Below are 72,089 nucleotides of genomic sequence, written 5' to 3' on the forward strand. Positions count from 1 at the left end.
AAATGGTGTGTTCTAAGCAACTCAAGTACAATCTGCAAGTGCTCACCGTCTTCCTCATTGGAGGGTGAGCAGACTAAGATGTCATTGATGAAGACAACCACAAATCGATCTAAGAACTCATGAAAGACTCGATTCATCATGTCCATAAATGAAGCTAGTGCATTGGTCAGCCCAAAAGGCATTACTAAGAACTCGTAATGGCCATACTGTGTATGGGATGCCATTTTCTGAATATCCTCCTCCTTCACCCTCAACTGGTAATATCATGATCTCAATCAATCTTTGAAAAGCAACGTGACCCCATTAATTGGTCAAACAGATCATCTATTCGTGGTAATGGCATTTGTTCTTAGCAATTACCTTGATTCAACTTCCGGTAATCGATGCATAGTCACAATGTTCTATCTTTCTTCTTTGCAAAGAGAGTCGGTGCTCCCCAAGGCAAAGTACTAGGGTAGATGAAGCCCTTATCCAAAAGCTATTGGAATTGAATCTTCAACTCATGCAACTCGACGGGTGCAAATCTATATGGTACCATAGAAATTGGTGCCGTGTCGGGCACTAAGTCAATGGAGAATTCAATCTCCTGGTGGGGTGGCAAATTGGTAAGATCTTTAGGAAAAACATCCATATATTCACAAACTACCCTTAGTAAGTCACCTCGGACCATGTCACTCTCATTACCCAAGAAGGTTGCAAAAAGAAAATTTAGCTTACCCTGACCACATGGGCCATACAATGGCGATAAAAATCTATCAGCTCGATCCCCTAGAAAATAAAAGCAATCATCACTCGAGATGTACACGGTAACTCTCCTACGATGACAACCTATGATGGTACGGTATGAAGACAACCAATCCATTTCCAGGATGCCATCGAAACCCGACATGTCTTATAAAACAAAATTGAAAGGAAGTCGACGACCAACAACCTTTATCTCACAATCGCGACATCCCCGATCTAAGACAACCTTACCCCAAAATAGTGACTCTACCCTAAGCAAAGACGTTAACCAAGCCATTTCTAACCCCAAAACTGATGCAAATACAGATGAAATGAAGGAATGAGATGCACCAGTATCAATCAACACGTTGGCAATAGAGTTTAAGAATAAAAAGTTACCTCTCACAATAGAAGGTTCTGGCAACTGATCCATCGTGGTAACGACATACACACACCATGAAGGCCTCTGATCTACCTGCTCACTCCTTGGAGCATAAGTCTGATACACGGATTGAGTCGAAGAGGCACCCTGATTAGCCCTTCAGGACTGTGCTGACTATGTTAGCTAATAGCTTTGAGTCTACCTTTAACCAAATGCACCAGATATACCACCTGACTAAGAGCAAAACCTCCTCAAGTGCTCAGACTACCCACACTAATAACAGGTAGGCGGCTGCTCTCTTCCTTGGCCTTGGCCTTGACCTTGAGAACAAGTCAAAGATGGCGTAGTCAGTTGCCCTCCTCCTCTCTGCAGGCAAATTGAAGATTTGTCGACCAACTAACCACACTTGAAGCAAGTGAAAACACCCAGGTTACTTCTCCCCAAACCAGAACTTGGCACGAGAAAGTTGGATCTAAACTGTATAAATAGCCGTTACAGAGCGAAAAATTGAACCTCAAGAGTGAAAACGAAGCTGAAAAATCAGAGCGAACATATTGAATTCACGCCGAAATGATTAAGATCGTGAGGATTGGGAATCTGTTGAATACTACCCCCATCTCCAAATCCATCCATATCTATAAGCTTCTACAAACAATAAACAAAAACCCAGAAATCCAAAACCCTAAAAAAACGCAAAAACAAAAAAACTTCCCATAAATTTTTTTTTTTCAAAAAAAAGGGACAAGATGAGAAACCCTTGAAGATATAAATTTCTAGGGTTTACAGGGATATCTGTACAATAAATTGGGTACATAAATCCATGCTTGTTGGGTTAGAAATATATAGATTTGGAGGAGGGGCAGAGTCAGAGGAGATGAAGATACCCTGACCCTCTGCGAGTCTGGTATTGAGGATAACGATCAAAATTTGATTTTTTAGAGAGAGAGAGAAAGATGAGGGTGGATATGGGAGGTTGAGGAGAGAGAAAAATTTGTGAAGATGCTAAGTTGGGAGGGTTTAGTGATTTTTATTTTGGGGTTGTGGTTAGGAATCGATGGGTTGGCTTTTTTAGCTTTGTTGTTGTTGTTGTTTTCTCTTTTTGATGTTGATGACAGAGAACAAAAAGGCTGGACGGAAAGGTTAGGCAAATGAATTTAGTAATAATGATCCTATATTATTATAATTTTATTTATGGGTTGTGAGTGAGTGAGTCGGTGATCTCTGTATGTGATCCGATACGAAGAAGGGGGATTGTTGTGTCTTAAAGTCTTTCTGATTGTTTTTCAATAATTTGAACTATTCATATTATAAGGTTCGTCTAAAATATTACTTTTGTAAAATATTAAGTTAATCGAATATTCATAATCCCATGTTTATGTCCTAATTGTTTTTAAAAATTTATGAAAGTTATGTTAACTGTTAATTTTTATAAAAACAAATGTGCTTTGGTTATAGGGTTACAAATATCTGATCAATTTAATTTTTTTATATGAATGATCTACTTGACGAACTTTAGAATATGAACAGTTCAAATCATCAAAAACACATTCAAGATAATCTCTCACAAAGAGCACAACAATAACTGATGTGCTTTAAGTACCTCTTTCTCTTTTCCAATCCTGGGTGCGTCTAGATTAGCGGGGCCCTGGAAATCGATGGTCAGAAGGTCGGTGATGAATGTGCTGATCTATTCATAAGAGATTTTTAGAAATTACAAAAAAAAAAAAACAAATCAATTACTGTAAAAAATATAATTCAGATTAATGATAAAATTATTATTAAATGTATACAAATATTTTCACGTATATAATTATTTTTAAAAAGTTTATTTTATTTGTAATTTTTTAAAATTTATTATTTTATTTTATTTTAATTAACTAAATAAAGTATTAGAGGTTGTTTAGAAAGTGCTAAATAAATAAATAAAATCTACTTTTTACGAAAATATGTGCAGAAAAGTAAATAAGTGATGTGACCCTAAATTTTTTATTTTTTTTTTAAATATGCCAAACAATCCCTTAGTGTTCAAAGGCTCAAAGTTAAGTGTTAATAACAACTATGCCTCAATATTTTACCGTCAAGTCTAATCCCTACAAGCATAAAGTGGTCGAGGTCAACTTATGTCCCAGGTGCCAATCGGGTTCGAAAACAGCTACCTATTGTTTTCATAATTGTGAATTTACTACCCTTGTATGGGATACATGCTCGCTAATTTTTGTGCTTCAAGTGTAACTCTGGTATTATTATGAAAGTAGAGAGACTGCATATTGAATTGTGTTGAATGTAATACAAGAAGCCTATATTTATAGGCTGAGGAAAGAAGATAGAAATATATCAGAGGTAAGTATAGAAAAAAAGATAAGATACATCTACAATACAGATAGATAAATATGAAATAATAATATATATCTCTAACACCCCCCCTCAAGCTCAAGGTGGTAAGTCAAATATTAACTTGAGCTTGGAGAGGAGATCAGAGAAACATCCTGGAAGATGAGCTTTGGTGAAGAGGTCGGCAGTCTGATCAGTAGAGGTAACAAAGAGAAAACGAACATGACCACTAGTAACATGTTGTCGTATGAAGTGGCAATCGATCTCACTATGCTTGGTGCGATCATGAAAGACGTTGTTATGTGCAATCTGAATAGCACTTTGATTGTCACAATAAAGATTGGTGGCAGCAGAATGAGAAACGCCCATGTCAGAAAGAAGCCAACGAAGCCACACAAGCTCCAGAGTAGTGTCAGTAAGAGCACGATACTTAGCCTCGGTGCTAGAACGAGCAACAAAGGTTTGCTTCTTGCTACGCCAGGAAATGAGAGAGTTGTCCAAGAAGAAGCAGAACCCAGTAATAGAACGACGATCAGTAGGATCCCCTGCCCAATTGGTGTCAGAAAAGGCATGCAGCTGTAGATAAGAGTGAAGGGAGTAGTAAAGACCATAAAACAGAGTTCCTTTGAGATAGCGCAAAATGCGAACCAAAGCAGCATAGTGTAGAGAGCGAGGAACAATCATAAATTGACTGACAATGTGAATGGCATAAGCAATATCTGGACGAGTAACTGTGAGATAGACAAGACTAACAACTAGCTGACGATATAAAGTGCCATCAGACAATAAGGGGCCGTTAAGAGGTGTAAGATGAGTCTGAGGATCAACTGGAGTAGTGACAGTCTTGCAATCGGTAAGGCTAGCACGAGCCAAGAGATCAGAAGTATGCTTGACCTGAGTAAGAAAATAACCAGAGGAATCTTGAGAAATTTCCAAGCCAAGGAAGTAGCTAAGGGAACCCAAATCTTTCATCTCAAACTAGCAATGGAGAACCTGTTTGAGACTAGAAATACCCACTGTGTCATCTCCAGTGACAATCATATCACCCATATAGAAGAGAAGGAGAATAGTACCACGCTCCGTCTTACGGATAAATAAGGCAGAATCATGGGCACTAGAAGAAAAACCAAAGTCATGAATGGTAGAGCTGAACTTGGCAAACCAGGCACGCGAAGCTTGTTTCAAACCATGCAAAGCACGACGGAGTTTGCAAACCTTGTTTGATGGAACAGAAGAACCAGGATAGGGTTGCATATAAACTTCCTCAGTGAGATCACCATTGAGAAATGCATTCTTGACATTCATTTGATAAAAACTCCAGTGACGAGCAGCAGCAACGGCAAGTAAGCTGCGAACTGAAGTAAGACGAGCAACAGGAGCAAATGTTTCCTCATAGTCAATCCCATTTTCTTGAATAAATCCCTGGGTGACAAGGCGAGCTTTGTAACGCTCAATGGAACCATTAGAATGAGTTTTGATCTTGTAAACCCATTTGTAACTAACAGTATGCTTTCTAAGAGGAAGATCAACTACATCCCAGGTATGAGTTTGGTCGAAAGCCTGCAGTTCATCAGTCATAGCTTGTTGCCAAAGACGGTTAGAAGAAGCTTCTTGATAAGAAGTAAGTTCATGAGAGCAAAAAGCAGTGGAACCAACAATATAATCACGGAGAAAAACAGAAGGTTGCCTTACCCGTGTAGAATGACGCCCAGGTAGAGGAGGAACCTCAATGGAAGTAGGTTCCGGAGGAACCTCCACCAGATCTGGAGAAGGCGTAGGGCCGTCAGCAGACACAGAATCCTTAGAATTGACGACAGGCGTAGGCGGCTGTGGAAGCATGGGGCCAGAATCTGCATCAAAGTTATCAGAAAACAAATCTATAGAAATATCAATGAAGATCGATGAGTGGGTGGACTGTGGTAGGTGAAATGTGGAAAGAGTGGAGAACATTTTGTGTTCCCAGAAGACCACATGACGGGAAATACGAAGACACTTGGAGATAGGATCCTAACAACGATACTCTTTATGTTCTATACCATACCCCAGAAAACAACAAAGACAAGAACGAGGTTCTAGTTTAGTGTGTTCATGAGGCTGAAGTAGAACAAAACAAGCAGAACCAAAAACTTTAAGAGTGGTATAATCAGGAGGAGAACCATACAAACGCTCGTAAGGAGAAGTGTTAGCTATTGCAATGGTAGGGACTCAATTGATGGTGTGGATGGCAGTAAGGGCAGTTTCCCCCAAATATTTTTCAAGACAAGAAGAAGAGAGGAGATGAGCCCGAGTAGTGTCTAAAATATGACGGTGCTTTCTTTCGGCTTGGCCATTTTGTTGGGAAATGCCTGCACAAGATCGATGGGAGAGAGTACCATGAGCTCGAAGAAAAGAAAGAAAATCAAAATCCAAGTACTTCTTAGCATTATCAGAACGAAAAAGCTTAATAGTACGGGAAAATTGAGTGTGGACCATAGCAGAGAAATCATAGTAAATTTGTTTAAGTTCAGAGCGATTTTTGAGAAGAAAAAGCCAAGTATAGTGAGAAAAATCATCAACAAAAATCATAAAATATTTGGACCCCCCCATGGTAGGTGTGGAGGAAGGTCTCCAAATATCAGAATGCACAAGATCAAAAGGAGCAGTAGAAATAGAATTACTTTTATTAAAAGGTAAGGCTGGTTTTTTAGCAATTTGACAAGATAAACAATTGACATCTTCAAGACTGACACGGCCTAATTGACCACCAGAAACTAAAAATTTCAAACGACTAAAAGAGACATGTCCTAAGCGACAATGCCAAAGATGAAAAGAAGACATAGTAGATGCAGCAGCAACAGTAGATGATTTGTGCGGACTGCGAAGATAAATAAGCTCGAACAGATGTCCATGCTTACGGCCTATCCCAAGGATCTGTCTCATCTGAGGGTCCTACACCAAACACCCATTAGCAGAGAAGGTAATAGTTAGACCAAGTTCACATAATTGACCAACAGAGATAATGTTCATTTTAAGAGAAGGAATATGGTAAACATCAGAAAGAGACACAATGGAAGTAGAGATTTGGCCAATATGACTAATAGGCATATGAGAACCATCAACAGTGTGTATAGTGGGAGCAAAAGAGGATGATGACAAAGAAGAAAATAGAGTTGAGTCAGAAGTCATGCGATTACAGCACACGGAATCAAAAATACCATGAAAAGTTACCTGAGGTTACTAAAAAAACAGTAGAGGGAGAAGATTTGTTGAGCACCTGGTGGATAATGGACTTAATATCATCCATAGAGAAGGAAGGACCAGAAGAACCCTCAGAGGCAACAGCAGCAGAGCGAGAACCATGGCCAAATTTGGACTGATACCCAGAATGAGAAGCCCCTTTCTTAGATGAAGTAGTGGAGGGAGCTCGAGGACAATTGCTTTGGAGATGGCCTGGAGCAGTCTTGTGACAAGTCAAGCATTCGCGAACCTGGTAGTGAACAAGAGAATGATTGGCTGGCAAGCCTCGGTTGCGACAATAACTACATATGATTAGCTGGGAAGATGAAGAACTTGAAGAAGATGGCGTAGCAAGAACAGAATCCATGTCTTGAGATTTGAGACTCCCAAAACGAGTCTTCTCAGATAGGAGCTTAATAATGGCTTGCTCTAAGGTGGGCAAGGGCAAACGATGGAGCAAAGAAGCACGCACGGGCTCGAAAGTGCTATGAAGAGCCATAAGAAACTGTAATAGTTGCTGATGATTCCGATAAGTAATAAATAGTTGTGCATCATCAGAATGAGTCCGTGGAGGTTCAGAAAGAGCAAGCTAGTCCCAAATAGACGACATTTGGGAGAGGAAGTCATTGAGAGACTGACCGGGAGCTTGGCGCATGTGATGAAGAGTTTGCAACAGTTGATACTGATGAGCATGTCCAGTGGTCTGATAACAGTCCTTCAAGAAATCCCAAATTGCTTTGGTAGGAGAGGCAAGTGAGTCATCATCCTGAAAGCGTCCAAACTGAAGGTGGATGGAAGGAACTGAGGTAGCCCGGAACCATATGATAATTTGATAATTCTTACTTTTCCATTCGTCAAGACGGTTATCGAATGCAAAGTCCGTCCCTTCCTCCTTCTGGGTGGGTTTGGAAAGAGCACCGGCAATGATCTGCCAAACTTGTTTTCCTTTGATGAAACTGGAGAGAGTTTGAGCCCAGCTAACATAATTGGACCCATCAAGGATAACAGAAACAGATTGGATGTTCTCTGTACGATCCATAAATGCCAAAATGAAGGTCACCAACAGATTCAGAACGCTGAAAAACCTTAGGGACAGGTAGGGCTGATGTCAGCATTGTGGCGGTGATGATGTCAGTAGCGAGGCAGTGATGGAGTAGGGCTGATGTCAACGACTGATGAACAGGAGAAGCAGCTGAGGCAGAAGCCAACCGGAAGCCAAGTAGGGTTGGCTAATACGGAAGCCAAGTTCGGCTAAGGCAGAAGCTGACGGAAGATCGGCTGAGGCGCTAGGACAGAAGCCAATGGCAGCTGATGCGGAAGCCGATGACAAGCCGACGTCGGAGCGGCTAAGGCGCGGGTGCGGAAGGGCGGCTGATGCGGAAGCTGATGGGCAAGCCGGGGAAGCCGAAGGAGACGACGCGTGCGAGAGCGTGCTGAGAGTGGATGCGGCGTCAACCGACGCGCTGGGCTTTGAGAGGCGCGTGAGGCCGCGTTCAGAGGCCAATGAAAGCGAATCTGATGGCGTTGGCTTTTTCGTGAAGAGACGAAGAGGTGAGTATAGTCCAAATAGTAAAACTGGAATGAACTAGATACGCAAAAACCAATAGAAATTGACGGAAGATAGAAGCAATCTGCCAAAAAAACGTGAGGAAAAAAAATGTTAGGAGAGAATCCTAGGCTCTGATACCATGTTATGAAAGTAGAGAGACTGTATATTGAATTGTGTTGAACGTAATACAAGAAACCTATATTTATAGGCTGAGGAAAGAAGATAGAAATACATCAGAGATAAGTATAGAAAAAGAGATGAGATACATCTATAATACAGATAGATAAATATGAAATAATAATATATATCTCTAACACGTTACAATGGATTGAGAGATTTAATGGAATTGCATGATGAAGGTACTTTAGAGCTTTTCTTAATTGTTTGCTGGTGCATTTGGTTCGATCAGAACTGTCTCATACCTAACCAAGTCCACCGGAAAGCTCTTGAGATTGCAAGTTTTGCAAGTGAATATTTGAATGAGTACATACAGGTGATCCACAATGCTGCTGTCCTTCAGCACAATCGTTGTCATTGTCGCTGGTGTCTTATTGCGGAGAGTGTCTACAAAGTCAAATTCGATGGGTCGGTGAAATCTAAGCTTAAGGCAGTTGGAATTGGGGTTATTGTCCGAGATTTTCAAGGCAATGTGGTGGTTGTGATGTCAAAGTCAATCCAATTTTGGGATGATGTTGATTGTGTGGAATCAACGAGGGCCTTACGGGCTGTGAAGTTTGCAAAGGATTCGAGCATTACTAATATTCACTTGGGAGGGAGATTCACCCAATGTGATAAAGGCAATTCAAGACCCAAGGATGGCTTTGTCTCGGATTGGCCACTTAGCACAAGTTGTTCATGGTTCTCTGATTGTGTTTCAGTCTTTGGTGGTTAGTCATGTGTTTAGGGAAGGCAATTCAGTAGCTCATTGTTTGAGCTGACTAGCTTTTGACAATGTTGGTTTGCGAACTTAGATGGAAGATGTTCCGCCCGAAATTGCTCTTTTGATTTTGGCTGAAGCCTTGTATTCTTAATGGAATCCTTCACCTTTCTTAAAAAAAAAAAAAAAGAGTCAAGTGCTAATATGATCATTATAGATACAAAATTCATTGTTGTTTTCATTTATATTTTTATATATTTGAGACATTAGTTTATTATCATTCAAGTCTTGGCCAATTATATATGTTTTAATTTGTGGCTGTTTATTCCCCCTCTAAATTTAAAATGTAGAACAATTCTCATTATGCATATGAAACTAGAATTGTAAATAATTAAGTCAAAAGCTGAATTTTGCAGGTTTAAGTTTGACACGTTGGTTTATTAATTTGAAAATTTTTATTGAGCTCGGCTCAATAACTAAGGTCTATGTTGACAATTAGAAGAAAAAAAATTAACTTATTAGTTTATTGATTTATTTGAATTACTTTATATCTTTATTTTTTATACTTTTTTTCAAAATAAAAATAAGGTAAATTACAAACACACTCCTTAAGGTTTACTTAAATTATAAATTACTCTTATAGTTCTAAAAATTACATTATGCCCCTTAAGGTTTTTAATTTCATAACAAATAGGTCATTTTATTAATAAATCATCAAGTTAATTAACAGTTTTTAATAATGTTAAAATTTTATTTCAATTAATAATTCAGATAATTTCATTATTGTATAGGTGAACAGTTAGAAATTTTATTTTTTCAATTAATTCTGTTAAATAAAAAATTCTGACAGGGATGTATTTGTAATTTTCCAAACCACAAGGAGCAATTCGTAATTTAAGCATACCTCAGGGGGTGTATTTGTAATTTACCCTAAGAAATAAAAATTAAGGTAGCGTTTGGTAACGTTTACGTTTTTTTTTGTTTATGTTTACAAAAATTTTATAAACTGATTTTTGTTTATTTTTAGAAAAACATAAATTACAAACGTGTTTGGTTCGGACGGAATGTTTGAAAATTTTAAAAACATAAACTAAAAAACATATTTGTCAAGGCCTAAAATATTTATATTTATTTTTTATTATTTATGGCAATGGGATCCTACACATTATAATAAGCATCTATAATAATCATATTGATATAATACTAGCCATAGATAAATTTAAAAATATAAAAATTGCTACCTCGGCTGCCCTCTGCAATAATAACAAACCCTAGCCACCGTTGGGCGCCCTCTGCAAAACCGAAGAGAATACAAAGAGGGCTAGGGTTGATCGCGAAGAGAGAGAAAGAGGCTTGTCGTTGAGAGAAAGAGAGTGAGGGCCTGTCGTTGAGAGACAGAAAAAGAAAGAGAAAAACACGGAAACTTGATCGCGTTGCGATAATTAGGGTTTCGCATCACGATGATTTCAAATTGCTAGAGTTTAATAGCATAGCTGAAGAACAATGCCGGAGAGAGAGAGCTTTCTGGTTTATAAAGGCGGATGGAGGGTGAGAGAGAGAGTTGTAGTTCACAATGTCGGAGGAAGGGAGAGAGGGAGAGAGAGAGAGCACTCTAATTCACAATGTTGGAATTCACCGATCGCCACGTCGAAAATCACCTTTCTCATGCTGGAAATCGCCACTCTCTTTCTCTTTCTCTCTCTCAGAGTGAACAGTGACCTTTGTGGTTTATATAGTAGCAATTTGGTAATACTTCAAATTGATGAAGGGCATTATCGTAGCTCCATGTTTTTGGCTTCCGTTTTGTGTTTAAAATCCAATGTAAACTCATTTTTTGAGTTTACAATTTTTTTATCAAATTTACAAATTAGGACCAATTATTTATAAATAAAAAAATTTACTAAACAAGTTTTTATGATAATTTTTAAAACTTTTATAAATATAAATTGAAAACTGAAAATAAAATAGTTATCAAACAAGCCCTCAAATTAATAAACTAGTTTTTTCCCTTAATTTCTAAAACAAGCCCAAATAGGAATTGGGGTCACTGCTGTGCTAAATGCACAGTAGTGATTGTTGTACCTTAATTTGAGGTATATTATGGACTTATTTTTATGATTTGAACCATCATTTTGTAAGATTTGTTGAGTACTTCATGTTTACCAAAAATCATATTAATTGGATATCAATAAGCATATGATCGAATTGCATATTTTTTATGCTATTTCTTAAAAGAAAAACTTATTATTTATTTTTTTGATTACCAATAATATATTTATTGATATCCGATTAATATGATTTTTGGTAAGCATGAAGTACTTAATAAACCCTACAAAATGAACGATTCAGATCATAAAAATAAATCCATAATATACTTCAAATTAAAACACAACGAAGGCCCCCTATTCCGCCCAAATAAGTTCGTATTGGTCTCATTGATGTTAGTCAAATTCAAGCTTGACTTGGAGCATTAATTTTTATTTTTAGATTCATTTATATAAGACGAATTTAAGAAGTAAAAACTCTTTCACATAATTTTTTAAAGGGTTAATTACACTAATAGTCCCTATAGTTTGGGACTTGTGTCACATTGGTTCCTGACTTTTTAATCGTGACACATTTGATCCTGAATTTTAAATTTTGTTTCAAATAAGGACAATTGAAAATATCATAAGATTTTTCAAGGGTAAAATCGTCAATTTGATAAAATATAAACTAATTTGACAAAAATAAATATCAAAAAAATATTTTGAATTTTTTTAAAATTATTTTTATCCACCAATGATAAAATTATGTAAAATTAATTTTACATGATTATCATCCAAACACATAATAAAAATTAATTTGGTAAAAAAAAAATAAATGTCTAAAAGATTTGTCAATTTTACATAATTTTATTTTTAGTAGGTAGAAATAATTTTTAAAATTTAAAAATATTTGTTTGACATTTATTTTTATCAAATTAGTTTATATTTTATCAAATTGACAATTTTACCCTTGAAAAATCTAATTATATATTCAATTGTCCTTATTTAGAATAAGATTCAAAATTCATGGTCAAATGTGTCACAATTGAAAAGTTAGGAAGCAAAGTGACACAAACCTCAAATTATAGGGATTAATTGTGTAATTTCTCCTTTTTTAAAAATTACTTAAAACTACTTTAAAAAAAAAGGGGGGGGGGAAACAAAAAAAAAAATAGCTGTACGACACATTAGCCCTAATTGGAAATAAAAACGTGCAAGGCCGGCCGCCAAATGAAACAGGGTTGGGCCAAGAGACCGATCACCGAACCGAACGGAAAAGCGCCGGTCTCAGTACCATACCAGCGGTGCCCTAGTAATTATTGCTGAAGAAAAAAAGTGAAGAAGAATGTCGGTTCTGATAGTTACGAGCGTAGGAGATATCATTATGGACTTGCATACCGATCTCTGTCCCTTCACCACCAAGAACTTCTTGAAGCTTTGCAAGTAAGTTTAATCAAAGTGTACGGGCACGAAATATTCTTCCCGTATAATCCTGCTGATCAAGTCTGCGCTCCTCCGTACGACGTCGCTTTATTCCCTGAAAACGCAAACGTGAGCTAGCCGGCGGGTGTGTGCCGGATACCTCTCCGATGCCTAAGTCAGCAACTAGACAATAGACAATAAGCTCTATGTATTCTAGAGTAAGAATTGGGATATCTGTACAAAGGTCTGGTCATGAGCTTTTATAGACTTTACTTTGGCACAATCCTAGTAGGATTCCAACTCTCCCTATGAGAGTCCTCCTAGAAATCACACACCCTACTCACTACCAACCAAGTGAGATGGTTTTGCACAATCCTAGTAGGACTATACTCTCCTTAGCAGAGTCCTCCTAGGAGTCATACTCCTACTCACTACCAACCAAGTGAGATGGTTTACACAATCCCAGTAGGACTCTAACTCTCCTTAGCAGAGTCCTACTAGGAGTCTCATCACTGCAAGCCAAGTGAGATGGCTAAACCTTTTACCTCGGTTATACATTCCTGCTCGAACTGATTTATCTCGGTCCCCTGCCCTTCGAATCGTATGACCGAAAGCCGATCTAACGGATGCCACCCTGCCGAGCTATGCACAGCTCGGCCCTTGTCATTGATGCTACCTCCTTTTAATAAGTTGCTGCAACCACACCGAGCTAAGTTACCTCGGTCACACGCTTAAGTAATGATGTAGATGGTGCCCAGCCGAGTTATACCAAGACCGGCCGAGCTATACCAAGCCCGACATCCTTTCTCACCAATAACTCGGCTAACCACCAGGCCCACGTATTTCGGCTGACATCTTTACCTCGGCTAACATTGCGGTCAGCCAAGTTACTTCGGCTATGTGATACTTTAAGCACTACTACCAGTCTTGACTTCGAGACGACGCCCTGCAGAGCTATCGTTTAGCTCGGTCCTCTTTCTACCGATACCTCGGTCCATAGTTCGGCTCGAACCCAAAATATGAGATGTCTTCTTGGCCTAAGACCGAGCTACACCAGCCCTTATCTTGGCCCATTACGCGGTCCAACTTCCAAAGAAGACTCTTCCTAGCTCGGTCCAATTTATTTACAAATTACCCTCTCAATTGCCCCTTAATTCCATCTGCGTAGCATGATTGGGATTATTTTTCCTCCAGCCGAGCTAAGAAGTTGTTCGGTTTCACGGCTTGTTCGGTCCCAATAAGCCTTGTCAGTTGCTTAGCATGTCCTTCCACTAATCTGGTACGACATTATTCCCAGGATATATGGCGTGCCCCCAATATCCTTGTTCTCCTTGTTACCATCGTCATGCCAAAAATTTGAATAGCGTTGATTTTTTGCCTTTAACATATATATTCTTCGAGTTTGTATACGTCGAGTCGTTCTTTCTGTGTCTTGCCGAACAGACTAACTCGGTTTATACGAACCTTGCCAACTTGTTTTGGCCGAGGTAACAATCATCCCAGTCAAAGAGTTCCAAAAATTTGTTGGTCAAACCTGCCAACCTGCTTTGGCCGAGATAACCATCATCCCGGCCAAAGAGTTTCAAAAATTTTGTTGGACATACCTGCCAACTTCCTGCAGCCTAGATCCTTATCTCAACTTAGGAGAAGTAAGTGTTGGTTTTTCTAGCCAATCTCTTCAGTTCAGATCCTTATTTTGGCTGAAGAGAGCTCAGTGTTGGTTATTCCGGCCAACTCTGAGTGAAGTGTTTGGTCATTCTTGCCAAACGTCCTGTACTTTGGATCCTTATCCTAAGCTTAGGAGAAGTGTTGGTTTTTCCAGCCAACCTCTAAGTTGGTTATTCCGGCCAACCTAGAGTAAAGTGTTTGGTTATTCCGACCAAACGTCCTGCAGCCTGGATCCTTATCCTGGGCTTCGTAGGGGTGTTGGTTTTTCCAGCCAACCTCTAAGTTGGTTATTTCGGCCAACCTAGAGTAAAGTGTTTGGTTATTCCGACCAAACGTCCTGCAGCCTAGATCCTTATCTTGGGCTTAGGAGAGGTGTTGGTTTTTCCAGCCAACCTCTAAGTTGGTTATTCTGGCCAACCTAGAGTAAAGTGTTTGGTTATTCCGACCAAACGTCCTGCAGCCTGGATCCTTATCCTGGGCTTAGGAGACTAAATGTTGGTTATTCCGGCCAACATAGAGCTAAGCGTTTGGTTATTCCTGCCAAACTTCTTGATTGCCCCCCAAGTCGGGTAAAGACTTGTTTGTCAAACCTGCCAACTTCCTGCAGCCTAGATCCTTATCCTGGCTTGAAGAAGAGCTAAATGCTTGGCCATTCTTGCCAAGCTTCTTGGTTGCCCCCCAGTCAGGAAAAGACTTTTGCGCTTGGTTAGTCCTTCTTTCCAACCATGCTAACTTTTGCCGAAGGTGTTCTGTCCGATATCACTGTTTGTATTGAACTCTACCTTGGTGTGCATCCCATCTTCCTCTACCAAGATGTGTTGGTGCACTCGCTCCATCAGGGCTTCCATAGTAAGAGGTGGCGTCATTGTTATTGAATCTCTCAATTTATGACCTACTAACAGACCTTGTTTGTACTGTGCAATAGCTAGGTTTGTAGGACAATCTGTTACTTGGTTGAAGGTCTCCCAATACCGATTGTCGTAAGACTTCAATGTTTCCTTCTTGCCCATGCTGATGGAGAGAAGCTGGTCAATCTCCACTGGCGTCTTGGTGTTTGTTCTGAATCTGGTTACAAATGCCTCCGTTAGTTGCGCCCATGACGCTATACTACCTTCTGGTAACCTTTCAAACCATGCTAAATCGATGTCGCCAAGGCTGGACGGAAACATGATACACATTAAGGGCTCGTTTCGTCGATACACGACCATAACCTGGCGAAAGTGGCTTAAGTGTATGTAGGGGTCTGACTCCCTCTCATAAGTTATGAATTTAGGCTGATGGAAGCCTAAGGGTAATGGTGCGTTCTCAATTGTCGGGATGAACGGTGAGCTCTGTAACCTTGCTAATGCTTTGTCTGCTGGTTCATAGGCGAGGCGTGGTTCTGGAATTCTAACCTCGACACTCCTATGTGTTCTAGGAGCCAATCGTTGTAGTGCGGAGACTCTGCTGGAGTCACGAGCCTGAGTGTCTTCTCTCCTTCAAGCCCTTTCAGTCTTCTTTCTCTCAAGTCTGGAGTAGCGTGTCCTGGAAGTCTTTGATTGTGTATCACCCAATCTGAGGCTTCTACTTTTAGTTTGTGATAGTGTGACTTGTCTGTCATGATCTTCAGAGTGGCAAGAGTGTGTGTTGCCTTTGCTCCCCTCTTTTGTTGCCACCCCTTTGCTTTTTATCTCGCTCTTCATAAACTCTATGTCAGCCGCTATTCTTCTTATTACTTCGTCTTGCTCCCTCACGCGATCTTCGAGAACCTGATGATCCATTTTCCGCCTCTGTCTATCAGGGCTTCGAGAGCGGTGTGGACTTGAGCCCTGTCTTCTTCTTGTTTCTCTCCACAGATTCCTTTGCTAGGGATCTAATTCCGCCATGGATGGGATAGAAGGTAAACCTTCGTGCCTCCCCTTCCGGAGTTTGCCCATCTATAGCAGATTGCGGCAAGTCTTCATTGTGCGCCATTGCTTTCAACTAGAGAGGAAAACTTGATCAAGAGGTTTTGCTCTTTGTGAATTTTCCACAGACGGCGCCAATTGTACGGGTACAAAATATTCTTTTCGTATAATCCTGTTGATCAAGTCTGTGCTCCTCCGCACGACGTCGCTTTATTCCCTGAAAACGCAAACATGAGCTAGCCAGCGGGTGTGTGCCGGATACCTCTCCGATGCCTAAGTCAGCAACTAGATAATAGACAATAAGCTCTATGTATTCTAGAGTAAGAATTGGGATACCTGTACAAAGGTCTGGTCATGAACTTTTATAGACTTTACTTTGGCACAATCCTAGTAGGATTCCAACTCTCCCTATGAGAGTCCTCCTAGGAATCACACACCCTACTCACTACCAACCAAGTGAGATGGTTTTGCACAATCTTAGTAGGACTATACTCTCTTTAGCAAAGTCCTCATAGGAGTCATACTCCTACTCACTACCAACCAAGTGAGATGGTTTACACAATCCCAGTAGGACTCTAACTCTCCTTAGCAGAGTCCTACTAGGAGTCTCATCACTGCAAGCCAAGTGAGATGGCTGAACTTTTTATCTCGGTTATACATTCCTGCCCGAACTGATTTATCTCGGTCCCCTGCCCTTCGGACCGTGTGAGCGAAGGCCGATCTAACGGATGCCACCCTGCCGAGCTATACACAGCTCGGCCCTCGCCATTGATGCTACCTCATTTTAATAAGCTGCTGCAACCACACCGAGCTAAGTTACCTCGGTCACACGCTTAAATAATGATGTAGATGGCGCCCGGCCGAGTTATACCAAGACCGGCCAAGTTATACCAAGCCCGACATCCTTTCTCACCAATACCTCGGCTAACCACCAGGCCCACTTATTTCAGCTGACATTTTTACCTTGGCTAACTTTGCGGTCAGCCAAGTTACTTTAGCTCTGTGATACTTTAAGCACTACTACCAGTCTTGACTTCGAGATGACGCCCTGCAGAGCTATCGTTTAGCTCGGTCCTCTTTCTACCGATACCTCGGTCCATAGTTCGGCCCAAACCCAAAATATGAGATGTCTTCTTGGCCTAAGACCGAACTACACCAGCCCTTATTTCAGCCCATTATGCGGTCCAAAGCAGACTCTCCTACCTCGGCCCAATTTGTTTACAAATTAACCTGTCACAAAGTGTTCTTTGATTTCTCACCTTTGTTTGGTCGCTGAGAAAACACTGGAGATTAGATAAACAATAAAAATGTTTACTACGCGTATTAGGTTGTTCAGTGGATCTTGTGTATCTGTAACCTCTCTCTGAATTAGTGTAATTCGTTGGAATTGGACACATCCAAGTTGTTGAATTTGGTTTAGGGTTTTTTGCCTTGATAATTGGTAATTAAACTGTCATATGTGTTTGCGTACTTGATTATTTGTTTGTTTGGGTTGTATTGAATAGCTCTGATGTAGTGAAAATTTGGTATTGTTCTTGAAAGAAGTGGCATAGGTCAGTGGACTAATGGGTACTGATTAAATTTAGGCATCTCCTCAAGATGGGTTTTCTTCAATGACACATTACTACGTGATGTGTATTTTGTTTAGGGGTGTATTTGGCAGCTTCATGATTCTGGAATGCGTCTATTGTGAGCGTGTCATTTATAGTGTGATCAATAAAACAAAGGATTTCATTTCTCCAACTGATAATATTATATCAGTTTTTTGATTTTCAAGATAATGGCTAATTGCCTATGCAATTTAGCATCATATCATCTTCTGATGAAGATGCCGTCCTTTATATTTGTGTACATATATATTTACTGATGAATATGCATGGGCCTGGGTTTCGAATGATAGATTTGTTATTTGAAATTACGGCGACCTATTTAAATCACATTCCAGTGTGCCAATGAGAAACTAAAATCTGGATAATGCCCTTTATTTTTTATTTCAATTGATTTTTCTTATATTAGATTGGTTGACCCACCTTATTTTTCACATGTAATGTATATTCAAGCAATCTCTAATTGAACTTAATAATGTACTATGCAACATATATTGCATGTTTTGACACACCTGGTATCATCATTATGTATAGATTAGACCAATAACATGACTCTTTCCTTTCTTGTTGTTGATGCAGGATTAAATACTACAATGGTTGTTTATTTCACACGGTTCAAAAGGATTTTACTGCACAAACTGGTGATCCTACTGGAACAGGGACTGGTGGTGATTCCATCTACAAGTAAGAGAACTGGCACATTTTAATTACTGATGTAAAATGTTTCCAACTCTATCCATGATTCCAGCACCAGCTTTCCATTATCTTTCACAATGATAGATAAGACTTGCACCATAGTGTTTATTTCCTCTAATTATGCTTTAGTTTCAGATGCATATCAAAACCTCTTCCAAACTACAATAACAGTCTTTAGAATCCTCATTGAGCTGTTCTATTAGTCTATCCAATTTAACAGTTAGATCAGTGACTGTGTAATGATGTGACATGTTGATTTGGACATCCTATACTTTCAGGTTCTTATACGGTGATCAAGCTTGCTTTTTTGGGGATGAAATTCGTTTGGAATTAAAACACGCCAAGATGGGCACTGTTGCCATGCCTAGTGCTGGAGAGGATCTTAATGCTTCACAAGTACTGCTTTTTTTTTTTCTTATAAGAATTAGAACTTCCAAAATGTTTTATTTTTTTATTTTCCCTTGTCTAATTTAGTCCCAAGTTTTATTCACTAGATGTGGATAACACTTCACATCTACCAGGGGATTCACTTCTGATACATAATATTCCCCAATTATAAAATAGTCTGTTCAACTTATTTCTCCAACTATTTTTTTTCTTGGAGTTTCTTTTGATATTTTATAAATGTTTAAATTTAACTTGTGAATTGATGCAGTTGTAGTGACAAAATTTTGGACATATGACATTTATGAGATCACAAAACTCTTTTTTGTTACAGTTTTATATCACACTGCGTGATGGTCTTGACTATCTTGACGGGAAGCACACTGTGAGTTTCCTAATCCGGAATTCTTAATAGTTTTTGTTTTAATATTTTTCCATTAATCAAATAAAGGATGTTGTTTCCATATTTGCCTTAAAGCACTTTTTTTTTTTGAATGGTTGTAAAAGTTGTGACTCACTCACAACTTAAGGATGTTCTTGTATGATTTTGTTGATTTGCAATTTGACATTCTCAACTATTTTCCATGAAAAGGGTTGGGTTAATTAGATGGACACTTCCTCACGTATCATTGAACGTCACTTTACCCCTTCCAGTCCAAAACCATGCATTTTGCCCGTCAACTATAAAAACTATACAACTGTCCCTCTTCTAGAGTGGTGAAAGTGATGCAATTTTAAAGCCGAGAGGGTCCAAATGTATGGTTTTCAAATTGAGAGGGTAAAATGGTTACTCTGCGAGGTGTCTCAATAATTAACCCAAAGTTTTGTCGCTGGTTTATGTAAATTATGGTCTTCAGGAAACTTTGTAATAATTTTTACCCTTTTATCATAAAGAAATGATGAGAATGAATTGTGAGAGGTAATGCAAAGACTAATGCTTCTAAAGGTCCCCCCCTTAGAATCAAGTCAGCACTTTTGTAAAGAAAAACTTAAAACTTAGGAACACACACAAAATGCAAGCACAAGCAAGAAGTGAGATGGTTAAAACTCAAGGCAACAAGTTTCATTTCTTTGGTGTTCTTGTGGATAGAATAGAAGTACACAAAAAATTACCCGGTCTTTAAAATCAACATATCTGTACTTTATTATAAAACAAACATGCCGTTTGGTGGGTTGAAGTTCTCACACATTGTAGTATTCCCATAATAACCCACAACCACCAATTGACGTAGATTTGTGCAATAGCTATGAATTTTCATAGGCATTATAAAACAAACATGCCATTTGACGTGGGTCAGTAATGCTCGTTTTCCATTCTCCTTTGAAGGAGATCCTTGTCTCCTATGGTTTTGTGTGATAAAATTTTAAATTCTTTGATGAATTTTTTCATATTTGCAGGTTTTTGGGGAGATTGCAGAGGGGCATGAAACACTTCAGAGGATAAATGAAGCTTACGTGGATGATACAGGCAGACCATACAAAAATATACATTCTCACACCTTTTGTATTTGGTGATGTTATATGTTGACTAGTAACTAATGAATACGATGCTTTAACCGAATCAAACACACTTACATATTAGATGATCCTTTTGATGATCCTTCACAACTATCTGAGTTGATTCCAGATGCTTCTCCTGAAGGAAAGCCAAAAGATGAGGTAATGAATGACTTGCAGATTCCATTGATTTCCTGAACTTTTGAGGCAGTTTGAAACCAAATGGAAAAATAAAATTGATGCCTCACTAATTTGATCACAGAAGTTACTTACTTATATGTAATATATAACCGAATTCCCCAAAAGGATCATGAAAAACAGGAATGATATTCCTTTTGGTAAATTGCAAGGATGCTTTGTTGATTGAAATGCAAAGAGACTTACTCTATTTGATCTTAAGAATAAGAATACTAGTATCAAAAGCAAAAACCAGAATGTGATGATTTCATCTTTATTTGTGCTTATAAGCACCTTTTTCTGTTAGCTGGTTTAAAGTTGGTCAGCACTGGTTGGGGTTGTCTTAATGTCTCTTATTGAACTGTGTCTTAATTTTTAGTGTTAACATATAATAAGGTCATTTTTAGGATGGTCTGAACTGGATTTGAAGATTGAAGTTCTTTTCAAGCTTGATGTGCATGATGCCATGGTTCATTGCATGGTTTTCTCTTTCTTAAAACCAAAACATTAATTTATATGGATGGGTCTAGGCAAACAAATTATGGCAAGTAACCTTAAATGCCAACACAGACAAGATATTATGATTAGTATAAAGTATATAAATTTGTGTCAAATTGGTCACTTTTACATGCTATTTCAGTAATCTATTCTGGGTTCTTTTCTATAAGGTGCCTTTTTGACATGTGTTTTCCTTCATGATCATAATCATTTATTTACGTCGTGATCAGGTTGAAAATGATGTACGACTTGAAGATGACTGGGTGCCCATTGATGAGCAATTAGGTGCATCGGAGCTTGAGGAGATTCTCTGTACGAAAGATGCACATTCCAGTGCAGTAGTGCTTGAGAGTGTAAGCATTTTATATGCTATCTCATCTAGTAATTGCAGTCCAACTTGAACATTTTCATTAAAGTCATGTTCTTATTTGCGTCACAGATAGGGGACATTCCGGATGCTGACATAAAGCCTCCTGACAATGTGCTGTTTGTTTGTAAACTAAATCCAGTAACCGAAGTGAGAGCTTGTTATCTTCTCATTTGTCACTGATTGTGGAGCCTACTGTGCTATAATCTTGAAGATGCTAATGTGTTCTGTATGCTGTTTCTTTATTGCAGTTTGTTATCATAAAATCCTGTATTCATCTGCTTTTTTAATTTGAAATGCAGGATGAGGACTTGCATACTATCTTTTCACGTTTGGGAACTGTGATATCGTAATTTCCAAATGCTTGGAATTTCTTTCTGTTTTATTTTTGTACTGCAAAATTTATTGCTCATGATAAATAAATGTTGGCAGCGCTGAAGTTATCCGGGATTATAAAACTGGAGACAGCTTATGCTATGCCTTCATTGGTGAGTGTTATTGTACTTTATTATTGTTAATATTTCCCATCCTCTCTGTTCTGTCTCTCTCTCTCTCTCTCTCTCTCTCTCTCTCTCTACCAGCCTTTGAACCCCTGACCTGAGGCTTGACAAGTCATACTCATGGTCAATATGCACGAGGGCAGCCAGTTTTATTAATGTTACCTTTTTATGTTTTTTCTTTAGGATTTTTAATTAATCTCCTTTTGGTGGTGCATGTGGGCTGGCAAAAATGTCAGCACATTTTGGGTTCCCTTCCGTGATGTTTTGTCTTGCTTTTGTTTTATTTCTAAGCTTGAGTTATTTAGAATACTGTGATTATCAAAATTGACTTTTAACTTATGTTGGCATGCAAGTCATTGTGAAAACAAGATTTAGACTTAAGGAAACACAACATGAACAGATGTGGAATCAGTTTGCACATCAGATGTGGTTAGTTTGGTTGGAGCATAATCGACGAGCTTTTCAATAGATTCACCATAGTGTTTCTTGGCTTGAGAGTTGCCTTCTTATAGTTTTGTATAGTTGGATGGAACGGAAGTTTGATCCTCATTTGTTTGTTTTTTTAGATTTCCTAGACGATATTCTTGGTTAGGAGTTGGTAATTATACTTCTGTAGTCTTGTTTTTGTTGCATCATCTTGATGCTCCTTCAATAAAATTATTTATTTATCAAAAAAAAGAGAAGATATTTGTGAAGTGAGCAATTACAAATGAGTATCTTTCTTTTCATTTTAATAAAATGCTTTGCAATAGCGAGCAGTTTTGCATAGGAGAAAATGGAAAACAAAATGAAAATCCAAAGAGAAAAGAGGGATTAATATATATATGTTCTGTTTTTCACTAGGGAGCATTATTTTTAAAGGCTCAGTTGCAACCTAGTTTGCTTAAACTGAAACTTGTTCCATTAGAAAGTGAATTGGGAAACCCTCCTGTTCATACTAGTTTGAATATTTTGGAGTGCTTTGGTCCATTTCAAATTACTTGGTGCGATGGTGTATTCAGCCTGTTTTCACTAGTTTCCACCCATTTGTATTTACAGGGAGATAACAAATCTAATTTGAAGTTAGAATTGTTTCCATAAAAAAATCAGAAACACCGAAAAAAGAAGAAAATGTTACTTTGTGCGCTCAAATTTCTTTACATCAGGAAATGCTGGCAGTGATTTGGAAAAAGGTTTCTCCCAAACTGTGAGCAACTTTTTCACTGCATTGGCAAAACTTAATAATCATGGATGTCAAGGTTCCTCTTTCCCCTCTCTCTCTCTCTCCCTCTCTCTCAACGGTTTTCCACATGGTCTAGATATAGGCAAACTGATGTGCTTCTGATCGTTGATTCTCTTACTGGCTTTTCCTTTTTGTTGATGTAGAATCATCATACATCTGATGATGTAACCTGACTTTTTTCCTATTCTGTTTCTGACAGAGTTTGAAACGAATGAGGCTTGTGAACAAGCATACTTTAAGGTATGCTGAACAACTGGATTGTTTTAATACCATGTTTTGAACCTGTTCTCTGCTTGCTTAACTTATCACCCTCATATGTTTATCCATGTATCTAGTCATGCAGGTTCTATTATATCATTCTTGCATGCTATGAGTAATAATGAATCTACAATGACAGTTAATTGCCATAGCAAGCAGTCTTAGGGTTTTACTTGATAAAAGGAGAGTGCTGCATTCTTGTTTCAAGCATGCAGCTATGTTCTTAATTCTAGTTTGTAATAATAGCTAATCTGTTGAATTGCTTTGGCCAAGTGGTGGCAGAACTGGCTTTGTTCACCTTGATTTATTCAATTTTTATGACAGATGGACAATGCTTTAATTGATGATCGAAGGATACATGTGGATTTTAGTCAAAGTGTTTCAAAATTGTGGTCCCAATACAGACGCAGAGATAGCCAAATGGCTAAAGGTAAGATGCTACTATGTTCAATCAGTGAATGGATGTACTGGGGCATGGATTGTCGTGTTGGAGTAATTTCTATAGTTTCTTGGATCAGCAGCTTAGCATTATTTGTTTCCACATACAGCATCATGCAGGTTTTTGACTACCTGGTGTGTAGTAGTTAGCCACTAATTTTTCCTCATCATGATGTTTCTGCACCTAAGCATTACATGTTTCAAGAAGTATATTATTTCTATCTGTTGCTTTGATTTTGAGTTGTGAGGTTTGTATTTGGTTTTTGGTTTTTGATGTCTGTAAACCCAAGGTTTGTGTGGGATTCATCTTCTGTTAGTTTAACACTTCTCTGCTGTTCTCTTATAAAGTTTATAGTATGGTACCCAACCTATGGTTGTGTTTCCATTGCAGCCGAGTTACTTATGATAGTTCATGTTGAAAAGTGCTTGTTCACTGAGGCAACTAACTAGATTTGATAGGTTTGTCGAGGCAAATGTGATACTTCACTCTCAGGAGCCCAGAAGTTCATCTGTGTTCTTTGTTCCTTCTTCACGGGCATAGTTTCATTCTTGCTTCACAGCTTGTATCTTGTATATGGAACTCCAATACCCCAATTCCGTTTTATCCCTGGAACTTTTCTTAATCCAGGGAAGCATTTGACTATTTGTAAACATTTTGGTGCAGGAAAAGGTTGTTTCAAATGTGGTGCTCCAGATCACATCGCTAAGGATTGTACAGGGGATCCCTCCACCAAACAGCAACCTCCAAAATACACGTTAAAAGAGGATAACAATCAACGAGGTGGAGACGATAACTCGAGGTTAGTAATTTTGTTTGTGGTTATGAATATCTCTCTCTCTCTCTCTCTACATTTTTTTGCCGTCAGTGATAATTTTATTGAAACAAGAAAAAGCATACACAACTCAAAAGGGGCGTACCACTTAACAACCAAACCAACCAACAGACTTATCTCCTACCATACTTGCAGAAACAGAAATCAAAAGATGACTCTCTTTCTCATACATTGAAATACAAATTTTCAGGTATGAGATGGTATTTGATGAGGACACGGCTAGAAGTCCACAACGAGAAAAGAAACGTAGAGACTACGAAATAGAAGACAACATTGAGAAACGAAAGGATGAACGCCGAAGTTCAGAGGATCTTAAGCAAAGGGAATATGAGAACTCCCGTGACAGGCAAAGGCACAGTGACAGAATTAGAGAATACAGGGATCATGAGAGGAACCGCGAAAGTAGAACTAGTCAGTCCAGTGGAAGCCAGAGGGACTACAAGTATCATGAAGAGAGAAGAGATGGAGAAAAGTATACGGAGAAACGTGGGCATAAAGATGACAGCCGGAGAGATGACCGGGAATATAAGAAGCGAAATGAGGATGAGCGAGAGTATAGAAAAAGAAGTGTGGACAATGATAGCCGCGGAAGCGGGAGGGATGATGAAGGTCATAAAAGGTTAAATGTTGATAATCATAGAAGAGACAAAAGAGATGAGTTGAACAGGCTGGGTGATCGTGATCGCGATCGCGATCGTCATAGAAGGCACTGAGGTGATGGAATGAGATGACCACCTTTCATATGATGGATGGTACGTGATTGAAATCGGAAAATGTTTGAGATGATCACAATATATTCTCACACCATAATGACTTTATCATTCTTGATTTGATATCAGCTAAATGTATTGACTATGGTTCTGGGCATTTTGGCTGCAATATTTTTAATTTCAGGAGGAAGCAGAAAAGTCTGCCCTGGAAAGAATTCAGCAGGCACTAATGGATGGAAAACCAGCACGATCAGTACCTTCAACAGATTTTGAGAAAGATGCTGTAAAACATCTTTGTTTACTTACAGTGAAGCCTATCATATATGTAGCGAATGTGGCAGAATCTGATCTAGCAGCGCCCGAAGATAATCCTCATGTCGAAGAAGTGATGAATCTTGCGTCGGAGTTACAATCTGGACTAGTAACAATCTCAGCACAGGTTTGGTGACCTTTCAGCAGAAGCTTTTTCAATCTGAATTTGGGGGTAGTATATTTACTCCAGAATGTGAGGGGCAGGGCGTTAACTTGCCATATTCAACTGCAACGTTTTTTTTTTTTTAAATTTTTTCCCATTAGTCTGTTTAGTTGTTCATTGATCTATCTATTACTGTTTTTGACTGTAGTGTTCGTTTGTTCTTCATTCCACCAGGCAACTAAATATGCCGTTTGTCATTGCAGGTTGAGTCACAGCTTACTGAACTTCCATTGGAAGAAAGAACAGAATATTTGGAGTCTCTTGGTGTTGATGAAAGTGGCCTTGGAAATCTCATTAGAACAACATATGGCCTTTTAGGACTGCGTACATACTTCACATCTGGTGAGAAGGTGAAGTCCAGAAACGCTTTTTCTTATTTAGTTAACATGATGTTTCTTTGATACTCAGTACTTATGGATTGTTTTGTTGTGTCTACAGGAAACAAAGGCATGGACCATACTTGCAGGTTAGTATTGGTTCTTCATTTTAAATGAGTTTACTTTAGCTGGTATTGTAGCTAGATTTCCTTGAAGTTAGTATCAGATGCATGCAGCATTTTTTGTTAAATAGTATCAGAAGGAGATTGAACAACGGTTTGTTGACATAATTTATCTTTAGATGGATTTAACAATGTGAAGTATCCCTCTTGCAGACCGTATCAATTATCTTGAGTATAAATTGTTAGTCTAATTAATATTCTTTATTGAGTTAGGAATGACTGCCCCTCAAGCTGCTGGAGTTATTCATTCTGACTTTGAGAAGGGTTTCATCCGAGCAGAGACGGTAAGCATGAGAAATATTGAATTCTTTTCTGTGCACTACTCTGGTTCTTGTTTGTATGGAACAAACGTGGAAATGACTTTAACAGCACACCCCCTTGGATTATGTTGTTCAGACATGTGCCTTGGCCATTTTTATTTGGTTATCTATCTTACTGTCATGCATGTTGCCTCTATATCTGGTCAACCACACAATAATTATGTGATGGATTTGCTTATCAGGTTGCTTACAATGATTTTGTTGCCGCTGGTTCATTTGCGGCTGCAAGGGAGAAAGGGCTTGTAAGTCGTTGCCTAATGCTGCTGAATAAAGTTGAAAATTCAATCGGCATAACTTTAATGCTGCTTCTCTTCGTTTTAGAAAAGTTCACAAGATTTTATGCTGTACTCTTTGTAGTTATTTTTAAAATACCTGAAACTTCACTGGTCCTGAGGTGGCTGTACATCTGGGCTGTATCACCTTTCCGAAAATCACATTCATATGCCAGCAGCACACTACTATTTATCTGGGAGAAGTTTATCCAGATAAACAGAAGAGAATGAAAAATCAAGGATAGTTTGAATTGACATTTTGTAAAATCCATGCTACCATGTAATTCAGTAATACACACATGTACACTATGCTCTCACATGCATAAAGTGGCTCAGCCACCACCAACACCACCTAGGACTCTCTTGCAAGATCAAGGTGATTTACAATAACTATTTGGATCATGCAGTTGAGATCAGAGGGAAAAGAGTATATTGTACAAGAAGGGGATGTGATGCTGTTTCGTTTCAATGTCTGATCAGAACATTGGGGAATGCTGGAACTTGTTATTTTGCCCAATCATGCTAAGCTGTATTTTGAGATGCATAGCCCAATTCATTTGAAGGTCATGGGGATTTTCAGAAGTGGAGATTGTCTTAAATTTGATAGCCAGTGCTTACTTCATTGAGTTTACATAATCTCAAATTGTTTTAAGGTGAAGAGTCATAAGTATTGCTTGTAGAGAACTTAATTGGTTCATTTATCTTGTCAGTTATATTAAATATTAAAAAAATTTTACAAGAAAAAGGGAAGAGTCCAGGCGATGTGAACTCAGTGATTTTAGTATCTCTCATTGTTGTATCAATTTTTTCGTTTTAATTCTTAAATTACCTTAAATACATTTTGCAGAAGGTTATTTTGATGTGGAGGTGTGTAGAGCCTCTTATTCTACTGTTCCTAGTCTTCATTTCCTTCTTGTTGACTCACCAATTTTTATCATCTAATCTGTTCAAATCCGCTCACCTTTTCAAACTGCCCAAGTTGATTTGAATGAGTTGGAGAGTTTGAGTCAGTGCAAGTTGATGAGTAGACAGTTTTTTTGCACCTGTAGCTTCAACATTGCAAAAATCAACTAAAGATTGGTGCAGGGTTGAAGGTGAGGTGTCCTAATCAGTAATTGATGGCATCATTTGTGTTGATTTTGCTTTCCCAAATGACTGAAGAGAAAGGATAGGATGGGTGGGGTTATCTTTCTCTATTCTTTTTGTTCTTAATAAATAATTTTCTTTGGTTGATTTGATGGTTGATGCTTTTGCTTCTAAGCAAGCACTATGCTTTGCTGTTTTCACTGTGAAGCTAAGCTGGAAAACAAGTTTCATTATAGTTCCCATATAATTTAAGCTGGAAAACCAGTTTCTTGTATTTTTTAATGCCAGAAATCGAAAATTAGATTTGTCACCTGAATTGTACAAAAAAATTCGACTCTTTTGCACTTTCCACCACTCCCAAGTTAAATGTAGAAAAGGATTTATTTATTTATTCTTTCCCAACTTCTTTCTAATTTTAGGGGTTGTTTGGGGTGTCCTAAATAAGTGTATTTTTTTGTCTTTTTGGATTAAAAAATTGAGGAAAAAAGTATGGATGTTTGGGTTAACTTTTTGACTTTTTATAAAAAAATATGTATTAAAAAATTGTAAAAATTGGTTTGTAGGAGAAAATTAGGATTGAGAGTTATGCAGCCGTAATTATTGACTTTTGATGAATAGTGTTAATTTTTTAACTTTTTGAGTAATTTTTTGACTCTTTCTTATCTTCCCAAACTTGGCCTTAATATCCAAACATAAACTAAAATAAACTATTGGGAGACAGAAAGTGTACTAATGTTCAGTACCACACCCCTTGTGTCTCTTCTATGTATTTTTTGTGTATGGAATAATACTGTTTTCAATAGGTTCTTGTTTTTCAATGAAGAATGGGCAAATTACATTTTGCCCATCAACTAATGTGCAATTGATCCTAACCATTAGGCAGGATCTTTGAAATAATTTTATATATTTATTATTATTTTTACAAATTTGAAACCCAAACACAATAATATTTTTTATTTTAAGAAAAGTTCAGTAGATGAAAATTAATAAGATAAATATGGTTCTCTTGTTTAGGTCATTACTGTGGTAGAATCATTATACCTTAGTTTAGGTGACAAAATTGTTTTTATTTTTTTTTATTTTTTATTTTTGTGACAAAAACATGAAACCCAACATTATTTTTGAAACAATAGAAAACCAAAATCCATAGTCCAAAATAAATGAAATAAAACATTTCTCCAAAGACGCTGATTAATTTCTCAATCACTCCGGGGTTGCACCCAATTTTACTAGGTCACATACCATGTCATGAACATGCAAGTAATTTTGGGAGGTCACACACCAAGTCATGAACATACAATTGGCGGCTGTCTGTGCTGGGTTGGACTGATAAATTATTAATTAAATAAGTGGCTCTTTGATTAATTTATAAAAAAATAAAATAATGGAAGAATCATGTGAGCGAAAATATTTAGGTATATGTGATTGTTTTGGAAAGGTACTAAAAGTTGGTTTTTTTTTTTTTTCTGAAAAAATATGAAACAAAAAAAATAATATAATTTAAAATAAGTTAAAAATTAAAAAATGACTTTTAATTATCTCCCAAAATAGTCCAAAATTGTGAACGTGCATAGCTCTTGTCACCTTTACCATTAATGGCCGATGCAGTTTTTCCAGCTTCCACTCCATTGGTGGGACATTAATACACACGTTGTCATTTGGTGTTACATAGTATATACTAAAAATTATTAATTTTAATACACATATATATATATATATTCTTTCAAAAATTATTTGATGTTTTTAGAGGAAGATTATGTGATGATTCAATTAGATAATGTTGTTAATTTAAATTATAAGATTCTTTACTTTAATATTGATATTTTGAAAAATGATATTTGGTTCATAAATCTAAATTGTAAGTCCATGTTTCGAAGCACTTAAAACCAGGCATATGGCTAACATAGCTTGCATAAAATAACAATTTCGAACTAACCAATCTTGCTTCGAGGCCTGGCTCGGGTATTTTGAAGCATGAAATTTCTCTTAAGAACGGCCATATTTGTCTTCGAAGGGTCTTATATAAGCGAAAGTGTAAAATAAGTCCTTTGGCCTTTGGACTTTCTATACTGCTTAACCAATAACTGGTTCCATAGTGCTTATCTATGCTGAAAGAATAGGCCAGAACCATATTCTAACCATAGGTCACTACAAAGAACCCTTCGAAGGAAACTTCCTTTGTTTGGAAAGTCTAAAAGTGCGCCTCCAAGATTCCTGAAAGTGAACAAATCTTAACTATGCTTGAATTCAAGGTATAAGACTAGCTTCAAAGCCAACTACCTATTTTCAAAGCTAAGCTAAGTATTTGAAAACTGACTTCGAACCCGACTAACAATTTTCAAAGCTAAGCTGGATGTTTGAAGTATATTTCCCTCCTTCATAAGGTATCCACATACTAGCTCGGAGATAGTTTTCTTCCTTGTTTTTCTTAGGGATTTTAAAATAAAAGCTTTAATCACACATGGGTTAGAACCGAGGTCCATTTAACCCATTATATTAAATGGGTAACTTTGGACAAAAAGGTTTAAAACCCCCTCTTTTCGCGCTTTATCTACACACTTGTCCAAAGTTTCACTCCTGTTACCCCTATCTGCAACTCTTTGCCCTTCCGCTCACTTCCTTCTTTCAATTCCTTGCTAATGGCTTCTTCTTCCAAAATACCAGTCGTCGAGATTGTGAGCCCATCTGTGGCTTTGAGGAGAATCATCAAAGAATAATGTGACAAATACAAGGCCGATGAACGGTATGCTATCGATGGGAGTATCTTTATTCCCCGACACCATGCTCAAGGGGAGTTTGTTCTTGGACCCATTTTTAGAGAAGCTCCCACCCAACTCACTGCTTTGTATCCGCGCTTAGAGGATCAATGCCTCATTTACAAGGGTGGCCTTGATTGGGGAAGTTGGAAAATAAACCGTCCCCATCGCTCCTGGCCCACATTGAGGCCGGAATGGGAGAAATGGTACGACCGCGTCGTTCCTGCTAGGATGCTGGACCTCCAAGAACTCTGTCTCCTCGACGCCCTTCGACTAGCTAGGTTTTCCATTCCTGAAGACCCTTTTCTCATACATGTTGCTCTTTGTTTTTGGAACCCCGCTTTCAATTTTTTTCAATTTCTTTCAATTTCGGTATGGCATGATGGCCCCCACTGTCCTTGACATGTGCCGTCTTCTAGGGTTATCACCCACTGGTACTCCATTCGGAACTGATTATCTTGATATTAATGTTTCCTTCTCTATTCCCCCTCTGATTTCTTCCTCTGGTGATTTTGTGAAGTCTGAGAATAAAAAGGAAGGTCCTGTGACCGATAGGGAGTTCTTTTCTTTTCTCTTATATTGGCTCTACAAATTTCTATTCTGTACCTCCTCCCAGAGGATTATGCCTGAATTCGCCTCTCTTGCCAAGGCTCTTGCTTCGGCTAAGAAGATATCTTTAGTTCCTTATGTACTGGGTCATGTATATAGAGCTTACTCTCAGTTTTGTGAGAAACCCCTCGATGCTAACCAAGGAGGACCACTTTGGGTGTTGCAACTCTGGCTTTTTTCTTACTTCACTGACTTATATTCCAGGTGCTTGAGATTTTTGGTCCAAGACCCTACCACTTATGGAATGAAGTATGCCAGAGTTTCACTCTACCCTTCTAGCTTTGATTATTACCTTACTTTCTTCTATCAACTTCCAGCTTCCCCCCTTTCCACCTTCTTCTACCTTTCTACGGCTAACACAGGGCCAACATGGCTGAGGACTTTCCTGGCTAACAACACCTGCTCCAACCCCATTTACAGGGATATGTGGGCCTTAATTTTGATTCCAATGGAGCTCTACATTGGTACCTTGAACTTTTGAGCTTATAAGTGTATTGCTGAACGCTATTGCCCTGCCCAATTTGCTAGGCAATTTGGGCTTACTCAAGGAATTCCTGTCCCTCTCTGCAGCTGAACTAACCCCAATCTTGCAACCAGAGAGCTGAAGGTGCCAAGAACCAGGCTAGATGAGGCAACTTCCAAGTTGATGTAAGACTTGGTTGAATTCAGGTCCCTTCATCTCACACAACATTGCATTGAGGAGGTACTAGAATTGGTAGATAGCCAATATGGAGGTGCTCCTGGCTATCTCTCTTTGGGATCTGTTAGTAGGACTAGACGTGTCCTCTCAAGCTAAGTCCAAAGAGACCGGGACCACTACTATTGCCTCCACTACCCCTGTCATCCTAACTCTTACTCCTGTTTTCTCTGTGTCTGCTCCTACTGCCTCACCTCATCCTCCAATAATTACTAGAACTACCTCGAAGAAAGACATGCATTTCCATTTTCCCTTTCTCTTTCTTTTGTGATGCCTTACTTATTTACTTATAGCTTCTATTCTTAGTGCAGGAGCTCTATAGGAAGACTCTCTTCAGAGAGCTCAAGCTTTGAGCATTCTTGAGGGTTAGCAGCAACAACAGAGAAAAAGGAAACTCTTGCTTGATCCTGAAGAAGAGGTGCCTGAAACTCCTACAGAAGAAGAGGAAACAACAAAGGAAAAAGAAACTGAACTTAAGAGGAGGAAGAAAATGACAGTTTCTCCTTCTGATTTTTCCCAGAACCCTACTCATGAGGTAGCTGCCAAGACAGTGGAGCAAGAACATTCCAAAGAAGTTATCGTTTTCCAAAGGTCTGAGAAAGAAGGTAGCAACAAATGCAAAGAGAAAAGGCTGCTGCTGCTAAAGCAACACAAAAGGAGGCTGTAAGGAAGAAACAAACTGCTGAGCTCTATGCCCTTCGCAGCTTTTCAATCATCATCATCACAACCACTAAAGCTGGTAATTTTCCTTTAATTCCTTTTGATTCCCTCTCCAGAATTTAACAAAAAGTTAACATTTTCTTTCTATTTTCTGATATGCAGCAGCAACAGTCATTCCCCTTTTGACATTGGCTTCTTCAGCCTCAAAAGAAACAAGAAAGGCTCATACTAAAGTGCAAATGAGTATAGAGCTCATTCAGATGATGCTTCCACTTCCCAGCTCTATACTCCCCATGCCTTCTTATTTGAAGCAAAGCATCCCACCTTCCTTATGCCCAGGCTTAACTCTATATCTGCCCTATCTTTTTTTCATCTTATCTCATCTCATCTCATTTTACTCCCCCTATAGTCTTGGTTGCCCCTTTACTATTTGAGAGAATTCCAGTTGTCACTTTATCTTTAGTGGTAATTGGTACTCACAAGGAAGACACTGGTGGCTCACCAATTTTTTTCTCACCATCCAGCTCCAATCCCTCTTCTCTTGACTTGCTGGTGGCTAGGACAATAGACACTGCTAGGGATTCCTTCTCTCCTTCTCCTATCCCTAGGTTTCCATCTCTTCCTTCAACCAGTGATTCTTCTGTATTGCCAATGTTAGAGGAAGAACTGGACATCTTCGAGGCTCAACTGGCCAGCTTAATTGGCATCTTCACCAGTTCGAGCACCAAGCAGTGAGATTGAGCCATTGGTCCTTGCAGACTCTCTCTTGGAAATTATTGAGAGCTTCTCAACTACTACTGAAGCTTCTTTGCCTCAGGTGGACTTAGACACTTGCTTGGACCTGCTATAATCATTCTCAAGGATTCCATTTAAAGCCTTATAAAAGCCTATCATTAAAAATGGTTTCCTTAAGTGCTGCAAAGTGTTTAAGTAGTCCAACATGGTCTTCTCAAGTCACTTATCCCAAGTAGCAGCCACCTTAGATTTTTATGTCAATATCTGCCAGATGGCCAAAGTTGCAGAAGAGAAACTGCTAAAAGATAAGGAGTTTATCTCCCATATACATGCTGAGATGTTTGAATTAAAGGGACAACATTCCTATGCCTTCCAGTTTCGAACCCAACTCTTGGAGAAGAAAGCCCAACTGGAAGAGGAGCTAGCAGCAGTCAATCCAGTCTTAGATCGAAATGCTAAAAAGCTGTAAATTACTAACTAAAGACTGGCTGACAAAAAGCAGGACATGACAACAGCCATTCAGTTGTTCCCATCCCTTAGAAGTAGAGAATCAGTTGTAAGGGAACAACTGAAACATTGTACTAATTTTTGGGCTCGTTATGAAATGAAATCCTTATTTGTTATTTAAGTGCTTCATGTTCTTTTGTTTACTCTTACTTAGCATTTCTCACATTTCTTGTGTTTCCCACACAGTTGGATAATAAGGTTTCAAATACTTGCCATTGATTTTCTTAGGATGCACATATCCATTTAGATTTCTCAGATGGTATGCTCCCCCTGGCAAGACTTTATGAACTTGATATGGTTTTTTCCAATTAGGTGACCATTTGCCAAATTTATGGCTCTTAATGCCTACTGGAAGTATTGTCTTCCACACTAAATCACATTCATCAAAGCTGATGTACTTAACTTTTTTATTATAGCTCTTGGCTGCCTTCTTCTTTTGGAATATGATATTATTTAATGCCAAAATTCTAACTTCATCTACATCCTCTAATTCCAAGAACATGCTTTGATGGTACTGCTCAGTAGTAAACTGGTCTTGGCATTTTATCCTTAAGGACTTAATGTAATTTATACAGGCAGTACTGTATCATGCCCATATACTAAGGCATAAGGAGTGATCCATGTACTTGACCTTGGAGAAGTCCTATAAGCCCACAATACATCTAACAACAAGTTGTGCCAATTCCTAAGATTATCTTCCACAACTCTTTATATTCCTTTTTTCAAGGACTTGTTAGATGATTCTACTTGACCATTTGCTTGTGCATAATAGGGGGTGGAATTGATAAGACTAATTCCAAATTCTGCTACGAAAGACTTCACCATCTTCCCATCAAACACAGTCCCATTATTTACAATTATGGTCTAGGGATGCCAAACCTATGAATTAATTCTCTAATAAGTCCAATAACCTCAGTTTGATCCACAACCTTATAAGGCTTAGTTTCGACCCATTTAGTGAAGTAATCTGTGGCCACTAGAATGAAACAATAATGCTTCGAAGAGGGTGGATATATTTTTCCTATCATATTCATTGCCTATACTCTAAATGGCCATGGCTTCACTACTGCATGCAAATCAGCTATTGGCACATGTTTTATCATGCTATGCTTCTGGCATGCTTGACATCCTTTTGCGTACTCTATACAATCCTTTAGGATGGTTGGCCAATAGTAAGAATGCTTTCGAATGCAACCATCTCATCTTCACACTAGGCTGATAGGCTCCACAAATACCTTCACGCACCTCAACCATAGCAGTCAGTGCTTCTTTTAGCCTTAAACATTCCAACAGCAACCCATCTGCTCCCCTTTTGTAAAGAGCATTGACATACACTATATATTGCATGGACTATAATTTAATTTTTCTGCTAGTCTTCGAAGAAGGGCCAGTTAAATATTGAATGATTAGATGTCTCCAATCATGCTCTTCTAAGTTATTCTAGTTAACTTCTACCATGATATTCCTTTTAGCAAAATGTGGTATTAACTTCTGATATGTTGCTTGACTTATGTCCACTTGGAGGTCACCCTTCTAAAATTCGAGGCCTTCTGGGCTATATCACTGGTCATGAATCTTGGAATATAAGTCACATTGGCTATCTGAAACTGAGAAAGCAAATGCAATGCAGTAACATAATATGACAACATGTTTGCACTTTGACATTTGAAAATTCCCTTTACTTAGTTGATTATCAATTGAGAATCCCTAAATATATCAACTGCATGAGTCTGTAATCCAATAAGTATCTCAAGTCCCATTATTAAAGCTTCATACTCAGCTTGGTTATTGAAACAAGTAGTTTCATCAACTCTGAAACCATGTGTGGTTTTTACCCCTGTAGTGATTTAATTATAACACCAATTCCAACCAAACCATTGGCTTTTGATCCATCGAACCACATTTGCCATAGCTCAACATTGACTATACCAAGGTCCATTATCTCTTGGCTTTCTATTTGACATGGATGATCTGCCAAGAAGTTAGACAAAACTTGTCCTTTTACTGCCTTTTGGAAGAAATATTCTAGATGAAATTCTGATAGAGCTAATATCTATTTGCTAATTCTTCCTCTTAGCATAGGTCTAGATAATATGTATTTAACCAAGTCTGTGGTTGCAATTACCAAGACAACAGTAGACAAAAGATAATATCTTAATTTCATTGCTGTAAAGTACAATGCTAGGCACAGCTTTTCTACAGTTGAGTATTGACATTCACAAGAATTTAAAAACATACTAAGATAATAAACTGCTTGTTCCTTGTCTTCTTCATTGTCTTGAGCCAGAAAAACTCCCAATGAATCTTCTGCTGCAACAATGTATAACTTCAAGGGTTTATTTCTCCTTGGTGGCATCAACACTGGAGGCTTGGCCAAATAGGCTTTGATCCCTTCGAAAGCAACTTGATGCTCAGCTGTCCACACAAACTTTTCTTCATTTTTTAGCTTTAACAAAGAAGAAAAAACTTTAGTTTTCCCTACAGTATTAGAAATAAATTTTCGAAGGAAATTAACCTGACCAAAGAATATTTGTGATTCTTTCTTACTTGATGGAGGATTAGCCTCAATGATGGCTTTGACTTTATTATGATCAAATTTTATTCCTTTCTTGTATAGTACATATCCCAAGAAGTTTCCAGCTGATACACCAAAAACACATTTGATAGGATTAAGCTTTAACTTGAACTTTCTCATTCTTTCGAAAATTGTTGTCAAGTGAACTAGGTGTTTCTCCATAGACTGAGATTTTACAACAATATCATCAATGTAACATTCAAGGTATCCTCCAACAAGATCACGAAAGATAGTATTCATTGCCCTCTGATATGTTGCCTGAGCATTCTTTAAACTAAATGGCATCTTAACCCATTCGAAGGTGCCAATATTCCCAGGACACCTAAATGCTGTCTTGTAGACATCCTCTGTAACGCCCCAACTTCTAGGCCGCTAATAAATCAAATCAACCTCAAATTTATAATTGCAGATAACTCAAAAATATACAAATCGTCTCCATAAATAATTAACTCAAATGTCTCTAAAACATAAATTATACAAATATCCAAAAATAATATATAGTTGTGGACTAAAAAATCTCCAACTCAAATAATCTCTTTAGATGCTTCAACCCCAATCGCCACTAAATTTGCTCCACACCTGAAAAATAAATTAATTCGGGAAATATACAATACAACAGGAATAACAAGGCTCGGATAGAAAATAAATCAACAGAGATCCAACAATTACACAACCGATTAGATTCGATAATCAAGCAATTTATCAAATTGCACAAACAAGCCAACTGGACATATGATAATTTATCAAGAACCAAATACCCAGTCCTACTCGGTACATGACCAGTGATCGGCCTCACCCACCTCACCTAAGCACAACCGCTTATCCAGGCTATTGGTGCAAGCTATTGGCAAGGTCTACTCGATCCATGTACGGAGCATTTCCATGTCATTTCGCTAGACAAATCAACATTGACTACACAAAACAACTTCATAGAATTTATCAAATGACCAGAGTACTCAAACGTGTTAATAAAATGATTTCACAGGATTTATCAAATAATCACAATAATCAGGAGGATTACAAATTGAAAGTAATTAAAATAAACTCTTTGCAAAGAGATTTAAAGGAATCATATTGTATACCACTGAATTACCTCAAATCAATCTCTTCCATCTCTAACACTCGAATCTCGATATTTCTCCATGAATCTCCAAAGTGGCATAAGGTATGTAAGGTTTCACAAAATCTACAACTCTCCTCCTTTACGAAAATGCTTACACTCACTCTATACACTCTTAATCTAAACTCAAAATTTCTATAATTTAAGAGAGAACAATATGCGAGAGATAGAGATATGGATAGACCAAGAAGAAGAATGATAGAAATGGTTAAGAGGTGAGCTCAATTTTTAGGCAAGGATACTTGGGACAAAAGAAAAGGAAAAATAATAAAATAAAGTTTACTTGGTGGGCAAGAAAGCGGTGTACTTAGAGAAAAAGAAAAATAACTTTCCTTGGAGACAAAGTAACTTGGAGTCTAAAGGAATACGAAGTGATTAGGGGACTTAATTATGTGATTAGACAAGATTTAGTTAGCATCTAGTTGGAATGGAACTAGGTTGGGAACACAATCCCTTGATTTAGGGGTACTTGGTACTTTTGCTTCTAGAATGCCATGATTACAAGCCTTGAAAATTGATCCCTCACACTCTCCTAGGTTGGCCGGCTATGGGGAAGGGAAATGGAGAATATTCTATTCAATATATGTGTACTATGGACATATTCCCAATGTATATATATAGATCCACAAATTGATTTGGTGGTACTATAGTATAAAAAGTACATGTACTAGTTTGGGGTAAATCTTGAAATTAATAAAAGAAATGAGGGCTTGGAATTAAACTTATGTATTGGAACCTTATTCATGTAGAATTAAATTAAATTAGGTTAAGGAACCTAATTCGGCTAGGATATTCTTGTTCCGATAAAAATTAAAAGTGCTAACCGGCAAGATTCAAAATAATTTAAGAAACTAAGGGGCTTTAAGAAAATAATTAAAACGTAAGGGTTTTTAAAGAAAATACATTTTTCAGGGGCTTCATATCCTTCTCTACAATGCAGATCTGGTTGTAACCAGAATGCCCATCCATCATAAACAAAATCATGTGCGCTGCTGAACTGTCCATCAATAGATCAACTATAGACATGGGGTATTCATTTTTTAGAGTTGCCAAATTCATATTTCTAAAATCGATGCACACCCTCATCTTGCCATTCTTTTTAACCACAGGCACAATATTAGACAACCATTCAATATACCTGACTGTTCTAATAAAGCCTACCTTAAGAAGCCTAAGAATCTCTTTCACTTTTTGAGCCATTTCAGGGTTCATCCGTCTTGGTTTCTACTTGTGTGACTTGAAATTAGGCTTCATAGGAAGCCTATGTTCCACTAATGACCTGTCCAATCCAGGCAGTTCATTATAAGACCACGCAAAACAATCCTTATATTGCTTTAAGACTACCAACAGCAGGTTCTTGTCAATGAGACTTAACCAAGCATTGATGTAGGGGGGTTGTTGTGTAGAACCTTCCCCTAAGTTGACTTCTTTCAAAGGGTCTTGTACTTGAGCACTTACTGATGCTTCTCTTTTGACTTCCTCTACCTTCAAAGCAACTTCTTCATTTTGTTATGCTCCTACCTTCTCTGGCTCAACATCTTTGCTTTCTTCCTCATAGACAAAATCTATCTATAAGGCTTATTCTTCCTGTATTTTCTGGACTTTTGTATCGATATCCAATGCACAGTACTTATCAAGGGCCAAAGGCCTGGCCTTTTGTTGCTCATGATTACAACCAATCACAATGGCTTCCCTTTCTTGTTCATATACCTTTTGGACTATTGACTTTACGTCCAATGCTGAAAACTTGATTAAGGCCAAGGGTCTGACTTCTTGGTTTTTATCTTCTTGCCTATAACCAGGCATCATTGTCATCTTTGGTGACGAACTCTTCATCAGCACTCTTCTGCACTAAGTGCTTCAGGTGTACTATTTCCTCATCAGCCGTCACTTCGACTGTTCCATCAGGCTTCCTCAGTACACTGAGCGGTACAATTCCTTTAGTGTATAGCTTGGCCTCAACAAAATCAGCACATGCAATGAAAGGCTGCAGATCTGCATTGATTTCCTCTATTTCCCTATTGCACATAGCTATCATCATCTTCTGATGTAGAGAGGAAGGCACATACTTGGTGTGGATCTAGTCCCTACCAAGCAAAGCATTATACTTGGCGTTACAGTCTATAACAAAGAATGCTGTTATGCAATCTCTGGTTCTCACACTTAGGTTGATGGGCAAAATGTCCTAAGCCATTTGCTTATCCCCAGTAAAACCAGCAATGGTTGTGCTGGTTGGAATCAACCTAGGGTTTCTTTTCCCCAACTTCTTCAAAGAGGACCTTGGAAGCAGGTTTACTGCTGCACCGTTGTCCACTAACACCCTATTTATTTGTATCTCATCGAAGTAGGCCTTGATGTATAGGGCTTACCGTGCTGGGTCATAGATATTGTGGGGTACTCGAAGGGATATGAGAGGTTCATGCTCACCTCCTCACTTCCCTCATTAGTTTTCATTGGCGTGGCCACTTCTAACTCATCTTGAACCATGCTGGCCTGTGAATCTTCACTAGAAACTGGAATGGGGTCATCTTCCTAACCTTCTTGGTTTCCCTCTTCAACCTGTAATTCCTGTGGCAGCACATATACCATATTTATTGGCACTAGGGGGAATAAACCAAACTGAACTGCTGGCTATACTTGTTTCCTTTCCAAGTTAGCTTGTTCCGCTATTTTAGAAGCATCTTCCATGTTGCATTCTGGTACCTCTGTGCTGGAAGGTTCCTTCAAAGCAGCCTGTTGGTGATCTATCTCTATTGGCGATCTATCTCTATTGGCTTGTCAACCAGAAAGGTTTATTCAGCCATGAAGGCCTCAAACATTTCATCTTCAACTACTGTTCTCTCTTGGCCTAGCTCAGTCCCTTCATTTGTCTCTCCATCACTTTCCATTAAGGCCTTCTCGAGGCCTGGTAAACTGGATTTTTCTTTGGCTCTCAGTTCAGCATGAATTTTAGGCAACTGTTCCATGCTGGCACTCCTCTTGATCTTAGGAGCAGGCTTTGAACCTATCCCCTCATCTGCCTGGTCTTTTGCTTGTGCCATGGAAGTACTCTCTCTGCTTAGTTTCAGATCCCTTTGATACTGGGTGTATCTTTGTTGGATCTTCCTCCTTTGAGACCTGAAAATCATATGAACCACATCTGGCTCCTTTATTTTTGGGTTCTTTAATAACACCAAATTATTTGGAGCTGCCAAGGGAGATTTGATCATTCTTCCCTGGTCTCCAAAAGTGTTTCTTTGGGTAGGCATTTCCTTAGGTTTATTCTACATGACAAACCAATCTGGAACTCCTGGGACCCATGAGCCCACTGGCCTAGCTGCTGGATCTGTTGTCCCACTCTTTGAAGCAGTCTTTGGGGGCCAATCAACAGTCCTGGTCTCATGCCTTACACTGAATCCATGCTTCCTTTCAGGCTGGTTGTCTACCCTATAATAATTGGGTGGCCTACCTTCATACAAAGGCCTCTTACCCCTTGATTGCATCCTAGTGTCTGGTGGACTAGCCAAAGATGAATGTTGTCTAGGACTAGTTGGATATGGCCTTTTGTTGTAGGTGCTAGCTGATTTTCGATCCTTCTGTACATCTTTATAATATTGCTTCCCATAAACTGGGAGCCCCTTCAGCCATTTGTAACTCATCTTGCATCTAGGACACATCCTTTGCACTACAGCTGCCTCGAGGGAGTCATCATCCAATACCTCCTCAGTAGAGTCATCCCTTTGGCCTGCAGAGTTCTGTCCACTTGCTGGTGAACTACTGGTGTCCTTCTTGAAGGCAGCCTAGCTAGCCACATGCATTTGCACGGAGACTTCCTCCAATTCCTTTAAGGATATGTTTTGGAAATCTGGCATGCCAACATTGGCTGCAGCCTCTTCAATTTCTGGAAACGGATTGGTGTCAATTCCCACAGCTTTTTTAGTGTTGGCTGAAAACTTTAGCCTTCCCTTCTAAATCTGTTCTTGGATTATGTCTTGAAAAACAATACAGTTTTTAGTTAAATGAGTCCAAAAATTGTGTCATTTACAGTACAGTTTTCCTTTAAGTTCTTTAGGAGTAGGGATCTTAACTCCCTTTGGTAACTTTAGGAAATTTGCTGCAAACAAATGATCAAAAATATCATCTACTTTTGTTAAATCAAAAGAGTACTTCCTATGAAGGTCTTTCTTTTTAAACTGCTGGTCTATTGTATTGTCTTTCTGAATTAATGCTTCATAGGTCGTAGGTTCTTTTCCTACGATCCCTGTTGCATCAATTTCATAGTTAGGGTCTCTATAGTAGGTCTTATATGATGCATTACTTCGATCTTGTTCCTCATCGAGTAAAGTTTCATATCTGGACACTTTATAGGTTAATTCCACTAAATCTTGAAACTCAGTTGAATCAAACTTCTTTCGAAGCCTAAACTCTAACCCATTTTGAGCCAATCTCACAAATTCAGGTTCGGGTAGCATGACCTTACATTTGTTTCGTGCCCTTTTAAATCTGGCAATAAACTGAGCAGCCTTCTCATCAGGCCTTTGTGTCACGACCCAAACCCGCCCCTATGGGTTTAGCACCGTAACCGGCCAGTAATCCGAGATTACCGAAGGCCTGTTTAACAGTAATACAGTAATACAGAGTACAGGGGCTGGCGGAAGCCAATACTGTAAATAAACAATGTCCAATGAGCTGTGACAGTCTGTATGTAAAAAAACTTCTCATTTAAATATATACAGTCAGACAAAACAGCATGTACATATATACAATCATTCAGTTCAGGGACCTAATCCCTATTAAATAGTACAGTACAGTCTATACAGTCGTGCAAAACAGATACAGAGGCAGACGGAGAAATTAAAAACACCCCTAAGCCGTAGCTTGACAGGCTCGGAACCTCGTATTGAGGCACATAGGTTGGCTCGACAAAACTGGAGTTTACCCCGACGCTTCTAGCTGCGGTCTGGTGCCTGTACACCTACATATATATATGAGCAGTGAGCTAAAGCCCAGTGAATAACACAATGCGTAAAGGGGTTAAGAATGAATGTCCTTACAGTAATGAAAACAGTTCATTAATTCAGTATATCAGTCATTCGGTCATATGTGGTACATCCGTTAGCATAACAGTACAGTAAACAGTAGGTCTTAAAAGACCGGATAGTAAATGATGGCCATCTATCAGTAAACAGTAGTGGTTTCAACAAGGGAACCGATAGAGATCTCTGTAACAGTAACAGTAAATAGTAGTTGCTAAGGATGCCACAATACAGTTCAGAATATAGGACATACATTCATTCAATTAACAGTATCAGTTCAGAAAGCAGTACAGTTCAATTGTTCAGAAGATAATCATTTTGAACATATCTTTACACAGTTGTTACTCACAGAGTTCTGGGCTATAGTAAAGCTAGAGCGCATCCCCAGTCGCCAACCCTACACAGTTACAGATTGAACACACACTAAGCTACACAGTTGGGAAATAATAACTTAATCCCTAATTGTCTCGGTGTGTTCTACATCTATATCCTCGTTAAGATGCCTTAAACTAGGCCTAAGAATGCCTAGGATGAGATAAGGATGCAAAGATGCACTTTAAAAACATTTTCAGACTTTTTAGAAAACAGGGGTCACGCTCGAGCGTAGGTTACTCCACTCGAGCGGACATGCAGACAAAGGTTTCCGCTCGAGCGTATACTTACTCGCTCGAGCGTTCTGCAAAACAGTCAAAAGTGCAGGATAGGTGAAAATCACACTCGATTGGGCGCTCGACACCCGCTCGAGCATGAGACACAATGTCCCGCTCGAGCATCAATTCTTCCGCTCAAGCGGACTTCAAAACAGAACAAAATGCTGGGAGCACGATTTCCACGCTCGAGCGCCAGTCACCCCGCTCGAGCGTGAGCCCAAATTCTGGAAATTCCAGATTTGAACCTCAAGCTCAAAACCAAGTTTTAAACCATAAATTTAGATCCTCTTGGGCCAATTTTCTAAAAAACACATCAAAACTCATACTTTAGTGATTCAAAGCTCAATTTGTAAAATCGAGGCCCAAGGGTGTTTCAAACAACTCAATTTGAAACCAATTTTCATGAATATGAAGAACATGCAAGCATGCATGAATTTAAACCATTTCAAAGCTTCAATTTGATGCTCTAAGGAGCCAATTGTTCCAAAAACAAGATGAAAACATGGTCCTAAGCGTTAACATGGGCATGCATGCAAAAATCCATGAAGAACAACCTCAAAATGCAAGAGTATGCCATGCATGTAAAGATTAAGCTTCAATTCAACACTATTGAACCAATTCATGCCTTAAATCACGAAAGACCCAAGAATTATGCAAGAAAAAGTCCAAATACACAATAACTAAGGTCAATGATCTACCTTAGGTCTTGTAGTCCAAGAAGGGAGCTCAAATATGCAATCTCTTCTACAATTTCTTTAAGTTCCAAGCAAAACACAATCTAGAACTCAATTTCTCTCCCCCTAACTCTCTTGGTCGGCAAAACAATGAAAATGAGTTGATGAAGAGTTGCCTAAGTATATAATAAGTCTCAAACATGGCTCATGTAGTGGGCCACTAAGTGTGGCAAAATGGTAAATAAGTGTAACAATGCAATTTAACTTATTTAATCTAATTTAATCATACCTAATCAGTTTTCAGGTAATTACACCATAAAATCACATAAATCACGATGATCGTAAAACACTAATCGGTTTCCGGTTCGGCCGCCGATAAGGCCCTCAATTAGCAGTTTAAACACAAAGACATGAACAGATAATCAAATAACCAAACAGATAGAATTACAATTAAACAGGAATACTCAGTCAATTCAATTTCAATTTCAGTCAGTCAGTTCAGTAGTTTATTCAGTTCACTTATCAGTCATAATCAGTTTCAGTTTAACGGTAATCAATGGTTATTCGGTAAACAGTGACGAGGGTTGTTACAGTCTCCCCTCCTTAAAAAGAGTTTAGTCCTCTAAACTCAAATTACCTTCATTCTGGAAGAAAACAGGGTTCAGTGGAAACAGTTCAGGATATCTTTTAGTCATGTCATCTTCCCTCTCCCAAGTGGCATACAAGCCACCGTGGTTTTGCCAGTCAACTTTCACTAACGGAATCTCTTTGTTTCTCAACTTTTTGATCCGTCTATTTACAATCTGTATAGGCCGTTCCTCGTAAGTGTAGTTATCACTCAGCACTACACGAGTAGGCTCTATTACATGGAAAGGATCCCAGAGGTAGTCCCTCAACATAGAAATGTGGAAGACGTTATGCATATGCTCCATTTCAGGAGGAAGCGCAACTTGATACGCCACCGGATTGATTTTCTCAATAATCTCATATGGTCCGACATATCTCGGCGCTAACTTGCTTTTGACTCCAAAACAAGTCTGGCCTTTCATCGGTGTCACTTTCACAAACACGTGATCACCCACTTCATATTCTCTATCCCGTCTTTTGACATCAGCATAACTTTTATGTCTGCTCTGTGCAGTTTTCAGTCTCTGTTGTATCAGTTTCACTTTCTCAGTTGTTTCGTATACAATCTCGGGCCCAAGCAAAGGCCCATCTCCAACTTCTGCCCAGCAAATCGGAGATCTACATTTTCTGCCATACAATGCCTCGAAAGACGCCATACCAATACTTGAATGATAGCTGTTGTTGTAGGCGAATTTAGCCAATGGCAAATGGCTTTCCCAGTTTCCCTGAAAATCAAGGACACACATTCTCAGTAAATCCTCCAGAGTCTGGATGGTCCTCTCTGACTGGCCATCGGTCTGAGGATGATAAGCACTACTCAGTCTCAATTCGGTACCCAATGCAGTCTGTAAGCTTTGCCAAAATCTCGATGTAAACTTCGAATCCTTGTCAGAAACAATGGACACAGGCACTCCATGTAGTCTAACAATTTCATTAATATAGAGTATAGCTAATTTGTCCGCATTATAAATTGTCTTAACAGGTAAAAAGTGAGCAGATTTAGTCAGTCTATCAATGATAACCCAAATTGAGTCCATACCTTTACTGGAGCGAGGCAATCCCACAATAAAATCTATGGTGATATGTTCCCATTTCCACTCCGGAATCGGTAAGGGCTGCAATAAGCCTGCGGGTCGTTGATGTTCGGCTTTGACTTGTTGGCAATGAAGACATTTCGATACAAAATCAGCAATTTCTTTCTTCATTCCCGGCCACCAGAAATTCAGTTTCAGATCTTGATACATTTTCGTATTCCTTGGATGGATAGAAAATTTTGAATTGTGGCCCTCTTGCAGTACTCTTCTTTTCAATTCAGTGTCATTTGGTACACACAGTCTTTCTTGAAATTTCAGTACATTACTTTCAAATTTAAAACCCGGTCTTGGTCTAGTTTCCCTTTCTTCGATGATCTTCTTCAAGAAGTCATCCAGTTGCTGTTTCTCTTTAATCTCTTCAATCAATGCCGGTTAAGCAGAAATAGCAGCTAAGGTTCCACCTTGTTCTCGTAAAACAATTTCAATTTCAGATTTTTCAAGGTCACAAAGCAATCCTTTCTGCCCGGTAAGCAAACAAGCTAAATTTCCAATCGATTTCCGGCTCAGTGCATCGGCAACGGTAACGGTATTGGCTTTTCCCGGATGGTACAAAATCTGTAGGTCATGGTCTTTAATCAGTTCTAGCCATCTCCGTTGTCTCATGTTCAGTTCTTTCTGTGTGAAGAAATATTTCAAACTCTTGTGGTCAGTATACACTTCACATGTCGCCCCATACAGATAGTGACGCCAGATTTTCAGTGCAAATACTACTGCAGCAAGTTCCAGATCATGGCTCGGGTAGTTCTTTTCGTGCTGTCTCAGTTGTCGGGAAGCATAAGCAATAACTCTCCCATTCTGCATTAAAACACATCCCAAACCCTTATGAGAAGCATCACTAAATACAGTATAACCGTCCGTACCTGAAGGTAGGGTAAGAACCGGTGCAGTTACAAGTCGAGTTTTCAATTCTAGGAAAGCAGATTCCCTTTGGTCAGTCCAGTCAAACGATATCCCCTTCTGAGTTAACTGAGTCAACGGCAAGGCAATTTTGAAGAAATCTTTGACAAATCTTCTGTAATACCCGGCTAGTCCCAAAAAGCTTCGGACTTCTGTCACATTTGTTGGTCTAGGCCAGTCTACTACAGCTTCAATTTTCTGTGGATCAACGGAAATTCCATCTTTGCTAACAACATGCCCCAAAAACATAACATGATCAAGCCAAAATTCGCATTTAGACAGTTTAGCATAAAGTTTCTATTATCTTAAGGTCTGTAGGGCAAGTCTCAGATGATGTTCATGTTCTTCTATACTTTTGGAGTAAATCAGTATGTCATCAATGAATACTACAATAAAGTCATCAAGGTATGGTTTAAAGATTCTGTTCATGAGGTCCATAAATGCAACAGGTGCATTGGTAACTTTGAAAGGCATAACTAAAAATTCGTAATGTCCATACCTCGTTCGAAAAGCAGTTTTGTCAATGTCCTCTGATTTAACTTTCAACTGATGGTATCCTGATCTGAGGTCGATTTTAGAGAACACTTGAGCATCTATAACTGATCAAATAAGTCATCAATACGTGGCAATGGGTATTTATTTTTCTCAGTTACCTTGTTCAGTTCACGGTAGTCAATACACAGTCTCAGTGAACCGTCTTTCTTCTTCACAAATAAAACAGGAGCGCCCCATGGCGAAGTGCTAGGCCTGATGAACTTCTTATCCAGCAGTTCTTGCAGTTGCACTTTCAATTCTTTCAGTTCAGTTGGAGCCATTTGGTAAGGAGCTTTAGATAGTGGCTACGTTCCCGGAATCACATCAATGGTAAATTTAATCTCTCTGTCAGTCAAATCCCCTGGCAGATTATCTGGGAAAACATCCGGGAATTCTCTGACTATAGGAATACTGTTCACGTTAGCATCATCATCAGTGGATACAGTCAATACAGAACACAGATATCCCTTACACCCCTTTCTAATCAATTTAACAGCTTTCACAGATGAAATCAAATACGGAGGAGGTACTACTCCAACCCCATTAAACACAAATTCGGGTAGACCCGGTGGACAAAAAACTACTTGTTTCGTTACACAGTCTATGGTAGCATGGTATTTCGTTAACCAGTCCATTCCCAATATTACGTCAAAATGATCAATGTTTAGAGGCAGTAATTCAATAAACAAATGTGCATCTCCAACAATAATTTCACAAGCAGGGTACATATATGCACAAGTCATAGATTCCCCAATGGGTGATGATACAGCTAACAGATAATTCATGGGTTTTAATGGTCTATTCAGTTTTCGCGAAAAAACATGCGACACATATGAATGCGTAGACCCCGAATCAATCAGTACATAAGCATTTTGAGTACAGATAGAGAGAATACCTGACACAACGGTCTCGGTATTCTGCACGTCTCCCGGTACTAGGGCGAACACTCGGCCCTGCCTCATGGGCTCTTTCTTGAATTTAAAACCCTGCCTTTTACCACGCCATTCAGACGCTGGTGTTTCAGTTTTCAGTGCCTCGATGTTCGATTCAGCCATCAAGGCTCGGTCAAGAACATTTACATAATTCGGTAGCTTCAAAATATTAATTCTGTCGAGTATTGCAACATTAAGGCCGCCTTCAAACTTTCTGGTCTTCTTATAATCAGTGTCCACCATGTGTGGTGCATAACGGGTAAGTTCAGTAAATTTTGTCTCATATTCAGCCACCAACATGGTGCCTTGTTTCAGTTGTTCAAACTCAGTCACCTTTCTATCCCTAACACACTGAGGGAAATACTTCTCGAAGAAGGCTCCTTTGAATTGAGCCCAAGTCATTACGGTGTTGTTATCACGGATAAGTATCCACCACCTTCTGGCTTCTTCTTGCAGAGTAAAGGTAGCCAATAGCACTTTATGTGCTTCAGAACACGGAAAAACCTCAAACAATTTTTCAGTCTCAAGAACCTATGCTTCAGCTTTTAACGGTTCAAGGCCTCCTTGAAAGGATGTCGGTTTTATTTTGCTGAACTTATGGGTGAGAGCAATTATGTCCCCATCATTAACATTGGCATTCTGTTCCGGCTGTACCGGAGGAGGAGGTGGGGGCTGTGGATTCTGTTGTTGGTCCAGTCTTTCAGTTATTAATTCCATCATTCTTTCCAGTCTTGCCATTCTTGCCTCAGAGGATGAGGTTTTAGATTCATTTGCAGTTCTCGTATTATCCATTTCACTATAGGCAGTTATAACAGTTATCAACATATGCAGTCATTCATTTAAACAGATTAACACATTAGCATATATTCAGTCAAGTCATTACCACACACTTATCATGCTCATGTGATGCCCTATTTACTTTTCTAGGACACCCTATAGCTCATTTGGACACGTGTGTGCAGTATAACTCGTGGTAAGTATCGCTCTGATACCACTTTGTCACGACCCAAACCCGCCCCTATGGGTTTAGCACCATAACTGACCAGTAATCCGAGATTACCGAAGGCCTGCTTAACAGTAATACAGTAATACAGAGTACAAGGGCTGGCGGAAGCCAATACAGTAAATAAACAATGTCTAATGAGTTGTGACAGTCTGTATGCAAAAAGACTTCTCATTCAAATATATACAGTCAGACAAAACAGTATGTACATATATACAATCATTCAGTTCAGGGACCTAATCCCTGTTAAATAGTATAGTACAGTCTATACAGTCATACAAAACAGATACAGAGACGAACGGGGAAATTAAAAACACCCCTAAGTCGTAGCTTGACAGGCTCGGAACCTCGCATTGAGGCACATAGGTTGGCTCGACAAAATTGGAGTTTACCCCGACGCCTCTACCTACGGTCTGGTGCCTGTACACCTACATATATATAAGAGCATTGAGCTAAAGCCCAGTGAATAACACAATGCGTAAAGGGGTTAAGAATGAATATCGTTACAGTAATGAAAACAATTCATTAATTCAGTATATCAATCATTCGATCATATGTGGTACATCCATTAGCATAACAGTACAGTAAACAGTAGGTCTTAAAAGACCGGACAGTAAATGATGGCCATCTATTAGTAAACAATAGTGGTTTCAACAAGGGAACCGACAGAGATCTCTGTAACAGTAACAGTAAACAGTAGTTGCTAAGGATGCCACAATACAGTTCAGAATATAGGACATACATTCATTCAATTAACAGTATCAGTTCATAAAGCAGTACAGTTCAATTGTTCAGAAGATAATTATTTTGAACATATCTTTACACAGTTGTTACTCATAGAGTTCTGGGCTACAGTAAAGCTAGAGCGCGTCCCCAGTCGCCAACCCTACACAGTTACAGATTGAACACACACTAAGCTACACAGTTGGGAAATAATAACTTAATCCCTAATTGCCTCGGTGTGTTCTACATCTATATTCTCATTAAGATGCCTTAAACTAGGCCTAAGAATGCCTAGGATGAGATGAGGATGCAAAGATGCACTTTAAAAACATTTTCAGACTTTTTAGAAAACAGGGGTCACGCTCGAGCGTAGGTTACTCCGCTCAAGCGGACACGCAGACAAAGGTTTCCGCTCGAGCGCATACTTACCCGCTCGAGCGTTCTGCAAAACAGTCAAAAGTGCTGGATAGGTGAAAATCACACTCGATTGGGCGCTCGACACCCGCTCGAGCATGAGACACAATGTCCCGCTCGAACGTCAATTCTTTCGCTCGAGCGGACTTCAAAACAGAATAAAATGCTGGGAGCACGATTTCCACGCTCGAGCGCCAGTCACCCCGCTCGAGCGTGAGTCCAAATTCTGGAAATTCCAGATTTGAACCTCAAGCTCAAAACCAAGTTTTAAACCATAAATTTCGATCCTCTTGGGCCAATTTTCTAGAAAACACATCAAAACTCATACTTTAGCATGATTCAAAGCTCAATTTGTAAAATCGAGGCCTAAGTGTGTTTCAAACAACTTAATTTGAAACCAATTTTCATGAATATGAAGAACATGCAAACATACATGAATTTAAACCATTTCAAAGCTTCAATTTGATGCTCTAAGGAGCCAATTGTTCCAAAAACAAGATAAAAACATGGTCCTGAGCATTAACATGAGCATGCATGTAAAAATCCATGAAGAACAACCTCAAAATGCAAGAGTATGCCATGCATGTAAAGATTAAGCTTCAATTCAACACTATTGAACCAATTCATGCCTTAAATCACGAAAGACCCAAGAATTATGCAAGAAAAAGTCCAAATACACAATAACTAAGGTCAATGATCTACCTTAGGTCTTGTAGTCCAAGAAGGGAGCTCAAATATGCAATCTCTTCTACAATTTCTTTAAGTTCCAAGCAAAACACAATCTAGAACTCAATTTCTCTCCCCCTAACTCTCTTGGTCGGCAAAACAATGAAAATGAGCTGATGAAGAGTTGCCTGAGTATATAATAAGTCTCAAACATGGCTCATGTAGTGGGCCACTAAGTGTGGCAAAATGGTAAATAAGTGTAACAATGCAATTTAACTCATTTTAATCTAATTTAATCATACCTAATCAGTTTTCAGGTAATTACACCATAAAATCACATAAATCACGATGATCGTAAAACACTAATCGGTTTCCGGTTCGGCCGCCGATAAGGCCCTCAATTAGCAGTTTAAACACAAAGACACGAACAGATAATCAAATAACCAAACAGATAGAATTACAATTAAACAGGTATACTCAGTCAATTCAGTTTCAATTTCAGTCAGTCAGTTCAGTAGTTTATTCAGTTCACTTATCAGTCATAATCAGTTTCAGTTTAACGGTAATCAGTGGTTATTCGGTAAACAGTGACGAGGGTTGTTACACTTTGGCTCAATCTTGCCAAGTCTGCCATAGAAACCTCAGGTTTTGTTTGGAAAAATTGGGCATGAAAAATCTCCTCTATTTGCTGCCAAGTTTGGATAGAGCCTGGTGTAAAATTTATATACCATATGAAGGCTGCTCTAGTTAAAAAGTTTGGAAAAAGTCTTACTTTCATGTAATCATTATTGGCGAACTCACCACACTAGCCTGTAAACCTAGCAATGTGTTCCACTATTGACTGGTTTCCATTCCCATAAAAGAGGGCAAAGTCTGGTGTTTTAAACCCCCTTGGATACTCATGTACCCTATCCACCCACTCTGGGTAAGGTTTTTTGTACACTGGTGTTTGGACCCCCCCAACCATAAGTCCACACATTTCTCTAACTATATCAGCAATTTGGTCCCTTGGAACCATATTTTGTGCTAGTTGAACCACTACTAGAGGAACAATCATAGGGTTTGGAGGAACTCCATGTGCTTGAGGTCTTGGTCCATATATGGGTACATTCAAGGCTGACTGTCCTTGTTGTACTGGTTGCTATTGGAGGTATGACTAACCTTTTGAAATCTGTCCTGGGAAAGGCCCTATGAAAGGTGCTACAGGAGGAGGAACAAGTGTTGTTTCTCTTCCAACCGCTGGGAATCCCTTCAACCCCTCGAGTGCAAATTCAAACACAGGATTAGTGAAACCCTGTGTGCCAGGTATGGCTTCGAACATAGGATTTGGAAACATCCTCATACCATTCCCTTGTGCTGGCCCAAATCCACCAATTTGTATGGTTTCACTGGTGGGCAATGGTGCATTTTGGTTTGCTAGTGGTCTCAAAGGAGCTTCGTACCATGACTGAGGCATAGGTGACATTCTCTCATGGTTTTGATTACTAGATTGACCATTAGTTTGTCCATTATTTTGCATAGGCTATTTGCTTCGAGCCAATCTATGCAGAAGGAAATCACTACAACAAAAAAAGGGTTTTTACAGAGCGCAATGCACGCCGTAAAAACCCTTCTACGACATGCAGTGTGCGTCATATTATGACTAGTCATGGAAAGTCATTAACTTTCAACGACATGCTTTATACGCTGTTAAAAACTATTTAACAACAGATTTTGTGCGTCGTTTTTACATTTTCTACGACATGCTATAGTACGCCGTTAAAAATTATTTAACGGCAGATTTTATGCGTCGTCGTTACTTTTTTTATGACTATTTTTGCATGCCGTTAATTGATGAGACAAATAACGACGTTGATTGCGCACCGTAAAATATGTAATACAACGACTTATTATGCTTGCCGTAAAATATGTAGTTTTTTTTATATTTATTTTTAAATTCAGCAGGTTCTATTTGACTAATTTTGTACAATCTAACAAATATTACAAACAAGTATCACAAAACATTAATCAACCACCAAAATATTGTTTGAAACATCAAAAAGAAACTATATCCATAAATTATAAATATTAAACAATTGTCTACATTTCAAACATTCGAAAACCATATCCTTAAGTTCTAAACTATACAAAAAGTTTAAACCATCCAAAACTATGCATATCTAACTTTCTAAACATATCGACAACTATTAAGAGATTATCTAAAACTACCAACAATAGTTCCTATAGCAGTTGTAGTTGCAGCTGTAGCTGTAGCAAATCCATTTGCTCCTATCACAGGGACGAGAGTGCCCAATGTATGTGTTAAGGCACCCAAACCCGCAACAATAGCTGAAACAACTAACTCTATTGCATTTCTTGTCTGCATGACAAAAGAAATTTCACATAAGTACGGAAACCAACAACTCAGAGACAAATATTTCTTGACGTATTAAGAAATGATCAAGAAATTTTAAAACATTAACAAAATATTTCCAAAATTAATAAGATAATTCAATGGTCCCATAAAAGCAATGTCATAATGAAAAATCATCTTAGGTTGGTTTTTATGTCAAAACTTAGCATTTTTCGTCCTCTTTCCAACAAAATTTATTTGAGCAAAAGTTACTGGGTAGATTGAGAAAAATGCTCATTTTCCTAAAAGTGTGTCAAATCTGGACAGAAGATGGTGTATGGCCTATAGATAAAAATTCTAGTTAGGTTATGCAAATTTTGAAATTGGGAATGAAAGTAAACTTATTATTCCATGTTTCTGTTTGTTTTCAGAACCTAAAAAGGTCCAAAAGTATTTTTACTGACCCAATCCTTTGGCTCCTACTAATCTAAAATCTGCTGAAAATGTGTTACTAATCTAAAATCTGCTGAATGAATTAATTAAAACTAGATAGTCCCTTCACTGAAATATTTCTCTGCTTTACTCAGTCATTCTTGTGTTCAATAATTGAATATTGATTTAATACGTTAATTTATATACTAGACTAAAAGGAAGTAACAATAGTAATGCCACAAACTAGTGGTGTTTAAGGCATAAGATAGATATCAACAATCTACTACAACTCTCAAAAGAATCAAAACCAAAATCAATGCTCATTTTAATGCGTTAGATATGAATTTTTCAACCAAAATCATCTACATGCCATACACATTTACTTTCCTACCCCAGGGCTAATATTCACCTTCTTCTAGTTTTCATTTTGTACATTTTATAAATTAGATGTGAAACTTTTCAACCAAAAAATATTTTCTTTATATCTAACATAGTGCTTCCAGATCACTGTTAGAAGTGTCGAAATTGTAGCAAGATCCCATGGTCCATCAATCCTTTTTCTGTTTGTTCATTGAGCACTCATTCATCATACTCTTCCCCATTAAAGTTCCAAGTAAATTTGTTCACAATCTATCTCGCATGCAAATTGAAGTAGCAAAAAATACTAGCAAAGAGACGAAAGAAATTGAAACAAAGATTAAAATGGTGGAGCCACATTTTATAGTTTTGCAATTCTTATCAGGAAATCAGTTTCTCCTGTGTGACAATATATCGAATTAAAAACTATAAAACTCCATGTGGCTGAATAAAAGAAGAGTGAGGGAGGGAAAAGGCAGTGTATGCACCTTTACAAGCAATAACTTTCTTCCTGAGCTGGAACTCACCATAACTCCCATTGATTTCCTATCACGGTCAAACTCAAGAGTGGCAATCCATTTTTCAATCTTACTCCACATCCGACAACAACCTTCAATTACATAAAATTAAATGGAACACATTAGCAGCCATGTAAACATGTTTACTAAACAACAAAAACGTAAGTTATAGGGTTAATTACACTAATAGTCCCTATAGTTTGAGACTTGTGTAATTTTGGTCCCTGACTTTTCAATTGTGATACATTTGATCCTAAATTTTGAATCTTGTTTCAAATAAGGACAATTGAAAATATTATTAGATTTTTCAAGGGTAAAATCATTAATTTGATAAAATATAAATTAATTTGACAAAAATAAATGTCAAAAAAATATTTTTAATTTTTTTAAAATTATTTTTATCCACCAGTGATAAAGTTATGTAAAATTAATAAAAATTACATGAGTAATTTTTTAAAATTAATTTTACATGATCATCATCCAAACACATAATAAAAATTAATTTGGTAAAAAAAAAGTAAATAAATGTCTAAAAGATTTATCAATTTTACATAAAATTAAATGGAACACGTTAGCAGCCATGCAAACATGTTTAGTAAACAACAAAAACATAAGTTATAATTGTAACTTACGTAGAACATCACCATAACCTTTAAATGTACCAGCCAGCTTATCTTTCATGAGTTCACTCTTGGTTGGTGTTCATTGTTTCCTCCCAAGTTAGGTTGTCCAGGAGGCACATACGTAGGATTCATTGGCAACTGAGGTACAGATACAGGCTTCCCCCCCAGCGCATCAAAACCCGGTGAAATATTGCTTTGGAAAAAGTTGGGTAAATAGGGCATGCTGAACTCTGGTAGTGCTAAGCTACCATCAGTTTGAGCACGAGAGGTGTTGACTTGTTCTGGAAATAACCTTGAGTTGTTGCAACATTATTGTTAAAATTTACCATCACCTACCACCACCTACTCCTCACCTACTCCTCACCTACTACACTCACCCTCTCCTATATAATGAGCCACTCACCATTTGTAATAAATACAACACAATATCAATCAATAATACAATTCTCTATTTCTTTTTAGACATCAATTTTAACATGGTATCAGAGCAAGGTTAACAACTTAGTCATTCTGCTTCACCGGCGGGCGGCAGTCTTGCTTTGGCCGCCCGCCGGACCTCTACACATACCTTCCATTCGCTGCCACAAATCCCATAACTGAATCATCGGAATAATCGCCATCGTCCACGGCGTCACCGGCGAGTCGAGCTGGCTCATTCAGCTCACCTCCGTCCTCTTCGCCAAGTCCGGCTTCGCCACTTGCGCCATATTCAGACCCCAAATCAACCTCAGCTTCTCCACCATGGCAAGACATGTTCCGATCTGCCTCCGTTCGCAAATGTGCTAACCTTGGATTGCTCTTCACGCTCGGGAGAGTTTTTAGCCGAATTCAGCTTCTCTTCATTGGTTGAAAGCATCACCATACCAGCTGTAACAGCACTCAGTTGTTCCTGAATCCGCAGGCGAGCAGCCTCCGCAGATGTGTCAATCTGCCACTGCCCCTTCCTTGAGCCTCTCTTTTTCAGCCCTCCTCCTTAGTGATGATTATCTCAGTTTCAGGATTCCCACAGCCATAGCATTGTAAATATTTCTTGGATCGCTTTGATGGTGGTGGGATTGAAGCTTGGGTGTGCCTGAAGGAGGAAGACGATCAGTCCTCCTCTGGTTCCAATGAAAGTGTTCTGGATGGTTTAGTAAGTACTGTTCTCTCGCAGCACACCACAGCCGTTAAATCTCACAGGGCTTTTGCTTCTCTCACATCTGTTTTTCCTACTTGGGAAGATGTTCTTGACCGTGGGGCCCCTTCTGCTTCATCTGTGGAGGCTCACGATAGTGGTGTCTTTTTTAGTCTTTTTTAACAAGCATAATCATCAAACCCATCTTTCTTTTTGTTTTTTTAATCAACCGCCCAAACCTTCTTTCTCTTTTATCTATATATATATATATATAATTCATTTTATCATCATCATCATGTACCCCTTTTTTATTTTTTATTTTTTATTTTTTAAACTAATCTTCCTCTCTGCACCTACTCATCCAAACCTCTTTCATATATTCCACCGCCTGCACATCCTCCCCCCCCCAAATATTCTCTGTTTTCTTTCTCTATTTTATTGTATTCTTATTATTATTATTTTTTTTATTTTTTTGTTTCTTTTTTTATTTTTGCACAACCACCACAAAAAAAAAAAAAAAAAAACCAACCAGGCAGAAGATGAACTTGCACACCACACTCATTTTATTCATGTCGGGGCTCCCCCCGTTCACCATTTTACATTAAAAAAAAAAAAAAACAAAACAAAACAAAACAAAACAAAAAAAAAAACAAAAAACACACAAACAAAACCACCCCACCCACAGTGGGATTTTTTCTTCTCTACTCTGCAGCCGGTCTCTTCTTTTTGCCTCCGTCTTGGACGGCCCTTGCCGATGTTGCCTCCGTGTTTCCTTGTCCACCGAGCACGTTCACTCCCTCATACTCCTCCACTGCCACATATGGCGGACCTCCGAATCGGAACATCACGGTGGCCTTCCGCTTCAGCTCCTTGTTTTCTGCCTTTAGCACACTTATCTCTGCTCGCGCATCCTTATACATGCGTTGGAGCAGAGCCAGTTGAGAGTTTAACTGTTGCACCTCATTTGTCCTGCTCTGCAGCCGGTGCGACAAGTTTGTGACCGCAGTCATGGTTTCCACACATGACTTCAGAGTATACTGATTGGCCTCAATATCAGTTTGCACCGCCATTTTTTGCTCCACCGACCGCATCGGAAAGTTCAACGGAGCAAAACCAGAGGTGTTTGGTTGAGGTTCACTGGCCCCCGCACCAGTTATTTCTCTTGTGGGCTCGTTCAGTTCTGGAAAGAGCGTGAGCAGACCACGGGAAGAGGAGGCCATGTTTTGGGTAGCTGGAAGGGAAGAAGAGGCCATGTTGCTGAGTGTTTCAGAGACGGGTTGGTTACAGCGTATCACAGAGTTTCTCTCTCAGGCAAGGAAGAGTTTTTCAGAAGATTTTAGCAGGTTTTCTGCCTCAGCCTCCGCATTGATTTATATAGAACATGACGAAGCGGCAGACACGCGCATCATGCGCCGCTCGACGCTCGCCGACAATATGGGCGCGCCTTTTGATGGCACGTCTTTTGATGGCACGCCTTTTGATGAATTGGACACGCCTTTTGTTGGCACGCCTTTTGAAAAATTGGGCACACCTTTTGAGGGTGCGACTTTTTGAGGGTCCGACAAGACTCTGTAAACTGTCCCGACATTGATTCCGGTTAGCTCCTTCATGGGTCCGACAAGACCCCGTAAACTGTCTGCTACAACGGTCCGACATGACCCCATAAACTGTCTTCAACAACGGTCTGACACGACCACACAGTGTCTGCTACAACGGTCCGACATGACCTCGTAAACTGTCTGCTACAACGGTCCGACATGACCCCATAAACTGTCTGCTACATCGGTCTGACACGACCATACCGTGTCTCCTATCCTGTTTTATTTTTCAGTTTATTTTTTTGTTTTGTTACTCTCTCCAAACTCAAGTTGGTTAGTTTCTATCCTCCTTGAGTTTGCGGGGGGCTGTTAAAATTTACCATCACCTACCACCACCTACTCCTCACCTACTCCTCACCTACTACACTCACCCTCTCCTATATAATGAGCCACTCACCATTTGTAATAAATACAACACAATATCAATCAATAATACAATTCTCTATTTCTTTTTAGACATCAATTTTAACAATTATTCTCAACAACTAATGCCCCTGTAAGTGTCTTAAATGCGAATTCTAAGCACGGATCGGACCAGGAATCCCTAGATGGATTGACTTCAGATCCTAGATTTTCCTGGTCTTTCATCTCAGTTTCTGGCCTTGCTGGTTGATCTTCTGGAACAACTTGGTCCTCCAAAGCCTTCTCGTTAATGTCTGACAGTTTTGTGCCTCTCAAATCATGATCTGTAATCTGTGTTGAAATCGTCTGCAATGGTTTGACTTCAGTTTCACCAGACTTTCCAGTTGCAGCTCCATGAGCTTGTTCACTTAACACACAATTGACCACCGTCTTGAGTTTGAGCTCCTCGAGCCGTTTTGAAGACCGACGAGGCAAATCAAATTCTTTTTTAACCTTGGGTATGTATTGCCTTTTTATGTTGCGCTTATTTTCAATACTTTTCTCTTCCAAATTCTCCTTGCGTAAGATCTCAGTTGAGGGAGTGGAACAGTCCCATTGTCAGCAGATACACTCGTGCATTGCCTTTTCTGTGAGCCCTCAGCATCCATTGTTTCTATGCTGCTCGGGGCATTGTTTTCTGTACCTGCAGCAGTAAATTCTACATCAGAAGCAATGAAGTGTATTTGTTTTGGATACCCAACCACCACTTTTGAGTTGTTCTAACTTGGGTAGACTAAACACAACTGGTAATATGTATATATCACTCATTGATCTCTCACCTGTAAAAAGTTGTTTTCTGGTTGTATAGTGCCCTGCAGATGGAAAACAAACAGAAACAACAAAAAAACTAAAAGACTACAAACTCAGCAGCGCAACCTAACAGCAGAATCAACATAACATACCCCTTGAAGACCATTCATCGAAAAACCCCTCTGCTGGAGCATTAGTTCAGCATATAACAGTCCACAACTATACAGATCAGTAACAAAACAGATCAGCAACAAAACAGAATTGATCTGTTGTGGCATTAGTAGCAGATCAGCAACCTGTGGCTGAGTTCAGGTTTGGTAATGCGAATTTGTGCTAGCAGCATCTCATCACCACCAATAATACAACATAAGTAACTGGAACCAGCATAACAGACATACCAGCTACCAAAAGCCTAAGCATAACTGGGACCAGCATAACAGACATACCAGCATAACTGGGACCACCAATGCATCTCATCACCATCAGCAGCAGCAAGGCTCAGCCAAGCAACACACCTCCCCTTCCCTGGAACTTGCACCCACAGTCTCAACACAACCATATCATCTTCGTCTGAGTCTCAACCCGAAGCAATAGCAGCTCAGAGTCTTAGCGTACTTGAACCTTAGCCAAAACCAATCCATAGTGCCTACTTAAACCTTAGCTTAGCTCATACACAAGCAGAACCACAACAGATTGGGTCAGATCACACACAGGACTTGACTTGCATCCTAGCAGCAAGCTCACCTTAGCATACTAGCAGCCCAACCCAGAACTTGCAGCCACATTCTACCCAGCAGACCACCAGTCATCCACCATCAGACTAACAGATTCTACCCAGCAGACCACCAGCCATCCACCATCAGACCAACAGATTCAATCATAACATTCTAGCGGACCTTAGCATTCTAACAGATCAGCAGACCATAGCCTAGCACAACATCCCAAAGTAACAGCCCACTTGCAGCCAGAACTTACAATAGCAGCACAACATAGCAGAGGCCAGACCAGCAGTAGCGCAGCATAGCAGCCCAACAGCAGATCATAACAACTCATCAACCCGGCAAATTGACAGACAAAAACAGGCAAAAAGGATATTCTCAGTAATTAGAACTTTCATCTAACAGAATGTCTTAATGACTCAATAATAGTAGAAAGTGCCAAACTGAATTATAGATAGGTGGTAACGTCCATATGGTAATTGTTGCAATATACAAAACACGAGGCCGTAAACTGGTATTTGGTTTTCAAATATTCATGAACGAGCTCAGGGGATTAAGGATAATAAGACAACACTCTTATGGAGAATAAAAACAGTATCAGGTAAGAATGGAGCAACAAGCTCAATAAAAAAAGGTAAGAATGGAGCAAACAACACACCAGGGATCTAATGTAATGAGCAACCATAACAGAGAAGCTTCAATTAAAGCATGCAACTGGAGTCTTCAAATGATATCATATGATGAAAATGGTGAACCTTTATTTCAAACACTTAAAAAAAACCAGTCTTAAGAAATACACTTAAAAACATAAGTTATAATTGAATACCGTTTTTATTTTTATGTCCAGTCAACCCTACTCAAAGTTTAGAATAAATTAGAGTGGGTACTTAAAAAATTGGCGAAGCAATGATGATAGTATCATCTTAAATACAAATTCCTTTTAACAGATTGCTCATTTTGAGAATACAGAGCATCCATTTTGGTTCCATTAACAGAAGATATCACAATTTATATAACTCACAAATTGCAAAAAAAAAAAAAAAAAAAAAAACTAGAGTAGAAAGAGAGAGAGAGATAGAGAGAGAGAGGCTCACAAGAAAGGAAACTAGCATAAAGTCTCCACTCCAAGGCATTCAGGTCTTGTACTCTGTGAGCACGCAATTCATCATTAGATTTACAAATTATCCACCAAAATCAAAACCCTTGTAACTAGCTCCCATTAACACATAATTCATCATTAGATTACAGATTCTCAGCCACAAAATTGAAAAAGAAAAGTTAGAAAAATCAAAACCCTTGTAACTAGTTTCCTTACATTTCATCAATTGAGATAAAGAGTGAAGCTGAGAACAAATCACGGTTGTGCAACCAAGAATTTCAACACTAGGCAATTTCCGAACAAGGGCATTCTTCTAAGCCATCTTCCTCAGGAGGACTGGGATCAACTTAACAAATCTGACCAAATTTTTCAAAAGTAATTCATATCACAATGTTAGATTAAAAAAATAAAACTAGAAAAATGCAGAAAGATAAGTGAAATTCATCAACAACACATGCTTGAACTCAATAATGACAATAATAATAAATAAATAAATAATGAAAACTGAACTTTGTAGCAGTATTTTCAAATTACAAGTATATAAATCGCACTTGATTTTGGGGTTTAAGGCCAAACTGTGAGAATACTTGCATAAAAACTTCGAATTTCAAACCCGAAAAAAAGAATTGAAGAACATAGAAGGATCGAAAAATAAAGAAGAAGAAGAAGACGAAGAAGAAACGTCGAAACTAACTTGTTAGGGCTGCAAGTCATAGCCCTGTCTAGTATGTTGGACATGTGTTGTATATTCCGAAGTGTTGGTCTGTTCGACCATTTGTGGAGGATCTGATGGAATAGGTGCATCCATTACATTATCCTCTGGGTTAGGTATTTCTACCTCTCCTTCCACACCCTCTTCCAGACATTCATTTTCTTCTCTATCTAGCAATTTTTAATAGTCCCACTGGGCATGCCAAAAATATATATTGGCTTTTTTGGCTTTCGAAGGTTAATAGTGTAAATTTAAGTATGCCAGCAAGGATCAATTAGTCCTTACAGAATTTTTATTGCCAACCAATTATCAAACGATTGTGTTAAAGTTCTTTCAGCCTCAATGAAGAGGACCTTTACTGTTGGCTTGTTTTAGGAGAAATTTATAAGAAATAATAAGTACAGAACAATTCAGAAACTAAATTTCATTGAGTAAATAAAAAATTAAAATGAAATGACCCAGCCTTGAAAAGGTTTACAGCAACAACTACTTGAGAACTACTCCTAGGAAATGAAATGCAATATAAGAATTGAAGTGCTAAAAATGTAAAGAACTGGAAATGAAAAAACTGGAAAGGAAAAAAGAAGTAAATAAACTGGTTTCTAGATCTGAGTCTGGGTATTGGATTCTGGGGTCTCCTCCTCTATTTATACTTCCCAAAGGTAACCGTCGAAGTGGGCTTCCAACTGTCGAAATGCACTTCCACGATCTCTGGTCATGGCTTCGCACAATCAGCTTCCACTACGCCATTCCTTCAGCTAGGCTTCCGTCTTGCATTTGAATTCGAACTTTTGAGTAACCGTTGGGCCATATTACCCCGTGCCTTCTCTCACTACTTCCATGCAACGCAGACCCACCATTACCAATATGAACTACCACGTGTCCGTTACTAATTAGAGACTTGCATTAATTCTCCAAAACACCCTTCATGAGCCACATGTTAAGCTGTGACTGGCCTGTACAAAATATATAGCCAACAAAAACTCTCCTAAAAACTCCACAAGAATATAGAGGAAAGGGAAAATCTTCACTCAGGCAAGAAAACAAAGATGCTAGCACCATGCCTTTCAAGGAAGGAATGGAACACTTTTTTCGCTCAAAAGATGTATAATTTCTGTCTCTCCAAACACATAATGCAAAGAGCACAGTCAAAGTTTTCCTATAACCATGCTTTGGACATCCACTGCCAACAAAACAAAAAATGCCTTCACCAATCTAGGATGTACTGTACTTTTTTTTTGGAAGTATAGTACAGTCTAGATTGGTGAAGTTCACCAATCTACCAATCTAGCCTAGTACTATATTGAACATAGAGAACAACAATACTGAGACCTGTGAAGCCACTAAACATGTAACAAAAGATAATTCACCGACATCCAACACCAGTCCATCAAGAATTTATACCCTAAAGTTATCGTCAATAGCAAAAAGAACTTCCTTAATAGTTGTCCAAGCAAAGACGCCACCCCTTTCCACAGAAAGCTGCAATCTCTTTGCCCAATGAGATGCAGATAGAAAGATGCTACCGTGGATCTAATGTTCGAAGCTCCACTCCAAACCAAATAATCATCAACCCCAATCCAGATAAACCAACCTGAGAGCAAGCAAGCCAACCAACTCCACCACTAAGCCAATCTCCTACTCTTGTAATGATCTCCTAAGCAATGAAGTCCAGACCACACCTCTTTGGCCTAAAGTCCAACAATCCACAACAATACTTGAGATATCTTGAAAAGCTTCCCTCAGAGATCTATGCCCAAACCAAATGTCTTGCCAAACCTTAGCCAAGGCCCATTACCCATCTTTAGAGAGGAGAATTTATAGAAGTCATCAAAACCAATCATGATTTCCTTCCAAACCTGCAGCTTATAGGGCCATCTGATAGACCCCTTGGACCACTCCTCCCAATTAAACCCATATCTTCCCACCACCACCCTCCTCCACAAACTCTTCTAAAAAAGGAACGTTCATAACCACTCCCCTAGCAAGGTTTTGTTAACTAGACACATGTCGTTTGTGCCTAACCCACCCCTTTCCTTATGCATATGCACCACCTTCCAATCTGTAAGATGATATACTTAAACCCATCACCTAACCCAATCCAAAGGAAATCTCTCATCAATTTTTTCAATCTATGAATCACCTACATGGCGATAGTAATCCATGATACAAATAAGTAGTAGGCTCTACAACATGCTCTTAATAAGAATCACCCTGCCACCCTTAAGTATTGCCTCTTCCACATGGCCAATGTCCTCTAGAATCTCTTAATCGCCAGATCCCAAACCATTCTAGCTTTGAAAGAAGCTCCAAGCAGAAGACCCATATAAGAAGAGGGTAAAGCCCCAACTCGGCACCCCAAATTCATAGCTTATGACTTTACACTGTAAAAATAGCCTACTAGGATAAGCTCACCCTACGCCTAGTTAACCCGCAATCTTGATGTAGTGTTTTGTTCATTAAACTTACATATGTCACTACTAGTGAATTAGAGTAGATCATTCATTATACAGTTTCTTATGTAGATCGTCCATTATACAGTATGGCAATCATGTTAAGACTGTGGCGGGTCATCCCACGAAACCATTTGTGAACCCCTACTGGATGCCATTTGAGGAGTTTTTTATTTTTATTTTTAAGTTACCTTAATTGAATGTATAATACTAAGAGTTAGCCTCCTCGTATCAAAGACTATACATAATCACTTTTGGCTTAAAGGGGTTGTCCAAAACCTTATCACAATCGACATGCAAATGAAATCCCCCCCAGATCATCTAGTCAAATCCTAAAAAGTGGGATACAACACTACAACAAAAAAGGATTTTTACGACGCGCAATGCACGCTGTAAAAATCCTTCTACGACGTGCAGCGCGCATCATATTATGACCAGTCATGGAAAGTCATTCACTTTCAACGGCATGTTTCGTACGCCGTTAAAAACTATTTAACGACAGATTTTGTGCGTCGTTGTTACTTTTTCTACGACATGCTATAGTACGCCATTAAAAACTATTTAACAACAAATTTTGTGCGTCGTTGTTACTTTTTCTACGATTATTTTTGCACGCCATTAATTGGTGAGACAAATAACGACGCTGATTGCACGCCGTAAAATATATAATATGACTTGCTCAGCCTGCCATAGATAAGTTGAACATACCACGGCGTACACGAAATGCTGTGAAATATTTCATATAATGACCTAATTTGCTTGCCGTAGAATGTGTATCTTTTTTTTAAAATTCAACAAATTCTATATTTGACCTATTTTGTACAATCTAATATTACAAACAAGCTTCATAAAATATCAATCAACCACCAAAATATTATTTCAACTATAAAAAATAAACTATATCTATAAATTATAAACATTAAAAAATTGTCAATATATACATTCCAAACATCCAAAACCTAACCGCAAGTTCAAAAACATCCAAAAGGACTATCCTTCAAGTTCTAAATTATCCAAGAAGTTATAAACTATCCAAAACTGTACATATATAAGTTTGTAAACATTACCCAAACTATTCAAAAATTATAGAAATATATTCATCAAAGTCCTCTGCACACACTGTTGGTTGGCAACTTCAATTACTAAATCCTTAGAAAAAAATTCCACCTGCAAAAATGAAAGAACAAAACCAAGTCAAGTAATATTTTTTATATGAGATACAAGTATATGAAAGTGTTTTGTAAAAGGGGAAAAAAAAACTACTAATTAATTTCATGCATACCACAAATATCACAATGTTGTTGTGAAAGGTTTCGACAACTTCCACAAGGGCATATGATCATATCGGTATTCCCTGAATTTGTCTTAGCCATGTTGACAAATTTTCTCGCTCCATCCACATACTCATTCGATACTCTGAAAACTTTAAATTATTATTAATTCCATCCAAACAAAATGAGTAACTTAACATTTGAAAGCATATTTATGATTGTGTTTAGAAATAAACCTTGGAAAATGTACCCATGTTTTGTCGATCTTGAACTTTCCACTTGCTAACAAATTGCATTCACAAAAACTACTAAAATTAGTAACATGCATCAATGCTCAAAATGATTAGCAAATACACTAAGATGGTATTTTAGAGTTTCAAATAATCTATAATCTAGAATCTAGAATTGTAATCAAATACCATTAAATTCTGGAAATATCAAGTACGTAACAAGCAATTGAATATCAATTTTGGTATTTGATAGGCAACTTAGTAATATACTAGATGACAACTATATAATTATTCTGTGAAAAAGTTCAACAAACTTTAAGCAAATAAAAAAAAAAGTATACCTTGTAAACTCGAAATTGCTTGATTCCTTCCTTCTCCCAGATCGAAATAATTATTTTAGCTCTTTCACAAGGAGGCTTTGACAGTTGGTCAGCAGTACTTTGAAAAAACTGCTACATAAGACCAGAGCAAATTGTTCCCAGCACAACATCCATATAACAATTCCTAGAACAAGATGGTACACAGAGCAAAGCAGTGCAGCAGCAGTTTACAAGATGAAATTTCCCATTTTCAACAAGCAAGGCTGTAAAAGCAAAGCATTGAATCACAAAAGAATATTAGGAAAAATAAATTGAAGGCTATTGAAGGCAGGAAAAATAAATTGAAGGCTATTGATTGAGAGACGGTTTTGAGTTCAACAAGATCGAGTTCAACAACTGTGTGTCTATCTCACTCCCACCACCCGTTCTTTTAAAATGCATGCAGTTTTTAGTTCATTTGATTAATATTTAGATTTGATCTAATACTACTTCTGTGAAATTACAGAATTGCTGACTGACTGCATTACCAAAAAAGATGGAGACAGTCATTGTTCTGCCTTTGAGCAAACTGTTGGAAGGAAAAAAAAAAAGAAAAGTGATGAGAGTGATAGAAATGCTGCAGTAAATCAATCGGAACTGATGATAAATTTTCTGAATCTACTAAGAAATCCAGGGAGATACTAGCAAATAAACTGATTCAAATGTAGAGTTTAAAGAGAAGAAGAAAATAAAAAAAGTTTCTTATTCTCTTCATCAAACTGAAGAAGTTAATGTGCAGTCACTGAAGAAACCCACTGCTGATACAGTCTGTGAACTGCAGACAGATGAATCCACTAAGAAACAGAAGGATAAGAAGAAAAAGAAAAATAAGTCAATTTCTGAATCACTTGATGGTATTGTTGAAGAAATGCAATTAGATTCGTTGCCATGAACAAGAACAATCAGATTTGCTGCCAATGGCCACTGAAGATAAATCCTACTGTAAAATCATCAAGTGAAATATAAAACCTACTGTAATTGGAGTTGCACCACAATGCCACTTGTTCACTGGATGTATTCAAAGTAGTAACAGTTGCCAAGTAACCATTCAGACCAGCTGCTAGAATACGATAACAGATATGCCCAACAACCTGGCACAAACGCATCGTTAATGAAAAAGGAAAACATTTAATATGAAGAATACAACAGATGACAGCAACATATGAACATTTTTTTATTCTCACTGCATTGGGGAAAGAAATATGAACAGACACGCATGAAGCTAACTATAAAGCAATTTTATATAACAGTTTGTTACTCTGAGAAAGCACAATATGGAACTGGGGATCTAGTTCAACAAAATCTTCAAATTATAAGAATACAATTAACATATCCAACACAAGAAAATAGGACACGATATGACAGTGACAATGAATAGGGGAAACCTGCCTTTATCTTTTATGGTTGATTAGCTGTAACCTACTTGCTCTGAAAATGCACTTCGTCACATACCAAGTGAAGAGAAGAAGCATCATCAACAACACACAAAATATCATTTCTGCAAAACAAATGTCATCTTGAATTTCTTGACATTTGAATAAAGCCATACCTTCGCTATTATGTTGTTGAGGAGGTTGTGGTGGTGAATTTTGGAATCCAAATTCAGCCAATGACCAAAAAAACAAAAACAAAAAAAAAATCATGTTATTGCATTGGAAAAGAAAGGCATCGACTACCAGCAATCATTGGTTATAACTAAATCATACTGCATTAATAAATTATTTTGTTAATTTAGGTTGAAAAGGAGCTTCTTTTCGTTCATTACTAGAGAATTGACATAACTCATTGACGTAATATTCTTAAGCCAAAATAATTCTATTCATGTGGAGAAAGTTCCAGCTTCAGGTGTCATCTTTGAAAACATTAAATCAAAGGAAGAACGGGCTTATCAAATATATGTAAATACAAACACATACATTTTTAAAGGCAAAGGCTGATTATTTGAAGCAAAAATACATTTGCATTTCAGTAATAATTCATAGCAAGATCACTTGCTAATACAAATTTCCTCTGGCATGCATGAGACAGGCAATTGAAAAGAACAGGGAAGATGTTCTTTCTGGCAAACTTCTTGATGTACTTCAAGTAAAGTTCTAACATGGGTTCCTAACCCCCAGGAATAAGCTTAAGAATACCCCTGGTGAACCACACAACCATAAACAAAGCCAAAAGTAGAATTTGAGAGTTTGGACACAACTCAAGTCCAGAATAGAGATTTTTTTTAGGTCCATAGTGCAGAATAGTGCTCATGAATTACAGTGTCAGAGTAAAACTTTTGGCCCAAGGTTTAACAATCCATCCATATGGATTCTAAAATACGTAAATAAAGCCGGGGAGAATCCTGCAATTTTTGGTCACGTTAAAGAAAAGAAAGCAACATGGTTCTTCCTATTAGAAATTACTAACTGAATACAATATAAACATCACAAATCTTACATTTAATGAATTACGACGTGTGGTTGCAGTCACCAAGGTTATACCCATGGTATTGTCATAGACAGGTAGCTTCCATTCAGCAAGAACTGCATTTTTACAAAAGAAGAAACAACAGTAGCATAAGAAAGTCGATTATTATAGCACATAAGAAATTAATGTAAAGGAAGAAAAAGACAACTGTAGGGCTCTACTTCCAACAAGGATAAAAGAATAGACAGCGTAAGAAACATGTAAATCGCTAGTTATTCATTTGTTGGACAACATTCTCATTACAAGGTATGAAAGTTCACTACCAGCTCTGGCTGGGATGATAGTCTTTCATATAATGATAATGCATAATCACCACCAAAATATATAATTGTAAAGAAGGATTTGGTGTCAATCATCATCATTTCATGGAGAGAACACATTCACCGACAAAGTATATAATTATAAATGTATAAATTGCTGTGCTATGAAGTAGCTAAATTAATAATTATGAGTTGATTTGCAGAATATAATTTGGTACAGTACTAGAATATTGCCATTACATGTTAGGCTAAAAACTTACCTTTTAATCCAATTCAATACACAAGCTATGTGCAATCCTATATATAAATGCCATCCCAAAAAGCTAAAATTGAATTCAAATTATTCATCACAAAAAGCATAATAAAAGCAAGTTAGACAATTGCTTATGAATAATTAAAGTACAAAGAGAAATATTATTTAATTTCCTAGTTTATAATCTATTAGAAGAACTGATTTTCATGGGGAAAAGCGGCAATGGTTTAAAGGATTATTAAGGTGATTCTCTTAATGATTTGACACAACCACACCACTTTTGTCCACATCCTCTAGCAACATGCCAAACATGACTTCTTGTTTTTGTTTTTATATGTTTTGAAAAATCTGTGAACCAAAGGAAATGTATTAAGTTGAAGTCATTCTAATTCTTTTGAAACCCAATCATTTTTTAAGGGATTTCAAAATAGCCTAATTTTTCTTCCAAATCAAATCCCACAATAAATTCCCTTCATTTCAGACATTGAAAATCCTATTTTGAAATACCAATTTGTTAAAATCCATTCATTCCAAACACACTAAATGATTCAATATAACAAGAAGAAAGTTGTTGATTATTAGATTTAATCACTTGATCTAATCCTTCCTTTAGAAGCTTTAAAAATTCCTACACTCTCCCAATTTATCAATTGATAGTAACCAAACCAAACCAAACCTTAAGTCCTATCAAATGGGACTGGCTTTATCAGTTGATAGTAACCTTAGAAAATAATCAACTCGTGGTTGCATTTTAATGTCTAGTAGTAGAGAAAGAATAAATATTAACAGCACTTGAGAAGCGACATCAACCTCTTAAACTTGACACAGAAGGAAAAATCTAATTGATAATTGACGATTTTCTTGCTAGATTTCCACATGGAGAACAACTGCCAAGTACATAATATCTTCTTTATCAATATGTTCTTCTAAGGAGGTAGATTTGAAATAACATTTTCTTCTTCTTCTTTTTTTTTTTTTTTTTAACCCCTTTTGTTCAGCAATAGCCCCTGCCAGGAGCTAAACATAGTATGGGAAGGTATTAACCAAAAGTTGTATGGTTGGTCGGAAGCTTCTAAGAAGAAAAAGAAGAAAGAAACTTGCTAGATCAGCCATACAGTAGCCAGAAGGCCCAAAACAACCGTACAAGCAGCCAGAAGGATGCCTCATCAAGCTACCTTCGGTTCAGCCATAATCACACATCTTTAGTGATCCTAAACATCTCACATGATCCTGGATCTGTGCAAGAATGAATTGGTCTCTACTTAATTATCATTGTACTGACAATAAAAAAAATGATTATAGAGCTTCTTTTTTCTTTTATTGTATTTTTAAACAAATATAAGTGCGAGAGGAAAAATGAGAATTCTGGTACTTGAGCCAAGTTTTTGAAGACCATGTCAACAACTATGTACTCCAGACCAAGAACAAAAGAATGTTCCTTTCGCTCTGCATAGTCACAAAGGTTGGGGTTTGAAGATTCATATAAAGGTACTCATGCATCTACTTTAAAGTTGATAAGAAATTCACTCAACCATTTAGTTTATTATAAGAAGACTTAAAATGCCACAACAAACAGATTTTACTGAAGTAAAATTTAAAAGGAATATTAAAGGACTAAGTACTAGTTGAATGGTGAACTGGCATGGATCACACATCTGAACAGAGAATTTCCGAACAAGAAAAATAATTACTCCATATGATAAAGCAAGAATTCAATAAATCAAAATTCAGAAAGGTAATCCTAGAGCCAACCATTAAGAGTGCTTACCTTAAAAGCATTGGGGATTGTGTTAGTCATTTTATCCAGAACAAAACCTCTTGCTATTGTTCCCAATATTCTGGAGACAATTGTGATCCCTCCAAAAACCAAATCTGGGTCGCTCTGCCAAAAGACCCAAGTTAAGTGTTTTTACACCTACTGTTATTTTATCTGAAATTATCTTTTAACATGCAATAAACTCAAAAGAAAGATGAATCATGTGTCATATAGAGTGATATAAAACTATTCTTATTACAAAAAATATAATAAAAAACTTTGAATTTACCATGTGATATATATTATATTAGTTCTGACAGATAAGGCTTCTCATTATTAAATATATGAATTGTAGGATCACTATGCTACACTTTTGGAAAATATAGATATGCTTAATGAAGCTCATATGTCCTGTCCATTTCTAGGAAAAAAGGCATTCTCAAAGATTAATAAGTCGAGGTTTTAGAACCGTGTGGCATTTAACCAATAGAGAAAATAGTATATTACCTTCAGTGTCAAAACTTTCATAACATCCTTTGCTGCTTTAGACTTGGCAGCTTCCTCCTTTGCCAGAGACCAACTTTCTTCGATTCTTTTTCATGAATATTTTCGCTTCTTGTTTGACATAGCTTTTCAAGACTCGCAGCCTATTAAGAATGTATGAAGATCAGTAGAGAAAAGAAGTGCGTTGTAAAATCTTTCTCAGTTGGACACTCATCACAGGGGACGTACACAAAATAGTTTATATTCTTTGATGTAATACAAGATGAAGCAAAGGCTTTTATATTTTCTGATGTAATAAAATCTACAAATCAAAATGGATTAAGGAAATGCCAAGTATCAACTCACTCACTGACCAAACTAAAATGATAGCTATGGCTATTTGAAGCGATAAGTAACTATCACCACCACTGCATTTTTTGGACAGAAAACATTTTCGAGAAAAAGTTTTCCACATTTAGCATTCGGTATGAGCACAATAGAAAATGGAAAACAAAAATCAACAGAAAACGTTTCAAGCTTATTTAGGCGGAAAATTTTCCATGAAAATCTTTTAAACCATTGTCGCTTTAAACCATGGAAAAATGAGTTTTCACTTTTAATAATAGTATAGAGATATAGATATATATATATATATATATATATTAAAAAAACACCCACAAGAAAACAATATAAAAGTATAATAAGAACCAGCCATTCTTAGTGGCATTTTATCAAGCACCCAGGGGGTATAAATAATATATGTACAGTTTTCTTCTCTGCTGGAGACATCCCAAAATAGAGATACATAGAGATACCTAAGCAAACACAGATACACAAACATACCCAAACTAAGAATACAAAATTTCTACTGAAATTCTTCAATTGCAGAATAGGTGTTTAATGTCAAATCTATACATAATAGGATTTCCTTAAGTATATTAAAAGCATCATCACCAAACTTAAAATCCGAAAATAAATAAATCATGACTTCAAGGTGAATTCAGCCACTCAAAGCAGCCGCAATTGATATATTTCAAGTTTAAAGAAATATCAAACACAGTGAATAAATATTTATGTTCAGTAAGAACCACAGA

The 72,089-nt window shown here is 38.0% G+C and overlaps 3 protein-coding genes, 1 long non-coding RNA gene and 1 pseudogene across 8 annotated transcripts; 2 read left to right on the forward strand and 3 right to left on the reverse strand.

Annotated features, from left to right (window-relative positions):
• Nucleotides 1-12,335: 12,335 nt before the first annotated feature.
• LOC114263607 (peptidyl-prolyl cis-trans isomerase CYP59-like) lies at nt 12,336-27,320 on the forward strand. 4 transcript variants are annotated; one of them, XM_082878154.1, is made up of 16 exons: nt 12,336-12,548; nt 18,268-18,372; nt 18,663-18,780; nt 19,040-19,153; nt 20,167-20,256; nt 20,326-20,427; nt 21,171-21,293; nt 21,380-21,457; nt 21,610-21,656; nt 21,740-21,795; nt 23,229-23,269; nt 23,612-23,717; nt 24,390-24,525; nt 24,749-25,310; nt 26,745-26,804; nt 27,242-27,320. In XM_082878154.1, the coding sequence occupies exons 4-14, from the start codon at nt 19,064-19,066 to the stop codon at nt 25,269-25,271; spliced, it is 1,392 nt and encodes a 463-aa protein (XP_082734280.1). In that variant the 5' UTR covers nt 12,336-12,548; nt 18,268-18,372; nt 18,663-18,780; nt 19,040-19,063; the 3' UTR covers nt 25,272-25,310; nt 26,745-26,804; nt 27,242-27,320. The 4 variants fall into 4 exon arrangements, with proteins under 4 accessions (XP_082734280.1, XP_082734277.1, XP_082734278.1 ...); XM_082878151.1 differs by having other exon boundaries at nt 19,103-19,153; XM_082878153.1 differs by lacking the exon at nt 12,336-12,548 and adding an exon at nt 17,324-17,522 and having other exon boundaries at nt 19,103-19,153.
• Nucleotides 25,498-27,310, forward strand: LOC114263612 (uncharacterized). The gene is made up of 6 exons (XM_028204179.2): nt 25,498-25,707; nt 25,947-26,093; nt 26,182-26,209; nt 26,456-26,526; nt 26,745-26,804; nt 27,242-27,310. The coding sequence occupies exons 1-6, from the start codon at nt 25,498-25,500 to the stop codon at nt 27,308-27,310; spliced, it is 585 nt and encodes a 194-aa protein (XP_028059980.2).
• Nucleotides 27,321-52,830: 25,510 nt separating the features above from the next.
• On the reverse strand, nt 52,831-55,383 carry LOC114312118 (uncharacterized). The gene is made up of 3 exons (XM_028258305.2): nt 55,080-55,383; nt 54,418-54,539; nt 52,831-53,167 (listed from the first exon to the last, which is right to left on the reverse strand). Exons 1-3 carry the CDS (start codon nt 55,126-55,128, stop codon nt 53,003-53,005), a joined length of 336 nt encoding a protein of 111 aa, XP_028114106.2. The 5' UTR covers nt 55,129-55,383; the 3' UTR covers nt 52,831-53,002.
• A 2,864-nt stretch (nt 55,384-58,247) lies between these two features.
• Nucleotides 58,248-59,493, reverse strand: LOC145795875 (uncharacterized; annotated as a pseudogene). The gene is made up of 5 exons (XR_014336744.1): nt 59,381-59,493; nt 59,231-59,308; nt 59,087-59,153; nt 58,964-59,039; nt 58,248-58,827 (listed from the first exon to the last, which is right to left on the reverse strand). The product of XR_014336744.1 is annotated as an uncharacterized LOC145795875 (transcript).
• Nucleotides 59,494-60,716: 1,223 nt separating this feature from the next.
• Nucleotides 60,717-65,747, reverse strand: LOC145795153 (uncharacterized). The gene is made up of 5 exons (XR_014335469.1): nt 65,425-65,747; nt 65,200-65,333; nt 64,985-65,084; nt 60,969-61,108; nt 60,717-60,800 (listed from the first exon to the last, which is right to left on the reverse strand). It is a non-coding gene; the product is annotated as an uncharacterized LOC145795153 (long non-coding RNA).
• Nucleotides 65,748-72,089: the final 6,342 nt, after the last annotated feature.

Source organism: Camellia sinensis, chromosome 7, assembly GCF_055761805.1.
Source record: "Camellia sinensis isolate YWXY chromosome 7, ASM5576180v1, whole genome shotgun sequence".
In the NCBI taxonomy this organism is placed as follows: Eukaryota; Viridiplantae; Streptophyta; class Magnoliopsida; order Ericales; family Theaceae; genus Camellia; species Camellia sinensis.

Coding starts and splice junctions, on each gene's coding strand:
- LOC114263607 (XM_082878151.1), top strand. CDS start 12,451: ATGTCGGTTCTGATAGTTACGAGCGTAGGAGATATCATTATGGACTTG. Junction 18,373..18,662: donor GGTGGTGATTCCATCTACAA/GTAAGAGAACTG, acceptor CTATACTTTCAG/GTTCTTATACGGTGATCAAG. Junction 18,781..19,102: donor AGGATCTTAATGCTTCACAA/GTACTGCTTTTT, acceptor TTTTTGTTACAG/TTTTATATCACACTGCGTGA.
- LOC114263612 (XM_028204179.2), top strand. CDS start 25,498: ATGGATGGAAAACCAGCACGATCAGTACCTTCAACAGATTTTGAGAAA. Junction 26,210..26,455: donor GGCATGGACCATACTTGCAG/GTTAGTATTGGT, acceptor TTATTGAGTTAG/GAATGACTGCCCCTCAAGCT. Junction 26,527..26,744: donor GTTTCATCCGAGCAGAGACG/GTAAGCATGAGA, acceptor TTTGCTTATCAG/GTTGCTTACAATGATTTTGT.
- LOC114312118 (XM_028258305.2), bottom strand. CDS start 55,128: ATGAAAGATAAGCTGGCTGGTACATTTAAAGGTTATGGTGATGTTCTA. Junction 54,540..55,079: donor AGGTTATGGTGATGTTCTAC/GTAAGTTACAAT, acceptor ATGTAATTGAAG/GTTGTTGTCGGATGTGGAGT. Junction 53,168..54,417: donor GAAAGTTATTGCTTGTAAAG/GTGCATACACTG, acceptor TTTGTCATGCAG/ACAAGAAATGCAATAGAGTT.